Here is a 72089-nt window from a genome sequence, read left to right as displayed (position 1 = left end):
GGAGGATCGGGGATGATGGTACGAAGTGAGTCAAGGAGTCACATTCGCCCGTATTGGCCTCTACTCGATTCTTATAGTGAAAAGTGATTCCTTCGATCTTAAAGACATATAAACAAAATATTCAATTTGCTCCAAACTATTATTAGTCTAAATTGGTTGAATATTGATGCAACACATAATTATAAAATATTGTGATCACTTGAATTAATAACAAGATTAAAAAGGAACCTAAACCGGTTGTCCAAATGATCTTATTAGGCGTGATTTTCAATTACATATTCCCTTTAACAAGCAATATGGTGATCATAAATAAATAATAGAATATACATTAATATTGAAAGAAATTTAACAATAAATTTTTATTCAAATTAAATATAAATTATAAACCTTATCATGATACTAGCAACAAGAATAAAAATAAGAGTAATTAAGTGAATAATTTACTCACTTTCCGCGTTTCCTTCAATTGCTACATCATGAATAAACCGTTAGTAACTTCAATAAAAATAAAACAAATTGAGACAATTAAATTAAATAAAAGTAGATTTGATTTGGTCCAAATCCTCAGTTAATTATACCTTTCACGCCTTAGTTTAAGGACGAAACCTCGGGTTAAGTATGAACTCCTTGGAGTGCTTAAAGGAAGGAATAGTGAAAGAATGGGGAGGCTAGTGTTTAGGATAAAGAGGGAGAAGAGAATTATTTGATGATCAAGATTGTTGATGATTGAAAAAGGGGAGATATGACCTCTATTTATAAGGAAAAAAGAGGGGTCGAAGAATTAAGATAAGATCCGAATTAAATCGGAATAAAACTCGATAGACTGCAGTTTTTGTGGTTTTTGTTTTTATCATATCTTTTGATCCAGAAATCAAAATAAGATGAATAAGATGTTGTTGGAAAGCTCTTTAAGTCTATTTTCTAACCAATTCTAGTAAAATTAAAATATTTTGTAGAATTAAATATATGACCAAAATAGTGAGACGGTGTCGGTTTTGAATAGAGTTTGATATTTTATTCATATCTTTTCCGTTATAGCTCGGAATTGATATTATAATATATCATTGGAAAGATAATTTCAAGGGCTATCCAACCATATAAGATTTTAATAAAAAAATATGATGCACGAAAATAATATATGTCTATCTTTGAACGTCTTTCAATTCAGATAGAATTAGGACTTTCAAAAAAAGGAGTTTTATTCAATTTCAAACTCTTTAATCATATCTTTTCAAAAAGGATAATTATGATCTTTTAGAAACTTATAGAAGTTTCCAATTAATCCTAATTTTTTTAGGAATGGGATTAAATAAATTGGACCCTCCACATGATCATTGGGTCGTAGGTAAGGTGGGCTTAGGTTCGGTTTGGGCTCAGTTTATTATTTTGGTCATAACTTATTCGTTATAACTCGAATTTGGGCTTATAATATATCGTTGGAAAGCTCTTTTAAATCCCCATCCAATTACTAAATCATTGGACCCAGATTATGGACCAAAATAAACTGGATTAAACATTTTTATAAAAAGGACACGAAATTAATTATTTTCGGTTTATAGGCACGAAAAGAGGAAAATAAGTTATGGTTTGGGGAAATGGGCTAGAAGTTGGGTTGGTTTATGAAATGGAAATATGGAGTTAAGCACTCCAAGATTAAATACTCAACCCTACCAATAATGGCAGTTAAAGGTTGTTTATAATCGGGTTTGGTTTTGGGGAGACATTTTTAGGTGTCTACAAGTTCACTTATGTGGAGCAACCTGTCACCTCTTCGTCCATAAGGGACAAGCTTACTGAGAAGTTTTGCACTGCTGACATTCCCAAGTTTAAGCCTACTAATAATCCGCTTTTCCACTTGAAGGCCTTTTCTACGACCGTGGCTCTTAAGAGAGTAGATGTGACACTCTTCCCTACTGTGTTCCCTCTTTCCTTAGAGCATGTCTGTTAACAATGGTTCTAATCTCTGGAATCCAAACATGTTGCGACCTGGGAGGATGTTGCTGAAAGCTTCATGAATCGTTACAATTGTAACATCCAGGCCAAGAATTCTGAACGTGAACTCTTCATTCTCAAACAGAAAGAGAATGAAGGCTTCACCACTTACTTAAGCAGGTGAAGGGAAACAGTTGCGCTCGATTTACATGGTTCGCTTGTTTATTGCCAATTTGAATCATAAGTACAAGCAACACTTGAAGTTTCTGCCTTTGAGTACCTTCAAAGCTGTATACGATATTGGAATCAATATCGAAGATGAACTGATGAAGACTGCTGGTAGCAACAATAATAACAACACTTGGAAAAATAAGAAGAACGACACTCCTTCTTCTTCGTCTTCCAAGCCTAATAATTCTACCAACAATATCAATATGAATGATGTGCTGGCCCTTAATGCTCCTCCCCAAAGATACCAAAGGAAAAGGAGGGTTTACACGCCTTTGGGAATGACTTATGATGCTGCTTTTGATCGCTTGCATAGTCAAGGACTGATTATGCCAATTGGACCGTTTCCAGAACCTCGACCAGAGAACAGAACTACTAGCTATGACCCCAATGCTCATTGCAAGTTTCATCAATGCAAGGGTCGTAATACTGAGAAGTGTTGGAGGTTAAAGGATATGATCCAAGACCTGATTGATGCTAATCAACTTCCTGTCCCTCCAGGGGGCAAGAAGCCTAACATTCAAACAGGTCCTCTTTCTGATGCTTTGGCTATCATGGGAGATGAAGTCTCCTTTGATCCGTCAATACTTATTCAACCTGTGAATAAACCTTTGTCGGAAGTTGTTTTTGTCTCGAGCTATGAAGAAGTGAATGAAATTTGGGATAGTGACGATGAAGACGTCTATCTCAAGGATATAGCCTGTTTGTCTCTTGGCACAAGAGATGTTTGGGGTGACCTTGAGGTCAAGGTTCTCACCAGAAGTGGACGGTTGCAACAGCCTAGTCCACCTCCACCTCCACCGCAATCACAACCAATAGTTGATCCCATCGACCCTGTGAACAACGATGTGGTCAAATAATTACAAAAGACCAAGGTGGAAATGAATGTATGGAAGCTTTTGGCCACCTCTCATGAGCATCGAAAGGCTGTGATGAATGCTCTGGTGAAAATAGGAGTTGATGATGATATGACTTCTGTAAGCGTCGCTCGAAGTGCGCCTACGTTAAAGCATGTTGTGAATATGCTTGACACTCATAGGAAGTGGGAATTGACATATACGATTAGGGACAAGGAAAGTAGGGAGCCGCCAACAAGTTTTTAAGGAACTTGTAAATCGTTCACATATCTTTTAAGGAAACCACGATAAAGGAACAACGAAGACAACAACGATTGACCCGTGAAGGTTACACCCCATTCATAATCCATGAGATTACTAACTCCATATGGCTTGAAACCACGAAAGGAGGATTGGGGATGATGGTACGAAGTGAGTCATGGAGTCACATTCGCCCGTATTGGCCTTTACTACTCGATTCTTATAGTGAAAAGTGATTCCTGCGATATCAAAGGCATACAAACAAAGATTCAATTTGCTCCAATCTATTATTAAGCTAAATTGGTTGAATATTAATGCAACACATTATTCTAAAATATTTGTGATCACTTGATTAAAGAACAAGATTAAAAAGGATCCTAAACCGGCCGTCCAAATTATCTTATTAGGCGTGATTTTCAATTATATATTCCCTTTAACATGCAATATTGTGATCAATAAATGTAATAAAATAAACATTAATATTGGAAGTAATTTAACCATAATATCATTAGTAAAATCAAATATAAAATAACCTAATCATGATGCTAATAATATTAAAATAAAAGAAGATTAATTAAATTAATTAATTACTCACATTCCGCACGTTCCTTTAAATTGCTACATCATGAATAAACTGTTAGTAACTTCAATAAAAATATAAATCAAATGAAAATTAAATTAAATATAATAAAAAAATAGATTTGATTTGGTCCAAACAGTCAGTTAATTATACCTTTCACGCCTTGGTTTAATTATAGAACTTTGGGTATTGTATGGACTCCTTGGAGTGCTTAAAGGAAGAAATATAGTGTTTAGGCTAAAGAGGGAGAAGAGAATTATTTGATGATCAAACTTGTTGATGATTGAAAAAGGGGTGATATGACCTCTATTTATAGAGAAAAAAAGAGGGGTCGAAGAATTAATATAAGATAAGAATTCGAATCGGATAAAACCCTTACGATAGACAGCAGTTTTTGCAGTTTTTTTTATCATATCTTTTGATCCAGAAATCGGAATAAGATGAATAAGATATCATTGGAAATATCTTGAAGTCTAATTTCTAACCCAATTAGAATCAGATTAAAATATTTTTTAGAATAAAAGATATGGCCGAAATAGTGAGACGGTGTCAGTTTTGGATAGAGTTTGACATTTAATTCATATATTTTTCGTTATAGCTCGGAATTGATATTATAATATATCATTGGAAAGATAATTTAAAGGGATATCCAACCATATAATATTTGGATAAAAACTATGAGGCACGAAAATAATATTTGTCTATCTTTGAATGTCTTTCAATTCGGATAAAATTATGACTTTAAAAAAAAAAAGGAGTTTTATTCAATTTCAAACTCTTTAATCTTATCTTTTCAAAAAGGATAATTAAGATCTTTTAGAAACTTGTAGAAGCTTCCAATTAATCCTAATTGGTTTAGGAATTGGATTAAACCATTTGGACCCTCCACATGATCATTGGGTCGTAGGTAAGGTGGGCTTAGGTTCGGTTTGGGCTCAGTTTAATATTTTGGTCACAACTTATTCGTTATAACTTGGATTTGGGCTTATAATACATCGTTGGAAAGCTCTTTTCAAGCGCCATCCAACTATTCAATCATTGGACCCAGATTATGGACCAAAATAAACTGTATCAAACGTTTTTATAAAAAGGACACAAAATGAATGATTTTAAAGGACATGAAATGAATTATTTTGGGTTTAAAGGCACGAAAAGAGGAAAATAAGTTATTGTTTGGGGAAATGGGATAGGAATTGGGTTGGTTTTATGAAATGGAAATATGGATTTAAGCACTCCAAGATTAAATACTCAATCCGACCAATAATGGCGGTGAAAGGTTGTTCATCATCGGGTTTGGTTTTGGGGAGACATTTTTAGGTGTCTACAACTCCTCAAGGACTGGTCAACTTTCTCACTACTAATTTACCAAGTACTATCAATTTGATTTCCTTTTCTAACAAGGATCTGCCCCCGAAAGGGGACCAACATAACAAGGCCTTACACCTCACTGTGGTGTGTAGGCAGATGAATATTCCTATGAGCCTTGTTGATAATGGCTCTGCAATCAATGTATGCCCACTCTGTACTACAAAGAAGTTGGGTATAAAAAATGAATAACTGACTCCCTTTACTCAAGGGATTCGCGCTTATGATAATACTCGCCGTCAAGCCGTGGGTACTATCATGCTAAACATAACTACTGGAGCCATTGAACGTCGCACCAAGTTTCAGGTGGTGGACATTAAGGCTTCTTTCAATCTATTGTTAGGACGTCCTTGGCTTCATGATCTAAAGGCGATCCCATCGTCATTTCACCAGAAAGTGAAAGCCATAGTTGGAGGGGTTCCAATTACCATTGATTCCTCCCCCATGCGCATTCAAGTTATCGATACTCCCACCGTCCATGTTGAACATGACAAAGAAGATGAAGATCTCTAGGGTTTTTCGCTCAATGATGTTCTTATGATCGAAGAAGAGGAGAAGTGTCATCTAGACTTTGATCCTTATTCAAATACCAATGTTAATTCCACTGTGAAGAAGCAAGGGCATTTCCCTGGAATGACCCTCGGACTCAAAAAGAAAATGGCTGAACTTTGGGGCCATCCTGGTGCACTTAAGAAAGATATCTTCGGCTTGGGATTCAAGACAACAAAATAAGATGTGAAACAAGCCCTCCTGAAAATGAAGGCTCGCAATAATGCTTGAATCATGAAGACGGAAATGGCCATGGATCCATATCCATTCACCCTCAAGGCCAATATATCAAAGAAGGGGAAGACTTCCCATGCTATGAATTTTCGGAGCCTTTCGTCCACGATGAGAAGCGTGAACCAAGATTCGAGATGCTTCTTGATTGTCACTTTGTTGATGAAGGCGAAGAACTCTTATCAACTGAGAAACCAGCTAGTCCAAGCTCTGATGATTTGAACATTAACCTTCTTTTTTGACTAGAAAAGAATGAATCCAAGCCTGTCTGCAATGATGATTCTGAGCTCATTCAAGCTGTTATATCAAGCAAGGATTTTGACCCCTCTGTTTTAATCGTCCAGGTTGATAATATTTTAAAGGGATGGCGCAAGACAGTGAAGATCACTACGCCAAGCGGAGAGAAGTTGGAAATAACCGCTGACGAAGGTCCTATGTTTGATGAGTCTGAGTCGTCCAGGTCCGAGTCCGAGTCTGATTCTAAGTCTGTAGACGGGTCCTTAGGGTCTGAGGCCGACCCTCTTTCTGCAATAGAATCCAATCCTGAGTCTCTTGTTGAGCCTTCTGTTTCTGTCCCAAATAATTCCGGCGAGGTCGCAGCTGACCTTGCCCTCCTTGATGTAATGATCAATGAATTCAATAAAATGAATACCTTTGCTTACGATGCGTGACATTCCCCTAACCCTGATCAATATTGCTTTGTTAATGATAAAAATGACAAAGAAATAATAAAAGCAATGGAAGAACACGAAAATAAAACAGAAATTATTGAAGATATAGAAACAATTAATATTTCCAATGATACGACTATTAAAGAAGTAAAAATTGGATTAACACTAAGTCAAGGTGAACGCAAAGAGCTAGTTAACTTGCTTAGTAAATTTGTTGGTGTATTTGCTTGGTCATACTAAGATATTCCAGGAATTGACAGGGATATAGCTCAACATACGATACCACTCATTCGAGGTATGAAGCCTGTCAAACAAAAGTTGCGCCGTATGAAACCGGACGTGGCTCTCAAAATCAAAGAAGAAATCAGAAAGCAATTGGCCGCAGGTTTCATCAAAGTATCCAAGTATCTAGAGTGGATAGCAAATGTGGTTCCAGTTCCAAAGAAGGATGGAAGGGTCAGAATGTGTGTTGATTACAGGGACCTCAATAAGGCAAGCCCGAAAGATGGGTTCCCTCTACCTCACATTGACATTCTGGTCGATAACACATCAAACCACGCACTCCTATCGTTCATAGACGGCTACGCCGGATATAATCAAGTATTAATGGCCGAGGAAGATATGGAGAAAACCACATTCATTACACAATGGGTTACATATTGCTATACCGTAATGCCATTTGGGTTCAAAAAGGCGGGTGCCACCTACCAAAGAGCAGCCACAACATTGTTACATGATATGATGCACAAAGAAGTGGAGGTCTATGTCGATGATATGATCGTTAAGTCAAAAGATCGCCCAGGCCACATCATTGCACTTCGCAAGTTCTTTGAAAGACTCCGCAAGTACAACATGAGATTAAATCCAGCAAAGTGTGCATTTGGGGTCACGTCAGGCAAACTACTTGGTTATGAGATCAGTTCTCGAGGGATTGAAATTGATCCCACAAAAGTCAAAGTGATCATGGACATGAGATTAAATCCAGCAAAGTGTGCATTTGGGGTCACGTCAGGCAAACTACTTGGTTATGTGCTTCATTGAAAGGCTGCAATATATAAGTAGGCTGCAAACTACTTGGTTATGTCCTTCATTGGAAGGCTGCAATATATAAGTAGGTTCATATCCAAACTCACAGCAATATGTGAACATATATTCAAGAAGCTTAAGAAAAATGTCCCAGTCACATGAGATGATGATTGCCAAAAAGCTTTCGACAAAATCAAAGAGTACCTGGCAAACCCACCTGTGCTAGCGCCAGCAATGCCTGACTTTCCTCTTCGACTCTACCTTACGGTCACAAGAGAAACAATGGGGGCAATGCTAGCACAAGAGATCGAAAGCAAGGAGAATGCAATTTACTATTTGAGCTAGAAGCTTTAAGGATATGAGACACGATACACACCTCTTGAAAAGTTGTGTCTCGCACTTGTGTGGGCCGCACAGAAACTAAGACATTACATGCTCACTCATACAGTGCATGTCGTGTCCAAGATGGATCCTCTTAAGTATTTGTTTTAAAAAGCAACACTCAATGGCAGATTATCAAGGTGGATAGTCAACCTTGCTCAATTTGACTTGAAATTTTTACCACAAAAAGCCATCAAAGGTTTTGCGGTTTCTGACTTCTTAGCAGATTTTCCGCTAGAAGAAGTTGAGAAAGAAGAAGATGAGTACGATTTCCCTGACGAAGATTTACTCATGACCGAAGATGATAGCTGGACGCTTTATTTCGACGGAGCTTAAAACAAAAGGGTTGTGGTGTAGGAGTCTTGCTTGTATCACCCATTGAAGAGCATATCCCAATTTCCATGAAGGTTGACTTTAATGTCACCGACAATGCCGCAGAGAACGAGGCATACATTTTGGGATTAGAAACAGTTGTGGCCTTGGGAATTAAGAGGCTCAGAATCTACGGTGATTCATCACTAATCATTAACCAGATCTCCAAGAGATGGAACGTGAGAAGTGAAAGTCTCGCTACGTATCAAGCTCATCTGGAAACTCTCACGGAGCAACTAGATGAAGTAGAATATACGTACTTGCCTGGAGAAGAAAACCAGTTTGCCGACGCACTAGCTAAATTAGCATCAATGGTGCGAATACCAACAGATACAATCAGAATGTCGTTGACCATAGAAAGAAGACATGAGCCGGCTTATGTTCACGCACTTGATGATGAAAAAGAATCATAAGAAGAAGATGAAGAGCCATGGTATACAGATATCCTTAACTACGTGACAAAAGGAGAATACCTTCCTAATACTGATAAAAGGGCACGCCATGCTTTGAGGCTCCTGGCCTCATAGTATGTGCTCATCAAGGGAGAACTCCACAAAAGGACTGCACTAGGGAGAAATCTATTATGCATAGCCAATAAAGAAGCACACAAAACCATGGAAAATCTTCATGCCGGCATATGTGGAACGCATATGAATGCTAAGATGTTAGTCCAGAAGATTCAACGACAAGGTTATTATTGGACTACCATGGAGAGAGATTGTCATGAATACGTCAAGAAATGTATGAAATGTCAAGTCTATAAAAATTTACAGCACGTTCCACCTTCGCTTCTCTACACACATACCTCTCCATGGCCTTTCTCTAATTGGGGTACGGTATCGACATCATTGGAAAGATAATGCCACAAGGATAAGGGGGGCATGAATTCATCCTCATAGCAATCGACTATTTCACCAAATGGGTCGAAGCTACCTCATATGCTAAGTTAACAGCAAAACATGTAGCTCAATTCATTGAGAAAAATATCATATGCCGCTATAGGGTACCTCATGAGATGATTAGTGATAATGGAACACATTTCCAAGCCGAATGCGCGGAATTATTACAAAAATATCATATCAAGCATCACAGATCATCACCCTACAGGCCACAAACAAATGGTGCAGTCGAATCGGGCAACAAAAATGTAAAAACTATCATCGTAAAGATGATGGAAAATTACAAAGATTGGGCAAGTAAGCTACATTTCGGCCTTTGGGGTTATCGAACCTCTGTTCGTTCATCAACGGGGGCTACCCCTTTCTCTTTGGTCTATGGAGTTGAAGTTGTACAACCAATAGAGCTCGAAATCCCTTCTCTCCGAATCGCGTTGGAAAGCCAACTAGATGAAGTCGACTGGATTAGAGCAATATATGATGAACTAGTCTTACTTGACAAAAAACGCTTGGCATCTTTGCATCAAGTCCAAACCTACCAACAGCGTATGGCGCGACATTTCAATAAAAAAGTCAAGACTAGGAACATCAAAGAAGATGACCTGGTGCTTAAGGCACTTCGTAAAAATGTGTTGGATCCAAGAGGAAAATTCAGACCAAATTAGTCAGGCCCGTACATTGTTAAATCCATCTTGTCTGGCGGAGCGACACAATTGGTAGAAATGGACGGTAACGGTTTCCACAATTTAACCAACTTGGATCAACTTAAGAAATTCTATGCCTAGTTGCATGGGTTCATGACCCAATAGGGCTACGTTTGGCCTGATTCCTTTTTAAGGATACGTAGACAACCGCTCAAGGGGGCCCGACCACTTTAAAAAAACAAAATCCTTCCTACGTCGATCAAGTACACGCGCCAGTTCAGTATTGCGTCACGACAAAATGGAGCTAAAATCAAAAAATTTGCCGGTTCAGCATTCGGAGTCCACCGTGGCACGGGAATTTCCACCGTGTCACGGCAGCTACAACCGCGGCTCGGTGGAATTACAACAAAAAAAAAAATTTGCCGCGCCACGGGAATCTCCATCGTGTCACAGTAGTTTCCACTGTGGCACGGTGGAAGTCCAGCAAAAAAAAAAAAGATTGCCGCGCCACAGGGTATTCCACCGTGTCACGGCAGTTTCCACCGTGGCACGATGGAATCTCAGACTTTCCGATTTTTTTTTAGTGACATGGACTTTGCGAATTCGGTTATTTGTTCGACGTTTTTTATTTTCATTCTTCCATTGCGTCCGACTTCTTGACTCGGATATATATAAAAAAAATAAAGTCATTGTAATTTTTATTTAAGGAGAAAATAAATATGCTATTATTATTGAAATAAATGTGATTACAATTATTGGCATCATGCGCCTTATTTTAAAAATTATAAATCATATAAGCAAAGCAATACTGATCTAATCCCTCTTCACTTTAGGAACCTCCTTCTCTTTTTCAACTAGGTCGGCCTTCACCAATAATGTGTCTTTTGTAGCCCGAACCGTCACACCCCTAGTCGAACTTTCACCCCTTTCACCTTTCTTAGAATTCTTTGGTTGCTTCTCTCTAGAAACCATCTTCTCCTTACCCTTCCCTTCCACATAAATCTTCCTTTTAGGCATTATAGGAGTCTTAAACTCCATCCCTTGTGTTCTCGGACCTAGACGATCTTTAGGATGCGCTTTCTTACTTCCAAGACGGCCCTTCACATCAAATTTGCGTGATCCGACTCGATCCCTTCTACTTCTAGGATTCAACCATACCGTGTATGCACTAGATAAGGGAGGAGGAGCTTGGTTACTTGTAGAAACGAACCACAAAGGTCTTCCAATCCAATAAGCCTCATACTTGTGAACGTTACTTTCATGCAACGATACTTCACGAGGACTATCGTTATAGCGTGGAACTACTTGTTCAAGTCTATATTGTCGCATCAATCGAGAAGAACAATAAAAAGTCAGCTTTGAGATACTAGGAACACGACAATACAGAGTATCATTCGCACCAACTATCCTAGTAAGCCTCCACCAAGGCACCACCTAACGAATGGAAAATTCTCTCTTTGCAAAGAAATTCTTCCAATCTTCATACGACATGTTCACAGAGTAATTCTTCTTCCTGCGTATTAGATCTTTGGGACCATATTTTTCAATATCGTCGGGGGCTTCAAAAAGTTCTAAACGCTCCATTAACCAAATCTGCACACAAAAAAAGAAAAAAAAATCAGTTAAAAAAAATTGCAGGATCCACCGTGACACGGCAGAATGCACCGTGTCACGGCAGAAGTGCACCGTGACACGGTGCCTATTTTTTGTCACGGGGGCTACTCAGAGCGCGTTTTTACCTGCAGCAGTACTAGAGAGTCCCTCCTGACGGCTTTCCGGTCAGCTTTTGCTTCGTCAAGGCCGCTTAAAGTTTCTCCTAGACACATAGGAACAAGAGATCTCCCAGATTCGACATGTTCAAGCACAGACGCGAGACAAGCATGTCCTACCCTACCGTTTGCAAATAATAGCTTGATAAACATGCAAAAAATATAAGCCCTTCTACGGTAGACATGATAAGACTCAGAGACAGGGCGATTGAAAGATAAATTTGCAAGTTTTTCTAAGTCTACCTCATTACCACACACAATTCTATTTAAATCTGGATATGTCAGATTCAGATGGCGTTGAAAGTCTTGGTTATAATACTCACGAAGGGTAGGCATGGCAATAAGATTTCTAGCAGGAAATCCAAAGATGACAGCGAATTCCTCCGGCAAGGGACAGATTTCATCGTAATCAAATTTAAAACAATGTGTTTCTAAACTCCAATAGTCTAATGCTGCCCTAAGAAAATCATGTTCAATCGCTACATGTCTCAGGGCTAATAAACCCCTGACATGAAAAAATTCCAACTCTCTTTTGTCAGCATTGGTCAAAGATTAAGACCAGTCGCGCAGTGTATTATAAAAATTCTGAGACATTATTATTGAAATATGAAATTCTAATTATTTTATGTTTCGTAATAAAGCATATCACGAGTATACTGGTCCTATTTTATAGCAAAAACGCTCGGAAATACTCAGAATCTATCTTTCGATACGCGTAAACCACACCGTTGTAGAATACGTGCACCGTGACACGAGAATAACCACCGTGTTGAAATCTTTTTTCCTTTTGGAAGATAGAGGAGCGAAACAATCAGCCTATTGATATTGGAAGACCCAAAGGATTTTTCCAATGTATCATTTCTGGGTTTATACCGCGACATGACAGCTTTTGCGTGACACGGTGTATAGTGCCGTGTCGCGGTGCCCACACGTTTTCTTTTTTTTATCCTTTTCCTATTTTTATCCGGATTTTTATTGTTTTATCTTCACCGTTTATCTTTTAATTCTGTTTTTCGAGAGTTTCATTCCTAATAAAATTCTCAATTTTTTTATTATTAATATTTTTATTTTTATTTTTATCTTTATTATTTTATTTTATTATTTTTTATTTCTTTATTCTTATTTCTATTTCTATTTATCTTTATTATTTATTATTTTATTTTATTATTTACTCTTATTTCTATTATTATTATTTTATTTTTTTTCTTTCTTTGGGGAAGTTGTAAACCTTGTCCCATTTCCATACTTATTCATTATGGAGGAGTTGTAAAACTTATCCCTTTTTTCTTTTCTCTTTATTTCTTTTGGGGAAGGTCGGTACCCTCCACTTACGTTTTTTTCGCGTCATTAATAAATACACAATCACACACGATGAGTCTCAAGCACACACTAACACACACTAATAAATACATAAACTATGAATAATGTACAAAATGAGTCAAGATGCATAAGCAGTGTTAAGTGTCACCAACTAAAGTACAAATGAAGACCCTCGGTCAAAAATCTGTAGAACTAGCAGAGTGAGGATCAGTGTCATCTCCAGCCTGTGAATACGGGAGCGGTGAGCCAAAGAGTCCCGCCATCATCCGGGTACGAGGAGTAGTATCCCTACTAGTCCCTGTAACTCCAGTTTCAATCAAAGCAGGACCCGTCCAACTAGCAAACGGTGTAGACTGACTCCACGAGGTAGGAAGCGTCGGTGGATGCATCGTCCCATACACTGGAACTGAAAACAAGCTTGGCATCGGTAGAGGAAGCGCCTCAGACGATGGAGCTAAGTATAAGCCATGATCCACAAGAGTGATAACGGGCCTTAACTCAGGCTGTGAAGACTGTGAAAACGACTGTCGCTGCCACTGACCCTAAAAGTGCTGGAACGGCTGGGAAGACTAAGGTTGCTTCCACCTAGCCTCCTAAAACCGCTGAGAAAGATGAGGCTCCCGCTAAGACTGAGAATGCCGATGAACCTCAGGAGATCGTCTGCCACGACTAGGCTCTCCCTCGTCCGATCCTCTATGCCTCGAACGCGAGCAGGACCTCCCCGACAGTGCGAAACAGAACAAATGGTATAAATGAGAAAAAGTGAACATACCTCAAAAACATCGCTAGAACCTTCCCGACAACTCGCACCACGCCGAAGCTTGATGATGCAGTACTTTAAAGCGTCAACCAGCTTCATGAATCCCATCATCTTAGGGGCGGGTAGGCTGAGAACAAAGCAAAGAAAAAATCAGTAACAAGCGGTATTAAAAGGGATGAATAATGTATCAAAAGCTATTGTCAAAAAAAAATGTATCAAAAGCTTACCGGCTCAAAAACATCCGGCAAAGACTCATGCGCCTGTCTGAAACCCTATTGCGCGTCAGCAATATGGTCCTCAGTAATACCGATCGGCCCCGAGTAGCGGACGGATTGAGGCGGGATCTCAATCCTCCCCACACGACGAACAGTCGTCTTAAAATACGATCGAATAATCAAGTTATTCGACGGTTTAAACAGAGACTAGCAACAAGCTTCTCAAAAGAAATCATACCTCAGGAAAACGGGGTAGAGGAGCCAAGGAGGGAAGCAAGTCCTGCGCATAATCGCCCTCCATATGCACAAGCTCCTGCCAAGGAAAAGTGTAGCGTTCTCCCTTGTTTATCAACTCCCTAAGCAAGCGTAAGTCCAGCATCGACTCTAGTGGAGACAAGGGCACCACAAAGCGATCACTACTGTGCTGACGAACGGCACGCTCCCCTAGATACCAGACAAAGCGTCCAGTACCAAAAAAAAAACAGTGCGCTGCGCCGAAAGCTGCAAGGCCTCGGGAAGATTAGTCATCCTAGCCCAAGGCCGATACCGAATATCAATAGCAACCTGAAAATCACAAAAAGTTGCAATGAAACGCCGAAAATAACGTCAGGATAGAAAATAACAGGCTACAAAAGTAATTCTTACACCAACAGAAGAGGTGCCTTGGCGTAGCAACCCGCGTAGCGCAGGGACAGACTCCACTCGTGGCTCGCCTCAGTCACGCCAGTTGGCTCTGACAGGGAAGTCATGGACCGCTCCACGACGCCGTCGAGGGGCCAATCTTGGAAAGTACTCATAGAATCATAGCTGCAATGAAAAGTAATCTTTGAGCACATGAGTCGAACAAATTAAAACTAAACAAGAAGAGGAAGATCGTCACCTCTACGACTCTCCATAAACCGTAGACAGTGACAGGGGCCTGGTCGTTCAGCTGCCTACAGCCATGACGTAACGACAAGAGAAGATCGGCATATGTAAGGCTGGCCCAGCTAAAGGATCCTATATCATTGATCCTGAGCAAAGAAGGAAGGTAGAAAACGAGCGCACGCGAACTCCTATCAGGAGAAAGAGTCATGGAAATGAGAATCAAAATGAAGATCCGCACTCGCTGCTCAGGTTATGTCTCATCCATGTCAAAACCACGGGCCTGAACAGAAGCCAACTCTGATCGCCTGCTCCTTGGACCACCTCGAGACACCAGCTGAGTCCTGATGTGGTGAACGATCGGACCTAACAAATCGGCTACCTCGGCGGCCCCCCAAGAAAGATCAGATATCCACTGTACGTTCCGGTCGGTGAAGTGTAGACCACTGATAATGCTAAAATCCAGAGGGGTCACTGTCATCTCCCCCCAAGCAAAGTGAAAAGTGTTGGTAGTATCCCAAAAATACTTCAACGCGCGAACGACTGTCGCGCCACAACCCCGGGGGCTGTGAAACCCAAAGATTGCCAAATAAAAATCTACTAAACCAGCAGATTCCTACAAGGTGTTCGTAACAGGATCCCTCGTGATAATCCCATGAAGTCGAGGAATCAAATCTTCAGCTCCGGAACCGTGTTGGCGAAGCTTGCCATCGACTATGCCGGCAAGCGGACGGTGAGAAACATGATTCTCACGGCAGAAAACCAACTCATCCGATGACCACGGAGGTGGAACCCACCTGCCCCTAATAGAAGAAGGATGAGGCTCCGTCTCTAGGGCATCGTCATCCATGCCGTCAGGAATTGTGGGAGTGTCCTCCCGAAAAACCTGATGCCGGCCACGAGTGGAAAGATCGCGATCCCGTTGTCTACGCATGCTATTACAAAAATAAAAATATAAATGCTTAGCATCATTTCCTAAGTTATTTAGTTACTTATTCCAAACAGCTTGACAGTTATTTCAAGTTGCATTTTCTATTATACGCTAAATTTTTACCTCAAGGCTAAAAATTAGCAAAATAATGGAATTATTTCTAGTATTTAGTTTCTCCATGACGAACTAATGCTATGTTCTCCTAATTGCATGATACTATGTTCTCCATGACAATGTATTACATACACAAAACAAAACATGTTTCAAAATTGCACAAAAATAATAGATCAACACATTATGGCATATTTTACAAAATCTACAACCAATATATCATCATTTCAAGTGCAAAAGAACAACATGAACAACAAGAACACCATTTCACACAAGTAGTGACAAAAAATGGTGATTTGCTCAATTCTTCACCAAATCACACAATTTTTGTCTCAAATCGCTCACAAACACACATACATATATATACAAGCTAATTCGTGGCAAAAATTTCAACATAAAACCTCTAAATAAAAAATCCCCAAATTGATTTTTCAAGGGGTTTTACATTAAATTACCCACTTGAAGCAAAATTCGAGACAAAAATCAAAGGAAAATTACATGGATCCTTGTGGAGAATCGAAAATGAAGAAAATAGCAAAAAATTAGAGCAAAATTGACGAGGATTTAAGCTCCAAAGCTCGAAAAACAGTGAAAACAGCAGTAACAGCCGCCGCGACACGGTTAACCAAATCCGTGACACGGTGTTCAAGGCTCGTGTCATGGTGAATCTGGACGTGGCGGAGCTCCAGAACAGCAGCATCGGCGAGCAGTAGCAGAGAAAAAAAAAAGAGAACACAGCAGCAAAAGCGTCGTGTCACGGTGACTGAAAACGTGACACGGTCAACACGAACGTTCTCCGGTGCCGAGCTGACGTGGCACGGTAGTTCTTGGACTCAAAAATAAAAAAAATTAAGGAGAAAAGAAGAATGGGAGATGAAAATGGTGAAAGAGCAGCATTAAATGGCAAATGGAAGCTCAAATTTAAAGAGAAGAGCATCCCCTTATGCATCCCCGTTTCCCGTGCCAGGGTGTTCGTTACCGTGTAACGGTGAACTTCTAACATGGCGCACGTGTATTTTAGCTGGTCAAAACGCTAAAATCGAGCATTTGACCAGTTTTGCAACCACAAAAATCCCGCGTCACGGGATCTTATTCCGCGTGACGGGACTAACTGCCGTGTTACGGGAGTTTTTCTTCGTGACACAGTGGTTTCGCGTGTGACCTGCATGCTCCTTGAAGCTGTCAGCGAATATTCCTGGCATTTTGACCAAAATTGCACGATTTTCCGCACAAATTGGATAACTAGTTTCTCAGTAAAATTACGCGGAAAATTCTAACTGACATTTAAAGGGTATCAAAATTACAATTTTACCCCTAGCTAGCGTCAAAGTCAATTTATAGACATTTTAAACACCTAATATGGTCGGATAGTCGACTTGAAGGTGTGAATCATCCGCGACCCACGTTCGGGGATAATCGAACCATCATACACTTGCAAATTGCAGCGATTACATCAGTTGTCGGTTTTCCTCAAGCATGGAAAACGTTATCGGTGGATTTTTCTTCAAGTATAGAAAATCGCCAAGTCGGCTTTCCTCAATCATGGAAAGCCTTATCAGTGGATTTTTCTTCAAGTATAGAAAACCGCCAAGTCGCTTTCCTCAAGCATGGAAGGCATTATCGATGGAATTCTTCAAGCATAGAATGACACCAAATTCATCAGTCGGCTTTCCTCAAGTATGGAAAGTGTCATCCGGTAGGTTTCTTCAGGCTTAGAAAGCTACCAAACTCATCTGTCGGCTTTCCTCAAGCATGGAAAGCATTTCAACAAACGTCATCCGGTGGATTCCTTCAAGCATAGGAAGCTGCCAAACTCATTTGTCACCGATACACTGGTGCCAGATACGTATTCAATCCTTTTACTTTTTTATCTATGGAATTAACATTTTCTGCAGGTATCGGCGTATACAGAGTGATTTAGGATCGCAGAACGTCCTAAATCATTCTCCGTCCCTATCGGCTACTTTGACTCTCATTTTCGAAACTAACGTTTCTACAAAGTCAGTCAAAGTGGGGGCTTCTGTAGACACCTAAAAATGTCTCCCCAAAACCAAACCCGATGATGAACAACCTTTCACCGTCACTATTGGTCGGGTTCAATATTTAATCCCGAGAGTGCTTAAAAAATCGTATTTAATTAAATTAAATTGTTGAATAATCTATGGATCAGTCTTGATGTTTAGTCAAAGCATAGTTTTTTAGTTTCAGCCCAAACTTTTTTTTTATTATTTATTTTGGCCCAAACCTTTTATTTATTTTATTTACTAATTTTTTTTAGCCCAAATAATAATAAATCAGAAATGGCCCGAAATTATTAATCGGCACTTAAAATGCTGAACGAAATTAGGGTTAAAAATGAATTTAGACGGAAAAAACAGACTAAAGACTCCCGCGTCACGGCATTAGTCCACCGTGTCACGGGAAATTGTCCCGTCTGATGATAGGATTCCCCGTGACACGGGGCACCTGCTGTGATATGGGGGTTTCCTTGTCCTTTCCGCGTAAACCCTTGACGTGTTTTGTTTCCCCTTCACTAAATATATCCCGCGTCACACAACAGTCCACCGTGTCACGCGAATGTTCCCCGTCTGACGGTGGGGATTCCCGTGTCACGGTACACTTTGCCGTGTCGCGGTGTAGTTTTTAGGGTTTTTTTTTTTATCTTTTTAGGGTTCCGTGTGTTCCCTCAGCACATTTTTTCTATAAATACCCCCTCATTTCTGATGTACAGGGCATCAATTAATTCTCTGTTTTTTCTCTCTTCTATGCTCTAGCCTAAACACTAGCCTACCCTTCTTCTTTCAAAATTCCTTCTTCAAGCACTCCAAGGAGACCATACTTTACTCGTTTTTCTGTCCTTAAGCCAAGGCGTGAAAGGTAGAATTGTTTGAGGGTTTGGCCCCAAATCAACTCTATTTAATTTAATTTATTTTAATTATTGTTTTATTATTATTTACTTGAAGTTACTAACTCGTTTATTATTTTATAGTTGCATGCAAACAGAATTAAAGTAAGAATTATGTTCCTTTTATTTCTATTATTTTCCTAATGATTTTATGTTGTTGGAATTATTGTTAAATTGCTTCCAATATTAATGTTTATTCTATTATATTTATTGATCACCATATTGCATGTTTAAAGGGAATATGTAATTGATAATTACATCTAATAAGATAATTTGGACAACCGGTTTAGGTTCCTTTTAATCTTGTTATTAAATCAAGTGATCACAATATATTAGAATTATATGTTCCATTAATATTAAACCAATTTAGCTTAATAACAGTTTAGAATTGAATCTCTGTTTGTATGCCTTTGAGATCGCATAAATAATTTTTTTGCTATAAGAATTGAGTAGAGGCCAATACGGGCGAATGTCACTCCATGAATCACTTCGTACTATCATCCAAGATCCTCCTTTCGTGGTTCCGAACCATATGGAGTTGGTAATCTCATGGATTATGAATGGGGTGTAACCTTCAAGGGTCAATCGTTGTCCCTTTATCGTGGTTGCCTTTTATGATCCGTGAACGGTTTACAAGTTCCTTAAAACTTGTTGGCGGCTCCCTACTTTCCTTGTCCCTAATCGTATTATATCAATCACACTTCCTAAGAGTGCCAAGCATATTCACCACATGCTTTAACGTAGGCACACTTCGAGCGACGCCTACAGTTAGTAACTTCAATAAATATATAAATCAAATGAAAATTAAATTAAATTAAGGTAAATTTGATTTGTTCCAAACCCTCAGTTAATTCTACCTTTTACGCCTTGGTTTAAGGACGGAACCTCGGGTTAAGTATGAACTCGTTGGAGTGTTTAGGGCAAGTATTTTGAGATAATAGGGTGGCTAGTATTTCGGCTAAAGAGGGAGAAGAGAATTATTTTGTGATCAAGCTTGTTGATGATTGAAAAAGGGGTGATATGACCTCTATTTATAAAGAAAAAAGAGGGTTCGAAGAATTAAGATAAGATCCGAATTAAATCGGAATAAAACTCGATAGACTACAGTTTTTGCAGTTTTTGTTTTTTCATATCTTTTGATCCAAAAATCGGAATAAGATGAATAAGATATTTTTGGAAAGTCTTCTTTCTAACACAATTAGAATCAGATTAAAATAATTTATAGAATAAAAGATATGGCCGAAATAGTGAGACGGTGTCAGTTTTGGGTAGAGTTTGACATTTTATTCATATCTTTTCCGTTATATCTCGGAATTTATATTATAATATATCATTGGAAAGATAATTTCAAGGGCTATCCAACCATTTAAAATTTGGATAAAAACTATGAGGCACAAAAATAATATCTGTCTATATTTGAATGTCTTTCAATTCGAATAAAATTAGGACTTTTAAAAATAGGAGTTTTATTCAATTTCAAACTCTTTAATCTTATCTTTTCAAAAAGGATAATTAGGATCTTTTAGAAACTTATAAAAGTTTATAATTAATACTAATTGGTTTAGGAATTGGATTAAATCATTTGGACCCTCCACATGATCATTGGGTCATAGGTAAGATGGGCTTAGGTTTGGTTTGAGCTTAGTTTAGTATTTTGACCATAACTTATTCGTTATAACTCGGAGTTAGGCTTAAAATATATCGTTGCAAAGCTCTTTTAAAGCCCCATCCAAATATTCAATCATTGGACCCAGATTATGGAAAAAATAAACTGGATTAAACGTTTTTATAAAAAGGACATGAAATGAATGATTTTAAAAGACACGAAATGAATTTTTTTTGGTTTAAAGGCACGAAAAGAGGAAAATAAGTTATGGTTTGGGGAAATGGGCTAGAAGTTGGGTTGGGTTATGAAATGGAAATATGGATTTAAGCAGTCCAAGATTAAATACTCAACCCGACCATTAATGGCGGTGAAAGGTTGTTCATCATCGGGTTTGGTTTTGGGGAGACATTTTTAGGTGTCTACAGTAACCTTTATGAAATATACATCTGCCAATTTCTTCATGAGTTTAGGGGCAGCGACCTCACTAGGATTACTCAAAATGTCAGACTTCGCCATTCCATTAAACAGACTTAACGCATCCTCAAAGCACATCCAAAACCAACAATGCCAACATGTCATAGAAGTTGTGTCTGCAACCCAACAGATTGTAACCGAGAAGTAAGAAAAGCATAATGGCGAACATCACCTGCGGAATAAACACCTAGCCCTCCAAACGCAAATGGCAAGGTGGAAAGCCGCCATTGCCAATCGCCAAACCCAGGCCCCGAAGCAGTAACAATACGCTCGAAAGAAGATCTAAGAGCCCCATCGAAAGTGCACTGAGCCGCCTTAAAAGTATTAGGAGGACAAGTACGCAATGCAATGTAGAGTTTAGAAACTCCGGTACATGCCCTAAGTAACAACAACTCACATTGAGGATCATCCGGCATAGCAACCTGATCCATAAGGGCAATGGTCTTGGTCACCCTCTACATCACAAGCTCACCACTAAAACCAGAATCGAAACTAGTGGGACCACCAAGAAACTTAACACCACGCAACTTAACACCACGCAAAGGGCAAGCATTGTTCGGTGGAAAAACACCCACAAGCCTGCTTCGAGGGTCTTCTGTAGGCCAGAAAAATTTAGTTTTTTCCACGTTAAGATGTAACCCAAAACGAGGCCCTTCCTTCATAATCAACTGCAGAACCTTCCCCACCACCAACATGTCACCAATAATAGTCCCGTCATCCAAATACCAAGCCTGAAGACATACATCAAAAGTCTCTCTGATTTTACACACTAGGGGTTGTAAAACCAAAGCAAAAAGCAAAGGACCAAGGGGATCACCTTGATGCACCCCTTGAGATGACCATAAGGTTTGGTCCCCATAATATAATCTAGCTGGATTAGAATAGCAGAATTCAACCCATCTCGAAATTCCGGAACAACGGCTACATACTTCACTAACGTAACCGAACGATCAACTAGATTGAAGGCATTTTGAAAATCCACCAACAACATAGAAAAGACCAACATCAGAACCATGGTCTTCAATCAACCGATACACTACATGAAGAATTGCCTCACCACCTGAAGAAACCCTAACACCTAATTGAAGACCATCAAAGTAACTCACTAAAAACTGACCAACCATAACAACACCCACCTTCAAAACTAGACGCCGCCAAATCGTACCCACAACAATAAGACGAATACCACCACTGGAAGTGGTGTAAGAGGAGCACTAGCAATATACTCTTTTAATTCCATAGGACATCTTCCAACTAGAAAGACTACTACTACTACTAATACTACTACTACTACTACTACTACTACTAATATAAACATTAATTATTATTATTATTATTATTATTATTATTATTATTATTATTATTATTACTACTACTACTACTACTACTACTATTACTATTATTAATATTATCGCATTATTATTATAATCATTAAATTTTATTATAAAATATTAATTATTATAATTATTATATTAATAATCATAAAAATAATTATTATTATTATTAAATATAATTTAATTATTATTTTTATTATTATTAAAAATTAATAAATATTATTATTATCATTCAAAATTAATAATTAGTATTATCTTTAAATATTAGTTATTATCTTTAAATATTAATTTTTATTAAAAAAATCAATTATTATTATCATTATTATAATTAATATTAATAATTATAAGTATTATAATTAATTTTATTATCATTATTATAATTACTATTATTATTATAATTAAATATTAATTATTATTATTATTAATATGATAATTATAATTATTAATATTAAATATTATTAAATATTAATTATTAATTATTAATTATTAAATATTAAATATTAATTTTTAATAATATTATTATTAAATATTAATTTTTAATAATATTTTTATTATTAAATATTAATTATTATTATTATTAAATATTAATTATTATTATTTAATATTAATTATTTGTTATTATTATTAAATATTAATTATTATTATAATAACTTAATATTAAGTATTATTTTTAAGCGGAGTAGGGTAGAGCAGAGTATGTAGATTGAAGCAGAGCAGAGCTGAGCAGCTCTAAAGAACGGGGCCTTAGTCTCTCATTTTAGAAAGAAAAAAAAAGTAGTCAAATACATGGTTTCCATTTCCAATCCACTATACTTTTCCTTTATTATTGTAATTGTAGTAACTTTTTTTATTTTTTTTATTGGAATAGGGAAAGGTGATTTCATTAAACAATAATAGATATTTGACACTTACAATCATCTCTTAAGAGATATAAAGTCTCAATAATAGCATCACTTCTGAACTACCCCTGAATAATATTAGATGTTATTGCATTGTTGTTGATGAAGCTCCATTGATGTATAGTTGCAAAAGTGATAAAACTTGATTGGTCATCAGGATCGACTAATTTGCATGACGAACTAATCTTCTAAATCTCCATCCCTAAATCAATAATTCCACAATTTCACAATTTTGCAAGACTAATGTTTCAAATTTGTATCTCTGCACACAAAAAAAACAAACAATAATACTAAAAATCTCACAATTAGGGAACCGACTAAACCCTACATAGAGAAACTAACTATAATACTACTCCCTCCGTCCCCGAAAGAACGACTCATTTAACCTAATTTTAGTCCCATAAAGAATGACCAATTAGCATTAAAATACCCATCAATTTACAACAATATTTGTGCGAAATTAGCTTCCCCATATTAAATTTTATTTTTCCATATACTTTTAATACTATCACTCTCTACTTTTTTATAAACCCCATATAAATTTATCTTTCTAATATACCTTTACTTCTTTTTATTTAACTTTATTAATAACCGCGAAATCAACCCAAAAAGGCCGTTCTTTCGGAGACGGAGAGAGTATATCATTAGGGATCAATATTGGCTAAAAATATTAAATCGAAGAACATTTTAATTTGGGACTTATCATCAATAAAATTGATGACAACATCCTTGAAGTTTAGTTTTACTATGGTGTGACTAGGATTTAAGATAGAGAACAGAGAATTTTTTAGGATATCAAAGTTTTTATATTTTATTAGAAAAAAAAAATAGGACATTTATTAGAGATTAATGTTATTGGAGAACAATAAATATCCTATTGTTATTAGAGGAACATTTGTATCCTAAAAAAGTCATACCTTAGTTCCTAATCTAGAACATTTGTGTCCTCAAATAATTTATGTCCTCTTGTCACCAAGCTACTGAAGCAAAGTAATAAGAATAACAATAATTGTACAATTTTTCTCTAATACAATCATTTAAGTCCTATTAATTCAGGACCACGGAGAATAAATTTGATACCTACAAAAACCCTATAAAAAGGCATATAATTTTAATAACATCAAATTATACACGTCAGTAGCATAGGTGAACTCAAAAGGTGTATGAAACACTTAGTGTGGTATTTTACTTTTACCTTTTCATCACCATCAACATTATTTGTATATGTCAATGCCTAGAAGTGGAACAGATTCACTTGTTCTAGGAGAAGTAATTGGAGATGTTTTAGATCCCTTTATTAAATTTGCAACTCTTAGAGTTTTTTACGAAAGTAGAGAAGTTATCAATGCTTGTGAGCTTAGACCTTCTCAAACTATCAACCTACCAAGAGTTGAAATTCAGGGTAACGATCCTACGGCAACTTATTACTATACATTGGTAATTACCTTCGAATTATTATTTCTTTCTTTACCAGTGTTAATTACAAAATGTGATCGTTTTATTATGTGGCGCAGTCCATAATATTTGCAATTTTCTTATCTTAAAAATATGAAGGTTATGGTAGATCCCGATGCTCCAAGTCCTGGAAATCCGACCGAAAGAGAATACTTGCATTGGTAAGATATTAGGAATTCTTTTGGTTTGATTATTGTTGTATCGATCATACACCTAAAAGTATCCTGGACAGTAATTACGATAGTGGTGCGGCCTTATGGTCACAAGCTAAGGCCGCTAGTTAAATATGTTTGTTCATGTATAATGTACAATATAAGATTAAAATTGGACATAATTAATCCTGTAAAAAATAAAGTAAAATTGGAATAATTAATGATTGAAAGTTGGGATCAAATATTAAAATTGCTTTTTGGTTAATCATTATTCAGGTTGGTGACTAACATCCCGGCGACTGGAAGCATCAGTTATGGTAAGTGATAAATTGAAAAATTAGTAAACGATGAAGCCCAATATAGGGCATATTTGACTGAATGCAATTAAGTTTAGTTTTTATATTATTTTTTTATTAATTTTTTATAAGGCCTGTACATAGAGAAATAGAAGATTGTGTATGACACCTGAATAAAATAAAAAATAAAGATTTTGTAAATAGTAATAATAATAATCCGTTAAAAAAACAATAATAATAATAATAATAATAATAATAATAATAATAATAATAATAATAATAATAATATATTACTCCGTATTATGTAAATAAAGTAGGCATTTTTTTAGAGCCAACCCACCACATACACAAAGGTATTATTTCCAAGAATTAAAATTAGAACTTTACTTTATTTAAGAATATAAAAATTCATTCGTCACCTAAACAAAAGTGATGAATGAGAATTAAGAACTTTTACGCGTAGGTAAAAACAATGAACAATGATTTATTTGGATTTAAATTATTTAAAAAACTAAATATTATATATTTTTTTAAAGAACTAAAAATTATCTCTAGATAATAGGATTTAAAATACTTCAAAAACTACTGTATAAATTATACTCGTGCGATGCACGATTTTTTTTGAATTTTTCAAATAAAATGAATTATTAACTTTTTACTCATATTTAGATTAAATTCGTAATATAAATAGATAATATTTTATTTTACAAAGTTTTGTATGTAGCTGGTCACACCATGTGGTAAGGATTACTTGATCAAGATTAACATGGTTAATCAAAGGTTACTCAATCGATCAGGGGTTATTTGGTCAGTGTTTGGGTGTGTCTCATCCGACCACGATATGACCAACCACAAAAAAAAAAAAAAAAAAAAAAAAAAAAAAAAAAAAACACATTGATTTTATTTTTTTTAATAATATAAGATATTTTATCTAAAATAAATTATAATTTTTATTTTCATTAGCTAAAATATGATATTTTCCTATGTGACGCTCTAAATCTTACATGGCATAATTATATTGTAGTGTTTTAAAATTATTAATCCTATGTGGCTCTCTTTTATTATAATCGTACGTATCACTTTAAAAAAAAAACTAATTTTACGTGGCATAATCTGATTGTAGCGTTTTATAAATAATAATCCTAACTGGCGCTTTAATAATTTTTTTAAAAAATAAAATCCTAGGCGGCGCTCTAAAAACTCGGGAAATAACTCCCCTAATATATATTAAAATCTAATATTTAAAATCTAATATATATATATATATATATATATATATATATATATATATAAGATTTTAATATTAGGATTTAAATTATAAAACTTATAATGCAAGAAAAAGCTTTGCTTCTTTCAACATTTATGTGAAATTTATATCAAAGAATTTTAATTGAAAAAACAAAATTGATAGATATTAAAAGATCACAAAAACTATACAAATAGACATATGGATTTGAGAGTTTAATTTCAAGTATGTAAAATCATTGCATAATGATTGAGGATTAAAATTGTTAAAAAAATTATCCTAATTTATTCATAATTAATAAATTCAATTTTCATATAACTAAAAACAACAAATAAAATACAAAAAAAAATAATTAAATTCGTATTTTAAATTATATGAAATAAAATTGAATATTTCCCTCAAAAAAAAATTGAATATTGGAATAAGCAATAGCAGTTCAATTAAATTATTATATTTTTTTCCCCTCAAAAAAAAATTATTATTTTTTTATATGAAATTATCAAATAGTAAGATCAATCAAATAATTATTACAAAAATTAATCAAATAACTAAAAAAAACTTAGAATATATCTATCTAAGAAAAATAGTTTTTCTTAAGATTTATGTTTGAAAGAAAATTTAAATCGTGCATCACACGAGCTTTCATTTAGTAATAATAATATAATAAAATAGGAATTTTTTAGAAGCATAATTTAGAGTGCCACATAAAAAAATATCTTATTTCAACCAATGAAAAAAGAAATTCATAATTTTTTTTTGAATTACAAAATAAATCAATCGTCACTTAGGTAAAATAAACAGCGAATAGTGATTTAATATTTAGATTTCTTCAAAAAAACAAAATATTATCATTTGATATTTAGGATTTTATCTAAATATTCGATTAATGAAAAATATTTTTTACATTTTATTTAATTTTAATTTTAGAGTTATTATTCTAGCAATGAAAAAAGAGTCATTTGATACGGAGTAATATCAACTAATAAAAAATAAAATTATATCTTTTTTAATAGCAAAAAATATTAATTATTATTTGACCAATGAAAGAGGAGTTATTTTTTGTTTTAGACTATAAATACAATCACCACGTGAGGAAAATTCACAAATGTGATTTGAGAGCTCAAATTGAACTGCCACGCACTCTAAAAAGATGAAAATTTTCAGAAAAATAAAAAATGTTTTTAAAATTCAATTAACGTGGCACTAATAACTATATAATAACAACAAATCAAATCGCATCATTAATTACCTAAAAAAATTATTATTTTTTTAGAGATTCAATTAATTTTCAAAAAAAAAAAAATAAAAAAATCTTGCAGCGCACATACTTATGTATAATTATAATCCTCAATTATTTATATTTAATGTCTAAGGGTAACGTACCATGGAAGTTTGAAGTTTACAAATCCTCCATATTTTCTAAATAGTTTTTATATATGTGTTTATGTAGGTTCCTTACTAATAAGCAACAATATATAGTTCAATTTATAAAATTTAAAATATTCATTTGATATATAATAAAGAAAGAGACAGAGGAAATAAAATTTTTATTTTTTATTTCTTTGTCAAATCAACCATAATTTCTTAGTTTGAACTATTTTAGAGTGTTTATGCATAATGGACCCTCAATCATTCACATCCTATAGGGACGAGGTGAATTAAGGTGTTATTCGGCTTATTTTCATTAGACTTTATGTTATATGAAGTAATTTTTTAAAATTTGTAAGTATAAACTTATAAATCTAAAAATTATTTGAAATTTAAGAAAACTTCAAATTTTTAACTTACTTTTTTTGCAATAAGTTATTAAAAACAATAAGGTCTAAGGAATTTATCAAACAATTGTGAGGAGAATACACATCCTACAGAATTCTCACTTAAATTGCATTGCCTTTGATTTGGTTTTTTTATGTACTATTTACCTTAAGAATTACTCACCAAATTTGATGTGTCTTTGCGTTTTCTAGCCTTGTTTTGTGTTTCCGTATGTATTAAGGTATGATCTCCAATGAATCAATCAACTAGGTCATGGGATTGTTCGAGCTGAGTAATCCCGACCTTTTATAACCCCCATAATTTTATATTAGGGTGACCTAGCTACCTTAAACAGACTACGTACGGAGTTATATAAAAAAAAAAAAATCCAATAGATGAAATACGAATAAATAAAAGAAAAAACAACATTCATATAGGTATTAAGAATCAAGTTTTTATTAGCCTTGTTTAAAGTCCTAATCAATACCATTCTATAAAACAAAGGGAATAGATTAGTGTGTAAAATAGTTACATTGATCATATGGATTCGCACATATTAACGATACAAATTCTTGTAACTGAGAATGAGGGGTCGCTCAAGTTGTTAGAGTTTCCCTTTTAATTTCAAGAGATGTTGGGATTGATTCTTATCACATGACTTTGTCTCTGTCTCTAAACACAAGCCAAAAATAAATAAAAAAAATAAGTAAATTCTTGTAATTCCTCTTCCCCATAGTATTATAAATATGCATTTTGTTAATTGTAAATTATATCCATGTAGGGGAAGAAATTGTTTCTTATGAAAGCCCAAGACCTTCATTGGGAATACATAGATTTGTATTTGTGGTATTTCGTCATTATGAAACAAAAACAATCAGTCATCCTGGGTGGCGTCAAAACTTCTTCTCCAGAGAATTTGCTCAACGTTACAATCTTGGTATGCCGGTCTCGGCCATGTATTTCACATGTCAAAGAGAGAGGAATTATAGAGGTAGAAGACGTTGAATCGTTTACTTTCTACTCTAAGTAAACGAAAGAACAGGTAGCATACAATATGCATCCATTCTACGTAGTTGGGAATACTTGAAATTAGCTCTTTTAAAAGACCATACTTTGGTCCTTAATGTAGCGAACTAGCTATATGTATGAATAATTATTGCTTTTCGTTTTTGTTACAAGCGTGAGCGAATGTTGAAGAATAGAGGATGTTTTACCAAAACAGCTAGTTTGACAAAAGTATTTACCAAAACGGTTAATTATAAATTTTAATTCCCAAAAGTATTAACTTGAAAAGAATTTATCTATTTCTTATTTCCTTTGAACCGGTTTGTTTTGTTCACTTTTTTTTTTTTTTTAACTTTGTTTTTTTGGTTTTATTTTTATTTACTTAAAGATTTTTTTAAGTTGGAAAATTTAAGCAATATACAAAACTGCTTTGAACATAAACAGTTGCATACTTGCAGAACCCTAAAAAAAAAAAGAGGTGAACCAAACAAACCGGTTCAAAGGAAATAAGAGATTACCACAAATTTATAGGACGATAAGAGGTTTTAAGGTATTGTTCATCTTTTTCATGTCTATTAATTATATACTCTTTGTTAATGTCAGTTAGTATGATTTTTTTTTTTTTTTTGTTTGATGTGTATGATAAATTAAACATACATATATTCATTTCTATCTTTATGTGTTAAAAAAATAGTTGTATTTTTTTTCTTTTGTTGATTGGAAGTTTGGATAATTTTTTTGAGTAGTTGTTTATTTTGTGTAACTTTTTGAAAAAAAATTGAGAATTGCTGCATATATATTATGTTGATTTTTATTGTTCAAATTAATGGGACATTTTAAACTATGCCATTAGAATTTAAATAAAACAAAAATTAAGAAAAAAAAATATTTCTTTTTAAATAAAATAAAAAAAACATAAAGTGAACTGAACGGATTCAATATAAAAAATAAATAATATCCTTTCAAATAAAAAATTTAGATAGTTTGGGAATTAAATTTTATAATTAGCCGTTTTAGTAAATACTTTTGTCAAATTAGCCATTTTGGTAAAAACATCCAAGAATAGACCTCTCAAGAATTACCACATGTAAGTGTTCCTCATTGGTTAAAAAAGAGAGAGTTAATCACTTTATGAGGTTAAGAGGCTATTGCTTCTATGCATGATAAACCTTATTTTGACTTGTGAAGTGGAGTTTCTCTTTTAGTTTGCCAATTTAAGCTATTTAGTGATGTTTCCACTTGGACCACACCCGCAAACCAAGAGAGATTCCACTTTACAAGTCCAAAGGAGACCCCATTCCAAAATCATATGGAAATAGAAGGATTAGCCCATTAGCCTTATTAAGGTGATTAGCTCTCTCTTCTTCAACCAATTTGGGATACTTACTTACAAATGGTAATATTTGGGAGGTCTATTCTTCAACAACTCTCTTTTAATTAATTATGGGAAATTATCAATGGTACACCCAAGGTTCGGGCTTTTATCAATGGTACACCAACTTAATTTTTGTTTATCAGCGGTACACCCAAGGTTTCACACGATTATCAACTATACACTTAACGTTAAACAAACTTTATATAAAGGTTAAGTTGGGGTTTAATTCGATTTTTTTAACTTAAAATATTCCCTCCCTTTTTTTCCCCTCTTCATTTTCCCTCCTTTATGTACTCTACCCTACCCACCCCCTCTTCCTCTATATATAGTTTCCCTCCTTTTTGATTTTCCCTTTTCACACACAAACATACATATATCTACTCAAACACACCCAATTTGAATTATTTGTGCAAAAAATACAACAATAAAGCAATAAATAATAATCATAGGCACATTGTGCATAATTTAAACCATAATTCGCTAACAATTGTACATGGAAACCAAAATTCAACTATTTAAATAAAAAGTTCATATAGTACCGAAAATAAGCGAAAGTCAGAAAATCAAAGACTCAGATGAAAACTTACCTTAAGCGATCAACAATGAAGTGCAGAATTTGCTAGAATTTTGTTCAATTCGCCCGTCGATTATGGAACCTCATAGCAGCAGGAAAAGGGAAGAGAGTGAGAAGGAAGGAGAAGATGAACGATCTTTTGACTTAGGAGTTTTTAATATAGGTAGTTGAGGTTTGAAAGGAGAGATTTAATGTATTTGGAGTATGGGGGCAAATTAGTCATTTCATTTTAAGTGGATTAACCTAAAATTAACCTTTAATTAACGTTTGATTAACGTTATAGTTACTGTTGATGAGTGTAGTTAACCTTGGGTGTACCGCTGATAAAAAAAAACTAAGTTGGTGTACCATTGATAAAAGCCCGAACCTTGGGTGTACCATTGATAATTTTTCATTAATTATTAATACTTACTAATAATAAGAAACTTCTTTTTTTCCAAAAAAAAAAAATTAAAATTTTAAGAAATATATATTGAAACAAAGTCAATTAAGTCGCGCATGACTATAATTTTTCTTAGTGTGGTAAAATAATCCAATAATACGCAAACATCAAATGGAAATATATCAAAATGCTAGTAGTATTACATACATTTGACACTTGTGTTCTTTTTCTACCCACAACAATACACATAAAATAGGGCTTTCTTTTACATGAACCGGATTGCATCGAACTAAATTCACATGTTTATATAACAAGGTAGCCAGGTATGGTTCATATGAATATACTCCGTAACTAACTAACCAAATAAAATGAAATTAGTATGCAGGTTATGCACATTAGTTCCATGATCCATAGTGATAAGCATTTACTCCATGTGTCCAGGACTCATTAATTAAACGGTAGTCTTGAGTATGGGAAGAATCGGAGAATTTGTGGAAATTAGCTGCAAATTGAACATCGTCATAATTTGAACATTTGGGTACTCTTGAGCTTGCAGCTATGTCGATTATATTGTTCAAAATGTTATTAAAGGTTTTGTCCACGGCCTCATGGTACCTACTACCTACTATAATTTTATTTATTTATTTATTTATTTATTTATGTTTTTAAGGGAGCAATAAGGGTAGGGGGTGAGAATCGATCCCATGATCATCTGCAACTGGGAGGGAACTCTAACCACTTGAGTTATCCCTCACTCTCACATTTTATTTTATTTAATTGAATTACACTAATTCAATATCTTCGAACTTTGAAATTCAAAATTATCAAAGCGGTGGCGGTGGCTTTAGGTGGGTGGTGGGATGGTTTGCTAAAGAAGGGAGGTTCAGCCGAATTTGTTAGGGTTAGAGTTGTAGATTTGGGTGGTAGATTTGGATTGGTCAATCGAGTTGTTTAGGGTTAGGGGGTGGATCTGGTTCGATTAGGTGGGTGGTAGGGTAGTTCGGTTAGGGTGAGTGGTGGTGTGGTTTGGGTTAGTGTGGTTGGTGGGGACTTGATTTGTGTGTGGTTTGTTTTAAGGTGGTTGTGGTGGGGTTCTAGCTAGTGGTGATTTTAGTGGTAGGTCGTGGGTGGTGGTATGTGTTTGGGGGGGCTGGTAAGGCTGGTGTGGGGATGGTAGGGCTGGGATAGAGGCTGGTGGTTTGGGTTGCAGCGGGCTGGGGTGCGAGCTGGTGGTGGTGAGGTGACGGCTAGTAGTTGTGTGGGGTGGTGAGAGGCATTTTTTTCCATTATTTTTCTGACGAAATTTTCGTCAAAAATTTCCGGCCGAATTGTGTCCGTCGAAAATTTCCCGACGGACTTTTTTTGTGCTTAAATTATCTTTCGACGACTGAATTCTCTCGGAAATTTCGTCGAAAAAGGTCATTTTTCCTACAAATAGTTTTCCAAAAACCGATTCAATCGGAAAATAGGGTGTTTCCAACAAAATTTTTGCGTCGAAAATGGCCTATTTTCTTGTAGTGCAAACCGAAGAACCTGTTGGGGAACAACAGTCAGTGGCCTACGCAGGCACCTCGTAGAAAATTCCTGCTGGCCACAAGGAGGTGCGGAGCTCACAACCTAGCTACAGGCTACATGCAAATGCCGAGCTTCAAGTTGCTTTTAATCAGCATTCTGATGAGTCTCAAGGCACAAAAATGGGTTGTGGCATCAGAGAAAAATACAAGTTGATAAAGGAATAAATGCATCGTCAATTGTCTATCCCTAGATCAAACACAATTTATACAACCTAAACAAACCTAATACGAGTATAAGGAAAGTCAAGGGTCGAACCCAAAGGAGTGAGTCGGTACTAACTATAGCCTAAGTCAAGCTACTTTGAAGATTGTACTGAGAAAATGGTTGGTACTATGGTAACAAAGCTAGATTGATCAAGTAATTCAAGAAGCTAAACAGTAGGGATATAGGTTCCACATGCAAGTTTAATAATCATGCTAATTGATAGTTCATTCAATTGATTCAAGCATTGCAAAGGACAAACAATAGTAGCAATCAAAAGAATCCAAAAGCTATCTCCTATATGCCAAGCTAGGGGTCACTATGAATGGCTAATCAAGGAAAATCACAATCAAACTCAATCAATTAAAGCAATTCTCAAATTGATGGTTCATGTCATTAAGAATTGCAATGCAATCTAGATTAATCTTATAGGTTAATCACTCCTAATCTAATTAATCACATGCAAAACTATGTCAACCAATGTTGACCTTACATGTTTTGATGATGACTCAAGGAACCTAAGCGAACCTATAACAAGTTTAACTTTCGGTTTTAGCTTTGATTTATGACAGGTTTGTGCTAGGAAATTCTTGAGTGAGAAGGGAGCATGGAACAAGATCAGAGCTAGCTATGGAAGAGTAAAGAAATCAATCAAGTCGTGTTCCTTGAAGGGAACTGAAGCTCAAGAGTTTAAGCTTCAAAGGAAAGTTCCTTTAATGAGGAACTGCAGCTTCAGAGTCGAAGCTTCTCAGAGTATCAAGGAGTCTAATGTATTTTATCTTTACTTTAGGCAACTTGTATTTATGTTAAGTACATTATAATTGATAGGATTTAAGTGGATTTAATTTTAATTTGATAAAGATTTTATTTTCCATATTTTAACTTGTTTTAATTTTATTTCGAAAAATATCTTTTTAGTTAAAATATCTTGTTAGTTAAAAAGATTTTCTTTTTTTAATTATATCATATTATTTTGGAAAATCTAATTTGGAAAATATTCTTTATAAACGGCTGTTTTACTTGGTCAAGGAAGTTGAGAGAAAATAGGAAGCAGTAAACCACTTCCTCGTCATGTGCTCAGCTTGCTGCCCAAGCATCCACGAATTGCACTTCCTTAGTTTAAGGAAGTTGTGATTAAGGCAACTACGATTTAACTGCCAAACTATTTTATAAATAGCCTTGGTTTTTAGTTGGAAAAACACACTTGAGCATTACAGTCTTTTAGCTTTTGAAAAAGAGTCATAATCCACTTAAGTCCTTGAGTGTCTTTGTACTTAGAAATTTTAAGTTTAATCTTTGAGTTGTATTGGGTTAGAGTTTGGGGAAACTCTAAGAGTGTTTTATTTCTTTGAGTGACGCAAGGAGAAAGAGAGAGAGTTTGAGAGTTCGACTGATTGAGGGATCAGTTGAAGGGAGCTTAAGTTTATAGAGAAACTTGAGTTTAGAGTCTTAATTTGTAATAGGTTGTTTGCCCTATTATTATTAAATATTGAGTTTAAAATCCCTTGTGGTCGTGGTTTTTCTTCTTGATTAGGGCCAAGAAGTGTTCCACGTAAAATCTCTCTTTGCACATTTAGTTTTTATTTGAGTTCCTTTATAAATTCCGCGAAAATTACCCTAGTTCCTCTACAATACAATTCACCCCCCTCTTGTATTGTTCATTCGAGTCAACAATTGGTATCAGAGCCTGTTCCTCGAAGAAATCAGGAAACCATGACGAGTTAAGTTCCTGGAAGCAACATGAACAATCACGAGAAACTAGAATAAGGTTACTCTATGCAGCGTCCTCCTATGTTCAATGGGAAGTTTTACACCTATTGGAAGAACAGGATGAAAATTTTTATCAAAGCTGACAACTACCAAGTTTGGAGAGTTATTGAAGTTGGTGATTTCAAAATCACCAAAACAGTTGGTGAAAATGAGGTAGTACCTAAACCCATGTCTAAGTTTGATAAGGAAGATTTTGAAAAAAATGGAAATTAATGCACTTGCTGTTAAATTACTTCACTGTGGTCTTGGTCCCCATGAACACAATCGTGTTATGGGCTGTAAAAATGCTAAAGAAATTTGGGATTTACTACAAGTAACACATGAAGGAACTAATGAAGTGAAACGCTCTAAAATTGATCTGCCTATGTCTAAATATGAATGTTTTGAAATGCAATCTAAAGAAACTATCCAGGAAATGTTAACAAGGTTCACTAACATAATTAATGAGCTTGTTTCTATTGTAAAGCAAATACCTATTGATGAGCAGGTCAGGAAATTTCTAAGGATCCTCCCTCAAGATGAAAGATGCAGAGCCAAAGTGACTGCCTTACAAGAAACTAAGGACTTCACGAAATTCAACATTGAGCAACTTGCTGGTTCCCTCATGACTCATGAATTGCACTTGGGAACAAGAAATAGTGAAGGGAACAAAGGAAACGACTTAGCTCTCAAAGCTAGTGATCAAGAATAATCTGAGGTAGATGAAAAAGAAGCAGCCATGTTGGTGAGAAGGTTCAAAAGAATGTTTAATCAAAACAATAGAACAAGGAACTTCACCAAAAAGTCATCTAACTAAAAAGTTGGTTCCGGATGTCACAAATGTGGATCCCTAGATCACTTCATTCGTGAATGCCCCTTGTGGGAAACTGATAAAGGTAAAAGGAAGGCCAAGGAACATAACAAGAGAAACAAGACTCCTTACAACAAAACAGACATTAGGAAGGCTATGATTGCTGCTTGGGGAGATTCTGAGAGTGATGATGAGGAGGAACAACCTGAAGAAGAAACACCCAATTTATATCTAATGGCCAAACGTGATGAAAAGGCCTACAATGATGAACTGGCCAAAGAGGTACGTGCTGATCGTAATCATCTTAGAACTCTTCCTAAAGAAGTACTTATTGATTACATTGTAGAAATAGAAGATGACTGGATAATTGATATTAAAAAGCTTAATGAATGTGAAAAAGCTCTTAAAGTCTGCAAGGAACACAATGCCTGGATTGAGAACCAGCGTACTAATGTTCAAGGCAGATTCTTTGATCTTTTTGATAAGAATCTTCTTCTAAAAGAAATGAATGAAAAACTTAAGTATGAAAATATTATGGTTAATGTAGAACTGACTCAATACAAGCTTGCCAGTACTGACTTTAAATCGTCAAGTTCCTCTTCTGAATCACTGCCTAAGTTTAATGAAGATTTTGAAAAATTAAAACACAATCTTGATGAGTTAAGAATTGAAAAGGCAAATTTAGAAAAGGAACTTGCAATCAGAAAAGAAAGAAGCACTGGTCTGCTTGGTGTACCTAAATGGATTGAGAATGCTCAAACCAAAAGAACTGAAGGACTAGGATACATTCGATCTAAGCATAAAGGTAAAAAGAAATATGTTGATTTACCTAGCCACAAATTTTGTTCCTTTTGTGGGAAGACAGGTCACTTAGTGAACACTTGTTATAACAAGGAACAATCTATTAGTAAGAATGTTAAGCAAGTTTGGGTTAGAAAATCTGATATTGCTTCAACGTCCAAGGAACCCACGGAAACCTGGGTTCTTGAAACTAATCAATGAGTTCTTTTGCAGGTCCTAGTGAGGGGGAACAACACGTGGTACCTCGACAGCGGTTGTTCAAAGCATATGACAGGAGAAAAATCAAAATTCCTCTCACTTGAGACCTATTCTGGAGGAACTGTGACTTTTGGAGACAACAAGAAAGGAGAAGTCATTGGAAAAGGAAAAGTTGGAAGTTCAAGTTCCCATTCAATGGAAAATGTACTTTTGGTCGAGGGTTTGATGCACAATTTGCTGAGCATATCACAATTTTGTGACAAAGGAAACTCTGTAAGTTTTACTTCTGATTCATGCAACATCATTAATGACAAAACAAGAAGGGTTGTTCTTGAAGGAACTAGGAAAGGGAACACTTATACTGTGGATCTCAATTCTGTTCCAAGGAACAACCTTACATGCCTGAGTGCCATTAATGATGATTCTTTTTTATGGCATAAGAGTTTTGGACATGCTACTTTCTCACTCATGGATAAACTTAGAGCAAGGAACTTGGTCATAGGGCTTCCCTCAGTCAAGTTCCTCATACAACATATCTGTGATGCATGTGTGAGAGGCAAGCAAGTCAAGTCATCTTTTAAAAGTAAAAACTTGGTGAGCACCACAAAGCCATTGGAACGATTTTTGCAACTTTCTTGAGTTTAGTGATTGATATCAAAGAGCTTATATACATGGATTTGTGTGGTCCCATGCGTCTTCAAAGTAGAAGTGGAAAGAAATATTTTCTAGTTATTATTGATGATTTTTCTAGATTTACCTGGGTGATTTTTCTGTCTAGCAAGGATGAAACCTTTGATGAATTTGTGTCATTCGCCAAGAAAGTGCAGAAGACCAGTGGAAATCAAATTATCCACATTCGGTCAGATCATGGAACTGAGTTCGAAAATACAAGATTTGATGAGTTTTGCAGAGAAAATGGCATGGATCATAACTTCTCATCCCTAAGAACTCCTCAACAAAATAGAGTTGTGGAGAGGAAGAACAGGACCCTAGAAGACATGGCAAGAACAATGCTCATAGCTAGTGGACTTCCAAGGAACTTCTGGGCTGAAGCTATCAACACTGCTTGTTATATTATAAATCGAGTTATGATGAGACCAATCATCAATAAAACTCCATATGAATTGTTTAAGGGCAGAAAACCTAATATGTCTCACTTTAAAGCTTTTGGATGCAGGTGCTTTGTCAATAATAATGGAAAAAGGAACATAGGAAAATTTGATGAAAGAAGTGATGAAGCTGTGTTCCTTGGCTATGCATCAAATAGCAAGGCTTACAGAGTTTACAATAAAAATACTATGTGTGTCGAAGAAAGCATTCATGTTATATTTGATGAATCTAATATGTTTATGAATGTGCAGGAACAAGACTCTAATGATTATGAAATTGGTATGGTTAGAAACAGGGAGGATGATGAAGAGGAAAACAATCATCCCAAGGAAAAACAAGTTGAACCTAAACAAGATCATCAGGAAAATGCTGAAGTTCCTCCACCTGAAGTTTAGGAGGAACAAGATCATGAAGAAACAGGCAACATAGAGGAACCTGAGGAAGAAGAAGAAGAAGTGCCTCAAATAGGAGTTCCTGCCAGAGAGTTTCATCCAAAGCCCTTCAAATATCAAGGCTCTCACCCTACAGACCTCATCATAAGTGACGTTGGCATAGGAACTTAAATCAGATCACAGATGAGGAACTTCTGTGCCTTCCATGCCTTTCTATCCATAATTGAGCCAGGAAATCATGAAGAAGCACTCAAAGATGCTGACTGGATAATTGCCATGCAAGATGAACTCAATGAGTTTGAAAGGAACAAGGTCTGACATCTAGAAGAGAAACCCAAAAATAAAAAGGTAATAGGGCTCAAATGGGTTTTCAGAAACAAGCTGGATGAATATGGAACTATAGTAAGGAACAAGGCCAGACTCGTTGTGAAGGGCTATAACCAACAAGAAGGTATTGATTTTGGAGAAACTTTTGCTCCTGTTTCCAGGTTAGAAGCTATTAGAATATTAATTGCTTTTGCTTCATTTATGGGTTTCAAATTATATCAAATGGATGTTAAATGTGCCTTCTTAAATGGTTTTCTTGAAGAAGAGGTGTTTGTGGAACAACCACCTGGTTTTGAAAATCCCCAATTTCCTAATCCTGTCTTTAAGCTTGATAAAGCTCTTTATGGGCTGAAGTAGGCACCAAGAGCCTGGTATGAAAGGCTCTCCAAGTTCCTTCTTCAAAATGATTTTAAAAGAGGAAAAATTGATAAAACTTTGTTTTTGAAATCTGAAGGAACTGACTTATTAGTTGTTCAAATATACGTTGATGATATTATCTTTGGTGCAACTAATGAAATATTGTGCAAGTATTTTGCTGATTTAATGAGTGGTGAATTTGAAATGAGTATGATGGGAGAACTCAACTTCTTTCTTGGTCTTCAAATCAAACAACCTGAAGAAGGAATTGCAATTCACCAACAAAAATATGTCAAGGAACTTCTGAAAAAGTATAACCATGATCAAGCAAAAACTAATCATACACCAATGGGAACTGGCACAAGATTAGATGAAGATCTACAAGGAACTATTGTAGATCAAACCAAATATAGAGGTATGATCGGATCCCTTTTTTATTTAACTGCTAGTAGACCTGACATTGCATTTAGTGTTGGCTTATGTGCTAGGTTTCAATCAAATCCTAAAGAATCTCATCTTACGGCAGTTAAAAGGATTCTAAGATACCTCAAAGGAATTGACAATCTATGTCTCTTCTATCCTAGAAGTGATACTTTTGATTTAAAAGGTTTTGCAGATGCTGATTATGCAGGAGATTTGGTGAATAGGAAAAGCACTTCTGGAATGGTCCAGTTCCTCGGACCATGTTTAGTTTCTTGGGGCTCCAAGAAACAAAATACAGTGGCCTTGTCAACTGCTGAAGCTGAGTATGTGGCTGCTGCAACTTGTTGTTCCCAAGTTCTTTGGATTAAACAACAATTAAGAGATTATGGTATGAAATATAATTGCATTCCTATTTATTGTGACAATACAAGTGCCATATGCATTTCAAAAGATCCAGTTCATCATTCTCGTGTGAAGCATATTCACATAAGGCATCATTTTCTTAAGGATAATGTTGAAAAAGGCTTAATTAAATTGGATTTTTGTGATACTGAAAATCAAATTGCTGATATTCTTACTAAGCCTTTGAGTAGGGATAAATTTGAAAAGATGCGCATGGAACTTGGTATGATACAATTGAGTTAAGAAGACCTCAAGTTCCCCCAAAGGTATAAGTCAACTATATATGCAATGTATGTCTTACACAATCTGAATATGTGAAAACATAGTCCTAAGCATTAGAATGTATGGCATTGCATATGGGATTGTGGCTGTATGTGATGAAATCAAATTGCATAAGGCATGTCCATGTTATAACAAACTATGTTGATTTGTTCCAAGTTCCTCCCAAATATTCTATCAGATTTTGTTTTATCCATTTATAAATTAATTAGCTAGTTAGTTAATTAATTTTATCCTTTTGAAAATCTTATCTTTCCATTTTGATTTTGAATTACTTTCGAGTATTTATCCTTAGAATTCAAATCAACTTTTTTTTTAAATACCCAAGACTCTTCGAATTCATTTCAGAGTTTCTGATAAAAGATTATCTTCAATTAACCTAGACCCTTCATGTCAAATCACATTAAATTTAAAACTGACCAAGTTAAAAGTAATTTCTCTATCCTATATCAATCGACACCTGCACTATTCAATTAATCTTCCACCGACTCTTTTACCCCTTGAAATTCCATCCCTATAAAATGACACCAAACCCTACACACTGTTCCTCACCTCCTCACTCCGTAAAATACACCCTACATTTTACCGATTCAGCAAATTCACCCATGGATGTTTCACCAAAACCTCAAGTTACCCCTCAAAAAGATTCACCATGGATATCGAGCAAGAGAACCAAACAAAACCCTCTGTTGAAAAACCAAAGAACTTGCATGTTGAGTCAAAGAAACGAAAGCTGGAGGAACTCGAGGATCAGGGCTGGGAGGAATTAGGAGAAAAGATTCAGTTGGAAAAGTCTCCATCTCTCAAGAAAATCGAAGCAAGCTCTGAACGCTTCATTCATGGTTTCTGTATCAACTTACCGTGGTGTGAAGTAAGTAAGTACTCTGAATTACTTGAAATCTTACAGGCTCAAAATTGGGTGCAATTGTTTAGTGAAAGTTACAATAATGTGCTTGCTCATGCTCCTTTGAAAGAATTCTGTGCGAATTTTAAGAATTATGATGGTGTTTGTGTCTCAAGAGTTAAAAATAAGAAAATTAGTTTTGATGCTAATTATCTATATGCTATTTTTGGAACTCCAAATGAGGGGTTTGATGAGTATTTTAAGGGAGCTACTGATAAAAGTGTAGGAGATGTGCCTATAAAAGAAATTGTGGAATCAATTGGTGGAAAGGTGTCTAAAGTCCAAACTAATCATAACCTGTTCTCTCCCATTCAGAAACTGTTGTTTATCTTTGTGCACTTAGCCATAGTTCCAAGAACTCAGCAAAGGCATGAGGCTAACCACCTTGATGCTAAGATAAGGCTAAGGAAGGAGTTAAGGTTCTGACTGAGGAAGAGGAGTTGGACAAATGGCTAGAAGGAGAGGATAATGAGGGAGAGGAAGAAAAGAAAGAAAAAATGAAAGATAAAGAAGAAAGTTCTGAAAAGAAAGGTAGGAAAGGTAGTGCTTCTGGTACAGGGAAAAGAAAGAGCATTAGGTTGGTTGTTAAGCCAAAAATGAAAGCTGAGGCTCCAGCTGCTTTCGTAGACCTCAGTGAGGAGAAAGCTTTTGTTCAGGGGAAACAGGGCATGTTTATGCAAGAAACTGTCACTCGTTCTGCTCCACTGAGTGCAGGTTTAGGATTTGCTGCCTTTAGTTCTGTGAGTTCCACTTTAGAACTGAAGGCACTCAAAGATGCTGTCAAGCTGCTGTCTGATGCTCAACCAGCACTGCTTCTAAGGATTGGGACTCTTGAGAAACTGGTGGGAGACTTGGTGCAAGCTTCTAAGGAACTCACCTCAGCAATGAAGGAAAGCACTTCAACTCTCTCTCAAGGCCAGGCTGATTTGTTGAAAAAGCTGGAAGATATAGTTGTTGAAGAAGAATCAGATGATGATTCAGGAGAAGAGCACAAGTCCTCAGCCCCTTGAAGCCTAGTCCTATTTTCTGTCTATCTCATCTATCAAACTATCTTTTGATCTTGGTCTGTATTAAACTTGGTTTATTTGGTTTCTTTTGGTCTTTAAACTTTTAAAACAGGGTATTTTTCTTTTTGATGTTCTAGAGGAACATCAGTTTTTTTATATGGATGTTGTTGCTTGCTTTATGACTATTTGCATACTATTTCTGCATATATGTGCTTTGTTCTATGCTTTGGACACAAACCATCACAATGGTGCTGTGTTTAGATATATATGTGCATTAATTTTGATGAAAGCCAAAAGGGGGGAAAGAAAGGCAAACTCAATTGTTGACAAGCTTCTCCATCCATCTGTAACGAAGGTATATAAGGTATATAATTTAAATTCAGTTCCTTGTTATTTGATAAAATTTTTAGTTCTGATTTACTTGATTGTTACTTCTTTATTTTACTGAGTTTTCTTAGGTTTGTCATTCATCAAAAAGGGGGAATATTGTTGACCTTACATGTTTTGATGATGACTCAAGGAACCTAAGCGAACCTATAACAAGTTTAACTTTCGGTTTTAGCTTTGATTTATGACAGGTTTGTGCTAGGAAATTCTTGAGTGAGAAGGGAGCATGGAACAAGATCAGAGCTAGCTATGGAAGAATAAAGAAATCAATCAAGTCGTGTTCCTTAAAGGGAACTGAAGCTCAAGAGTTTAAGCTTCAAAGGAAAGTTCCTTTAATGAGGAACTGCAGCTTCAGAGTCGAAGCTTCTCCAAAAATCAAGGAGTCTAATGTATTTTATCTTTACTTTAGGCAACTTGTTTTATGTTAAGTACATTATAATTGATAGGATTTAAGTGGATTTAATTTTAATTTGATAAAGATTTTATTTTCCATATTTTAACTTGTTTTAATTTTATTTCGAAAAATATCTTTTTAGTTAAAATATCTTGTTAGTTAAAAAGATTTTCTATTTTAATTATATCCAATTATTTTGGAAAATCTAATTTGGAAAATATTCTTTATAAACGGTTGTTTTACTTGGTCAAGGAAGTTGAGAGAAAATAGGAAGCAGTAAACCACTTCCTTGTAATGTGCTCAGCTTGCTGCCCAAGCATCCACGAATTGCACTTCCTTAGTTTAAGGAAGTTGTGATTAAGTGGTTATTAAGGCAACTACGATTTAACTGCCAAACTCTTTTATAAATAGCCTTGGTTTTTAGTTGAAAAAACACACTTGAGCATTACAGTCTTATAGCTTTTGAAAAAGAGTCATAATCCACTTAAGTCCTTGAATGTCTTTGTACTTAGCATTTTAGAGTTTAATCTTTGAGTTGTATTGGGTTAGAGTTTGGGGAAACTCTAAGAGTGTTTTATTTCTTTGAGTGACGCAAGGAGAAAGAGAGAGAGTTTGAGAGTTCGACTGATTGAGGGATCAGTTGAAGGGAGCTTAAGTTAATAGAGGAACTTGAGTTTAGAGTCTTAATTTGTAATAGGTTGTTTGCCCTATTATTATTAATAATTGAGTTTAAAATCCCTTGTGGTCATGGTTTTTCTTCTTGATTAGCGCCAAGAAGTTTTCCACGTAAAATCTCTCTTTGCACTTTTAGTTTTTATTTGAGTTTCTTTATAAATTCCGCGAAAATTACCCTAGTTCCTCTACAATACAATTCACCCCCCCTCTTGTATTGTTCATTCGAGTCAACAACCAATTTAATTGCAACAATTCAATCAATCAATGATCATCAACTAGCACAAATCACCAATCAAGCATGCTTCCCCTTCTCCCTAGGAACTAATCTACTCACTAATCATGGTGTAACTCAAGAACAAATCACTAGAAATTGCATTGATCATCATTCTAAATCAAAATCAAAAGAAAACAATATTAACTACAATATCAAATTCAAATCCAAGGAAATCAAACAATCAAACATGAATCTAAGACAAACAAGTAAAGAGATGAACCAAAAGAAGTGATTCTCACTAATATTAATGATTGAAGATGAAGAAATCCAAACTTGATTGAACCAATGTTGAAATACCAATCCAAATCCAAGAACTTCTCTCTAACTTCTCTCTCTAAAACTAAGCTAATGAAAATTATTTAAAAGTTAGTTTTCAAAAAGGAATTACAAGTGTATTTATAAGCAAAGAAGGAAAACAGGTTCCCCGCGCCCTCTCTAAGAAATCCCGCGCCAGTGGAGAAATGGGTACGGAACCCATAACAAACTCCGCGGGTTGTCTAGGCAATAACACCCGCGCCCGCGGCAAGGGCGCGGCAAATGCCCTGCTCCCAAAGAGTAATCAGAGGCCCGCGGTTTCTCTAATCTGGAGCGCCCTCTCCAATCTACTCGCGCCCACGGGGAGCCCTTGGGGCAACCACGGGGAGTTCGTGGTCGATTTTTGCTGTTTTAGTGCAACATAACCCGCGCCCGCGACATCTTGGCAAAAGCTGACGCCCTCTCCAAGGCCTCTCCAAGCCCTCTCTGAGCAGATTGCTTCCTCCTTGCTTAGTCAATATAGCTCATCTTGATCCCTTTGCAAAGACAACTCCTAGGTACCTACAAAAGAAAACAAAGAAAATGAATAAAAGGGAAAAAGAGCCAAAGAAAAGAAAACACGAAGAAAACATGAAAAACACACAAAAAGAAGGAAAAAGAGGAACTAAAGGGAAAAGGACCAAAAATAAGAGAAGAAAGCATGAAAAAGGGATGGAATCATCCTAAAAGACTACCCTATGAGTGTCATAAATGACACTCATCAGAAGTCAGTTAAGCTTCAAAATTATGTAACTGACACAATTCTTAAAAATAGTCCATCTTCGTCATCTCCTAACACATCGTCTCCGAAGCATTCCTTAGGTACAACTTATCATATAGCATATTACATAAGTATTGACAATTTTTGTTTCCTTTATCGAAAATAATTTATCACAGCTCTAACATCTGGTAAAGAACCGCAATCTTTTAAGGAGGCCATGAAAGATGAGGGCTGGTGAGAATCCATGAAAAAGGAAATTCAAGCATTAGAAGATAATGGCAAGTAGACAATGGAGGATCTTCCTCCCAAAATACGAGATATTAGTATTCAATAGGTGTATCAGATCAAATATTACTCTAATGAGAGTATTGAACGTCTAAAATCCAGATTAGTAATCTTTGGCAATCATAAAAAAGAAGGCATTGACTACACATAAACATTTGCACCCATGGCTAAAATGGTTACTATTCGGGCTTTTCTTGCAATTACAGCTTCTAAAAATTGGGAGTTACATCAGATTGATGTTCATAATGTTTTTCTCCATGGAGATCTTGATGAGGAGGTGTACGTACATAAACTTCCTTCTGCTTTTTAGTCTTTCAATCCTAATAAGGTATGTTGTCTTAGTAAATCTGTATATGACCTCAAACAGGCACCACGATGTTGGTTTGCTAAACTTACATCAGCCTTGAAAGCATACGGTGCCTTGCAATCTTATTCAGATTACTCGTTATTACATACAATAGTGGAAAAATTCAAATAAATGTTTTTGTATATGTTGATGATCTCATTATTTCTAGGAATGATTCCGCTCCTTTAAGGATTTTCAAAGCTTATCTCAGTGATTATTTTGATAAGAAAGATCTTTGCCCCTTGAAATATTTTTTGGGCAAGTTCTTCACACGTAGCTCTTAAGATTTGTTTCTTTTCCAAAGGAAGTATATCCTTGATATCATCTCTGAAGTTGGTTTGTTGGGTTGTGTAGGGAATATTTCAAGCATTACCCAAACTTGAACCCTACTGTGATCATACACTTAAGTATGGTGCCGTCCAAAGGGAAGCAAGCTAGAGAAAAAGAGTCGCCAATAAGTTTTAGGAACTTGTAAACCGTTCATAGGGTGAAGGTTACACCCCTTAACGATCCAAGAGATCATTAACTCCAATAGGTCTGAAACCAAGACTAGAAGTTCGAGGATGAAGGTACAAATCCAACCTAAAAGAGATTGAACCTTCCCTATTAATAAGCCTCCACTTTATTCTTCTCGTATTCATGTGCGCTTTCTGACTAACATGCAATCAATAGGATTAACACTAAACCTGTTTAATCTATGTTGGTTGAATATTAATGCACAAACAAAACTATTGTTGGCGATCACTTGAATTATAATCATATTAGCCCTAACAAGATTATTAATTACCTTGTTCAGCGTGATTACAGTTACAAATTCCCTTTAAACATGCATAAAAGATGTGATCAAGAAATAACAATAAATGATATAAAGCAACATGATAATAATAATAATACCATAAAAATAATCATAATAATAATTATATTCAATAATCATCATCATCATGTTAAAGCATAATATTAATAGCAAGATCCTAGGCATGATACTAAACACAATTAATAACAAACCCTATCATGTCACTAAACAAATAAAAATCAAAGCTTTAGCCCTAACATGATACTAACATGAATATTAGGAAAGATAATAAAAGGCATCATACAAATCATAATTGATATTAGGAACTTATTGTTATCACCCTAAACATCATACTAAGAAAAGCATCCTAACATGATAATAGGAAAAACATCCTAACATGATACTAGGAATCAAAATAACAACCTAAACATGATTTCTATATCAAAATATCAATAAAATAATTAAAGTACTTACTTGGATGCCTCGTACCTCTTTTTAATAACAAAATACACACGTTAGTGAATTCAACGAAAATAATAAAACCAACAATTAAACTAAATAATTGAAAGAGAGATTTGGGACCAAGCCCTCAGAAATATCAAACCTTTCACATCTAAGGCGAAGGCAACTTCGAATTATGCAAGGTATGTCTAGATCTTGTGAATGCGGAATTTTGTTTGTAAAAGGGTGGTTTAGAATAAGAGAGAGAGAGAGAGTATCAAGATTTTCTTGATGAGAGTTGGTGATGAGAATTATTGATGATTAAAAACGGAGGTCTAAGGACGCTATTTATAATGAAAATCAGTCCGGATTTGATAAAAAAAGAATCAGAGTTCGAAGAGGAATAAAACGCGACGCTGTCGCCGCGCGACAGGCTTGTTGTCCGGCGCTGCAAGACAGTTTTTGCAGATTTTGTTTTTATCATATCTTTTGATCTAGAAGTTCAAATAAAGCATATAATATGTCGTTGGAAAGATCTTGAAGTATAGTTTCCAACCCTATTAGAATCATAATAAAATATTTTGTAGATAAAAAGATATGGCCGAAATAGTAGAAGGGTGTCAGTTTTGGATAGAGTTTCGTATTCTATTCATATATTTTTCGTTTATAGCTCAGAATTAATATTATAATATATCATTGGAAAGAAATTTCAAGATCTATCCAACCATATAAAATTTGGATAAATATTATGAGGCACGAAAATAATATCATAACATATTTCATCTCGTTCAAAACAAGGATTCTTAAAAGGAGTAGTTTTATTCAATTTCAAACTCTTTGAAACATAATTATCAATCCTAACTCCATTAGGATTCAAAATAACCTTCTAGAGTATTCTAGAAGATTATAATAAATCCTAATAGATTTATGAATGATAACTAATAATAGGCCCTCCTCTAGATCATTGGGCCGTATGTAAGAACCAAACCGGGCCCAGTTTAGTATTTTGACCATAATTTCCTCATTATTTATCGGAATTGAGCTTATAATATATCGTTGGAAAGATCTTTTCGTGCCCTATCCAACTACACTATTATTGGACACTTATCATAGACCAAACTAAACTGGAATGCACGTTTTTCATAAATAGGGTAAGAAAAGAAATATTTTCAAAAACAGAAAGAAAAGATATTTTAATAAAAACATCCTCATCACTAGAATTTTCACACTTTCGCTATGTTCGATAATCAATTGACGTGAAAGGTATTCATACTGGGTTTGGTTTTGGGGAGACACATTTTGGTGTCTACAGGTTCTAAACCCGTTGGCTTCCTAATTGAACAAAACCACAAGATTGCATGGCTTAGCTAGTGGTGAGTACTTTCAATTCTCATCCTCAAACCTATCGAAGACTTGTGGGTAGGTTGATTTATCTGGAAATCACGTACACGAAAAGTTTTGGCTTACTCGTTTCATGTCTTATCTCAGTTTAATTGTGCAAGAACCAAGAACCGAGCACTGGGAAGCAGCCTTAAGGGTTTTGGGATATTTGAAAAGCACTCGGCCGGGGAATATTATTACGTTCTGATAGTGATTTAACCCTGCAGGGTTGGTGTGATTCTGATTTGGTCGCATGTCCCATAACCCGTAGATCTTTGTCGAGATGGTTAGTTTTTCTTGGTCATTCCCCTATTTCATGAAAAACCGAGAAATAATATATTGTTTCTCGTTCTTCGGCAAAAGCAGAAAATCGCTCTATGGCTGCTATAACTTGTGAATAGAAATGGTTGAAAGGTTTCTTACTAAGTTTAGGTGTGCATCATCCAAAGACAATTAAATTATTATGTGATAGTCAATCGGCTCTTCATATTAATAAAGAATCCGGTTTTCCATGAACGAACAAAAGACAGCGAAGTTGATTGTCATTTCATTCGTGATACTAAAAATTAAGGATGGTTTGATTGATCCCTTTATGTTCCTACGCATGCACAACTAGCCAATGTGTTCACTAAGGCTCTCGGCAAAATCAGTTTGATAATTTACATCACAAGTTGGGCATCTTCACTCCATATGCTCCAACTTGAGGGGTTGTGTAAGGATAATTAGAGATATTTTTGGGGAGATATTGTTTTCTTAATTTTAGGATTGATTGTGTATTTGATATTATCATGTATAGGGTTGTTCATCGGTCCAAGACTGGACCAGACAGGCCAAAAATTAGAATCCTTAAAACCGAAGACCGGATCGATTAAGCTAGGACCGAACCCGGACCAGACCAAAAGAATTGATCTAGAACCCGGACCAGATCCCTTTGGACCTATTTAAATTTTTTTTTTAAAAAATCTAAATTTTTAATAAGTTTATAGAAAACTCGAAAAAAGTAAAGGTAAAACTATATTTTTAACATCTTTTTTTTTGTGTGTTTAGTACAAAAAAGCTCATAAAATTAAAGATTTCTAAGCTTATTAAGAATAGTCTTAACTAATAATTTAAAGTTTTACGCATATTTTTTAATCAAAAATCGGTTCGATCCAAGACCGGTTTTTATAGGATTTTGGACCGGATCGAACCGGTGACCGGAAAAACAAATTTCTAGACCCAAAGACTTCGGTCTGGTTCGATCTGATCCAGGGTCGGTCCAAAGTGGTCCGGTGGACCAATTTATGAACACCCCTAAGTATATCTTTTGATTTGATTATATCTTTTGAAAATATCTTGTACTTCATATAATTATGAAGGGCAAGCTTTTGAGCCTTTATTAAATTCTACTACGTATAACATAGTAGCCAGATATGAATATAACCAACCAAATAAAATGAAATTAGTATGCAGGTTATACACATCTGTTTTATGATCCACAGTGATACGCATTTACTCCATGTGTCCAGGACTCCTTAATTAATTGTTAGTCTTGAGTATGGGAAGAATCGGAGAATTTGTGGAAATTAGCTGCGAATCGAGTATCGACATAACTTGAACATTTAGGTACTCTTGAGCTTGCAGGCTTGCAGCTGTGTCTATTATATTGTTAAGAATGTTAATAAATGTTTTGTCCACAGCGTCATGGTACCTACTACACTTATTTTTTATTTTTTTGGTTTAGAGAGTTACAAATGCGGGGTGAAAATCGATCTCCAAGCCTAGACGGGAATACTTTATCTATCACTCACTCTCACAATTTATTAAATTTAATTGCAACGGAAATTATATAAGCCAATAATTACACTAATTCAATATTATCAAACTTCGAGAGAGTGAGGGATAGCTCAAGTAGTTAGAGCTTCCCTCCCAATTTCAGGAGATCATGAGATCGATTCTCACCCCGCTCTCGTGGCTCTTTAAACACCAAAAAATAAAATATTATCAAACTTCGAAATTCAAATAATAGTACATCATCAATTCATTAGAATTGGAAAAACAAAAACACAAAATAATTGCCAGCTTACAGGACTATTGTGTACTAGTCACTAACAAAGCATGCAATCAACCCCCACAATTTTCAGAAAACTTCACTTAAATTTCCTGGCTAAATCAAATTACCACATAAATTGAAATTTAATAGCTAGTTTTAGGATCTTACGGTAAATTGATCAAAAAGAAAACATGCATGCAAACATCACAACTCGATGTATCACCTCTCTTCGGTACGAACCCGATCCTGATGCACACCCCACCGCCTAATCCCCAACTGCAGCTCAGCGGCCGCGATCAAAAACTCGGCCACTTGCTGCGGGGACAAAAGCTCTACCACCTGCCGTAACGTCTTCATCCTCAATTCATCCGCTCTAGCCACCACGGAACCAAGCCTAGCCACCAAACAGTTCAGCCCGTCAGGCCCATTTCCGCAAAGCCCAGACCATTCGGGCTCGGACCGGGCCACCTCCTCCTGCCACTCACCTAGATCATTCCCAATCTCATTCTCTTCTTTGACGGTCAAACATTGGAGCTCACTGACCCGGGCCAGTTGGGCCGGAGTGAGCTCTCCTAAGTCCCCAGTGCGGCGACCCTGTAGGATGTCCGCTACGTGGGACTCAAACCTAATACTAGACTCAGTATAAACAAGGTGGAAAAGGGTGGTGGGACGAAAACCCGCCACCCAATAAAGGGACCGCTCCAGGGTGGTTGCCCATGGAGCAGCAAATAAAGGGAGGGCATCGGTACGTGCCTCATCGATCTTAGTTTGGTAGTAGAAGACGTAATGAGCGACAACCTCGTCGACGAGTTGTCGAACGTGTTGATGGTCTGAGGTAGAGTTGAGGCGTGGTGTTGGGGTGCTAGCGAGCTCGGCTGTGAATTTGTTGAGTTTTTCCGCCCATGAATCATGAAAGCGGTGGAAGTTCGTCATTATGATATTGTGATTTTTCTTTTTTTTTTTTTTTAGGGAAAATAGTACGAGTAATAAAAAGAAATGTATATGATGACATGAAAATTTTAAGGAATAAGTTGAGTTGTAAGATGACACTTGGGACATAGCATGCTTGAAACGTGTATATTTAAGGGCGTTGATTAGTAGACAGTTAACAATAATCTATACTATACTCTACTAGTGTAGTAGTGTATCTATACTACTTATGTAAAAATTATGAATGAAGCTAAAAGGCGCGGTTTGATGAGCCTGCAGAAAACTTGGTTACTGTTGAAATTGAATACTGAGATGACGACCATGACGTGTTTGCCGTTTTGTTCCACGTCATTAATCTGAAGGTGTTATTTATACGAGTTATTAATTGTGATTTTTTTGCTTCGTTTAATTTAATTTTTTTTTTCTTTGTCGAATTTAAGCATTAGTGCATTACATTCTAATAATTACTTTAGAAATAATCTAGTAGATTTTAGATTATTTGATGGAATAACTTTCAGAGTTTTTTGTTTTATTTCAAATCAGTTGTTTGCTTATGCACATTTTGCTTCAATGTTAAACTTAAAAATTTTACGTTAGGGGTATGAAGATCTGCTTACGATGAATTGATGATGGACCAAACCCAGGTAACAACACTACACACTCTAAAGATATATATTTATCATATATATCTTTGACCTTGTAAATATATTGTTTCCTAGATTAGTGCTTAGAATATTTCGTATATAGCTTTTCCCCACTTTATAGCATTAATTAGTGGCTTAACTTAAGCCCTTGGATATTGTATATATTGACAATGAATGCAAAGCAATGCTCACGGATTAAATTCCTTCATGGTATCAGGTTCTTAGGGTAAATTCCGCTGCACCCTAACTCCTTGTTCCGCCTTATCTTCTTTTCTCTTCTACCCATCCTCTTCTCTTCTTCATCACAGTACCATGTCGGTGTAGCCATAGCTCAAAGTGCGCCTATGTTAAAGCATGTGGTGAATATGCTTGGCACTCATAGGAAGTGGGAATTGACATAATACGATTAGGGACACGGAAAGTAGGGAGCCGCCAACAAGTTTTTAAGGAACTTGTAAACCGTTCACGGTTCATAAACGGCAACCACGAATAAGGGACAACGAATCCGTAAAGGTTACACCCCATTCATAATCCATGAGATTACTAACTATATATGGTTCGGAACCACGAAAGGAGGATCGGGGATGATGGTACGAAGTGAGTCATGGTGTCACATTCGCCCGTATTGGCCTCTACTCGATTCTTATAGTGAAAAGTGATTCTTGCGATCTTAAAGGCATACAAACAGAGATTCAATTTGCTCCAAAATATTAATAAACTAAATTGGTTGAATATTAATGCACCACATAATTATAAAGAATTAGTGATCACTTGATTAAACAACAAGATTAAAAAGGAACCTAAACCGGTTGTCCAAATTATCTTATTAGACGTCATTTTCAATTAGATATTTCCTTTAAACATGCAATATGATGATCAATAAAAAATAATAATAGAATTCTCATTAATATTGGAAGCAATTTAACCATAATTCCAACAATATAAAATCGTCAGAAAAATAATAGAAATAAAAGGAACATAATTCTTACTTTGATTTTGTTTGCTTGCAACTACAAAATAATAAACGAGTTAGTAAATTCAAGGAAATAATAATAAAACAATAATTAAATTAAATTAAATAAAGTAGAGTTGATTTGGGGCCAAACCCTCAAACAGTTCTACCTTTCACGCCTTGGCTTAAGGACGGAACCACGAGTAAAGTGTGGACTCCTAAGAATGCTTGAAGAAGGAATTTTGAAAAAAGAAGGGTAGGCTAGTGTTTATGCTAGAACATAGGAGAGAGAAAAATAGAGAGTTAATTCATGCCACGTACATCAGAAATTAGGGGTTATTTATAGAAAAAATGTGCTGAGGGAACACACGGAACCCTAAAATGATAAAAAGTCTAAAAAAGTCTACCGCGACACGGCAAAGTATACCGTGACACGGGAAATCCCACTGTCAGACGGGAAACATTCCCATGACACGGTGTACTTTAGTGTGACGCGGGAAATATTTAGTGAACGGGGGGAGAAAACGTGTTAAGGGTTTACGCGGCAAGGACACGGAGTCCCCCGTTTCACAGCAGGTGTCCCGTGTCACGGGAAACCCCCCTGTCAGACGGGAAAGTTTTGTGTGTCGCGGTGGACTGTTGCCGTGACGCGGGATTTTCAGTCCGCTTTTCTGTCTAAATTCATTTTTAACCCTAATTTTGTTCAGCATTTTAAGCGTCGATTGATAATTTCGGGCCATTTCTGTTTTTTATTATTATTTGGGCTAAAATAAGAAAATAAGTAAAATAAAATAAATAAAAAGTTTGGGCCAAATAAATAATAAAACAATAAAATTAAAAAAGGTTTGGGCTAAAATTAAATAATAAAAACAATAAAAAAAAAAGGTTTGGGCTGGAATAAAAAAAAAAAAAAAAAAAAAAAAAAAAAAAAAAAAAAAAATTGACCAAACATCAAGACTGATCCATGGACTATTCAAAAATTTAATTTAATTAAATACAATTTTTTAAGCACTCTTGGGATTAAATACTAAACCCTACCAATAATGGCGGTGAAAGGTTGTTCATCATCGGGTTTTGTTTTGGGGAGACATTTTTAGGTGTATTGATAGGCTTATCGCGTACCTAACAAAAATAACCTAACTATTCCTTCTAACTATGTAGTAGGGCAAGTAAGGATCGAATCCCAAGAGACTATGGTTCATTCAATTAATCAGACTCAATTAATCACTAAGCACGTCACCAATCAATAATGGATGATAATAATCAACTAATATATTAAATAACACAATTAACTAGAGGAAATATTAATCAATAAACTAAAGCATCCAAGATCAAGCATTACCACGATTATGATTGATAAACTAATAAATCTACCCCCAATATATAAATCAATTGACAAGAAGAAAAGCAATCCCTAATAATAATACCAAAGGTCTCTTCCAAGTTATCAATGGCTTCCCAAATTAACTATCAAGCCTACTTCCGTGGAATCAAGCGAATAAGGGACATTAAACACCATGCCTAGATTCCTAATTATTCAATCATCTACTTCCGTGATGATCTTCAAACCCTTAATTGGAATAACCTAATCCCGTTAATACCCAACTTCCGTTGCAATAAGAACAAAGGGATGATAACAATACTAATTATTCCTAATCTAGTATTGGCATAAACACAATCAATTAAGCATGTCAATTGGGATTATTATTGGGGAATTTAAAGTTTTAATTCATGCATCAATCATAATCGGGCTTAGCAAGATCCCGGATTAAGGAAACTACTCACACATCATAATAAAATCAAAATCAAGTTCAAAAACAAGAAACAGTAAAGAAAACATATTTAGAGAACAGTGAATATCAGAAAAGAGTGAAGTAAGATAAATACCAATTACTCCAATTGAAAGAACTCAAATTGTTGATGAACAATTGATTAATCTGGGATTAAAAGATTGAAATTGCTTAAAGGAAATAAAACTAGGGTTCTTGAGAGTTTTCTAGGGCTTAAGGAGAAAAACTAATGAAAAACTCACTTTAAAAGTTAATTACAAAAGGGTATTTATACCCTCAAAAGATAGAAATTCGGAAATAGCTGAAATCGCGCAATCTTGAACATCGCCCGGTCAGACCGGGCAAACCTCGCCCGATCGGGCGGAGGAAGGCTGCGTAAAATACGACAGTTTTCCTTCTTTGCCCGGTCAGACCGGGCGAACCTCGCCCGGTCGGGCGCGCGTAACACGTTTCCAGAATTGCATCTTCATAACTTGACTTCTTCATCGCCCGGTCTGACCGGGCGAAGCCTGCCCGATCGGGCGCGCGTTGCACCGTTCAGAATTGGGCTTCTTCCTGTGAACTCTTCATTGCCCGGTCTGCCCGGGCAAGCCATGCCCGGTCGGGCACTCCACATAAATTGCAGTTCTTGGCTATCAACTCTTCCGAATCTACTAAAAACACGTCCAATTGCCTAGAAACGCTTCATATTCCTGAAAAGCTTACTAAAACAATCGAATACACTAAAGAAGAGATTGTTAGCAAGAAATGGCTCCGTAGAGCTCAAAACCATATAAAATTACTAAGTAAAACCGGGGAAAACCATTGTATAAAACACGTATATCAAATTCCCCCAAGCTAAACCTTTGCTTGTCCCTAAGCAAAGCAATGAATAAATAAATCAATACTTCACCCCAAAAGCAATTCAAATCAATAAATACGATTAAAGGTAAACTCGACAGTTATGCATCAAAGTCAACCAATCAAATCCATCTGACTACTCATCCTGTCTGACAATAGTCAAATAGAGCAAACCACAAGAGCATATAGAATTCAAGACTAGTGTTCACACACTCAACTCTCATTTATGTGGCGAGTAAAAGATATACTCGATCGCTCTCCATCCAACTCCTTTAAATGTGAACAATGCCCTCCCAAACTCACGCACTCGTGTGTTTAAAGAAAACAAGCACTCAACCTAGCAGTCGACTCGAAATATATCAAATCATTCTTTGCATTGGAAAACAACTAATTTCACATTCACACAACTCTATGCACAAAGGTCAGAAGGTCTTCAAAGCTTGTAATGTAAGGCTAGGATAAAAGGTAGGAAATATTTGGGAAAATGTAAGAGTAAAGCTATGCTTAAGGGAGCCAAAATCCTAATAAATAAAACCAAGGTCAAAATGAATTAATGACCAAATCATCTCCAACACAACTCAACTCTACCAAAAATTCACCAAACATCCAATTATATTAAAAATTTCCAACACTTAAAATTTCACTCATATATACAAAATATAAAATTATAGAACTTGAGTGAACAAACAAACTTTGAACTCTCCTTTTTTTCTTGAGCAGCCTTCAATTAGAACACTTGAACATTGAAACAATTTTTTCTTTTGCTCTTTCTTTTCCCTTTTTTTCATCTCACATTGGAATTTTTCCTTTGCACAATAAATTTTCAATTTTTTCAATCCACAACAATAAGAACAAATAAAAACTTCTCAAATCCACCCAAAATTGTGCAGATTACATGCACACTACAACTCCCTCACCTCACTCACTATTAGCTCCCCCAAGCCAAGCTTGGGACTAGTAACCAATGGGGCTTAAATAGGCTTGTAATGTGGCAAAATAAACAATAAAAGGGCACAAGCAACAACATGGGTAGCAAGAAGGGAACAAATGTATCTAATATCGTCTGAAAGCCACCTAGAGGAACAAATGCCTTCGTCCTCCTCAATGTGCATATTAATGAGTCATGCAAACATTACTCAAAGTTATAAACCAATACTCAACTTCATTGACATACCAGGAACTAACACACATTCCTAACCAAATCAACTAGTCAAGCACTATATTCACAAGTAGTTGGGCAAAATTGACTCATGTTAAGACATCCAAGTAATCAAACATCAAATCATGGATAACCTATCCACAATACTCGTCATCATATACCAAGAATTAAAACAATTTTCATGAATGGGGCACAGGGAAGCATGATTTATTATTCATTGGATCGTATTTTTTGTATGTTTTTTTTTTTTTTTTTTAAGATAAAAACAACTAAAATAACTACACTAAAATAAAACAAGAAAGATAAGAGAGATAAGGAGAGAGAATACCACATGTACGAAGCAACTCCCCCAAGCTAAATGCGGCAATGGCCTCATTGCAGCTTAAGGAGAGCATAGGAATCTCGACGGCTCCTCAAAAGGAAGCGGAGAAGAAAAGAAGACGCTGAAATCCCTAATATAAGCCCGCAGGATTCCGTCGCGCCCGATCGGGCGCTCTTTGCCCGGTCTGACCGGGCGAAGGAGACTGGACTTTTTTTTTTTTTTTTTTTTTTTTTTTTTTTTTTTTTTTTTTTTTTTTTTTTTTCAGATTCTGCTACCCGCGCCCGATCGGGCAGACATTGCCCGGTCTGATCGGGCGGAGTAAAGCTTAGCTTCATATTCTCTTTCTGGCTCTTTGTTTCTCGCGCCCGATCGGGCGGAATTTGCCCGGTCTGCCCGGGCGAAGAGCAAAAACGCGGTAACTCGATCTTTGACTGCTCTCTTGACATCCCACTTCGTGCTTAGCTTGATACTCTCTGTAAAACAGCATAGCACAGACATAAACTGAAAGATAAAGTATAAAATACTAAGGAAAAGAAAAAAAAAAAAAAAAAAAAAAAAAAAGAATCGGGTTGCCTCCCGCAAGCGCTTGTTTAGAAGGTCATTAGCTTGACCGTATTCATCCTCATTGAGTTTGTGGTGGGGAAAAGAACGTGATATCTGACTTCTCTTCAATAGGATCTCCCGCTCGATAGTGCTTCACCCTTTGTCCATTGACTTTGAAGGTGCCCCCGGTGTTGTTCCATAATTCAATGGTGCCATAAGGATATGCTTTGTAGACCGTGAAAGGGCCCGACCATCTTGACCTGAGTTTCCCTGGGAATAGTTTCAACCTTGAATTGAATAGAAGGACTTGCTCTCCTTCTTTGAATTCTCTTCTTATGAGGCCCTTGTCGTGCCACCTCTTTGTTTTCTCCTTATAAAGCTTTGAACTCTCATAGGCTTCGAGGCGGAGCTCATCTAGCTCATTCAACTGCAATAGCCTCTTCTCTCCCGCGGCCTTAGCGTCAAAGTTTAGGCTTTTGATGGCCCAGAATGCTCGATGTTCTAGCTCGACGGGTAAGTGACAAGCTTTTCCGTATACAAGTCTGTACGGGGTTGTACCTATTGGAGTTTTGTAAGCTGTTCGGTAGGCCCAAAGTGCATCATCAATTTTGTCAGCCCAATCCTTTCTCGTTCTTGCAACTGTTTTCTCTAGGATGGACTTTATCTCTCGATTTGATACCTCTACTTGGCCACTGGTTTGGGGGTGATAGCCAATTCCAAGTTTATGCTGCACTCCATATTTCTTCAACATTGCTTCGAATCGGCTCTCCATGAAGTGTGTTCCCCTGTCACTAATCAACACACGTGGGATACCAAATCTATTGAAAATGTTTTTCTTGAAGAATTTACTTACCACACGGGCATCATTGCTTGGTGTAGCAATGGCCTCAACCCATTTTGACACGTAGTCAACGGCTACCAAAATGTATCGATTCCCCTTAGAGGAAGAGAAAGGGCCCATGAAATCTATCCCCCACACATCAAACAACTCGACCTCGAGTATGTTGGTGAGTGGCATTTCGTTCCTCTTGGAAATATTTCCCGTTCGTTGACAACGGTCACAGGCCTTGACATAGGAGTACACATCCTTAAACATAGTGGGCCAGTAAAATCCGCATTGTAGGATCTTCGCACTTGTTTTCGAGGGGCCTGCATGTCCACCACAAGGTAAGTCATGGCAATGAGAAATTATATTGCTTACCTCACATTCGGGAATGCACCGTCTGATCACTGCATCGGCACATAGTTTGTACAAGAAAGGGTCTTCCCAAAAGTGTCGGTGTGCCTCATAAAGGAATTTCTTCCTTTGTTGATAGGAGTACCCGTGAGGCAGTGTACCTGTAGAAAGATAGTTAGCTAAATCAGCATACCAAGGAGATTCAACCTGTAAAAGAGCTAACAAACGCTCAGCGGGAAAAGAGTCGTCAAATGGGAGGTTATCCTCATCCTCCTCATCAAGGAGGAGGCGAGAGAGATGGTCTGCGACGACATTCTCTGTCCCCTTCGTATCTCTGATCTCTATATCATAATCCTGCAATTGGAGGATCCATCTAAACAACCGCGGCTTGGCATTGCTCTTGCTCATCAGATATTTCAATGCCGCATGATCTGTATGGATAATCACTTTTGACCCAACTAAATAAGAATGAAACTTATCTATTGCATATATGACAGCTAGCATCTCTTTTTCAGTAGTTGCATAATTCATTTGAGCAGGGCTAAGAGTTTTACTAGAGTAATATATAGCATGCAATTTCTTATCCTTTCGTTGCCCCAGGACGGCCCCTATCGCATAATCACTAGCATCGCACATGATTTCAAAGGGTAGGGCCCAATCCGGGGGTTGCATAACAGGAGCAGAGGTTAAGGCTTCCTTCAACCTGTTAAAAGCTTCAAGACAAGCATCATTAAAATCAAATTGGGCGTCCTTAGCTAACAGTTCGGTTAAGGGTCGAGCAATTTTTGAAAAGTCCTTGATAAACCTGCGATAAAAACCTGCATGGCCAAGAAAACTTCGTACTCCTTTCACAGAATTTGGAGGGGGAAGTTTCTCTATTACCTCTACTTTGGCTTTGTCCACTTCAATCCCTTTGTTTGAAACTACATGGCCTAAAACGATTCCCTGTTGTACCATAAAATGGCACTTCTCCCAGTTCAATATCAGATTGACATCCTGGCATCTATGGAGCACCTTTGTTAGATTATCAAGGCAAATATCGAAAGATGAACCATAAACAGAAAAATCATCCATAAAAACTTCCATAGAATTTTCTATGAGACCTGAGAAAATAGCCATCATACACCGTTGGAACGTGGCTGGGGCATTACACAGTCCGAATGGCATTCTGCGATATGCGAAGGTGCCATATGGACATGTGAATGTAGTCTTTTCCTGATCACAAGGGCGGATGGGGATTTGAAAAAAACCGGAATATCCATCCAAGTAACAGAAAAAGGAATGGTTAGCCAATCGTTCGAGCATTTGATCAATGAAAGGCAAGGGGAAATGATCTTTACGGGTGGCTTTATTTAATTTTCTGTAATCAATGCACATCCGCCACCCTGTAACAGTTCTTGTGGCAACAGGCTCGCCTTTGTCATTCTTGACAACTGTCATACCTCCTTTCTTTGGTACTACTTGTACAGGACTAACCCACTTACTATCTGAGATAGGGTAGATTATTCCTGCAGCAAGCAATTTGAGAACCTCTTTCTTGACTACCTCCATCATAGTTGGATTTAGCCTTCTTTGAGGTTCTCTAGAGGAGGCATGATCGTCCTCAAGAATGATCTTATGCATACAAAAAGAGGGATTAATACCCTTGATATCATCAATGGTATACCCAATAACATTTCTATATTTTCTTAAAACAGCGAGAAGTTTCTCTAATTCAATGTTATTAAGCTCAGCATTAACAATAACAGGGTATGTATTTTTAGGACCAAGATATGCATATTTAAGATTAGATGGAAGGGGTTTCAACTCTACCTCGGGAGGCGTCGAACTCTCCCCAACACTCGATGTACTAAGGACTTCCTTGACTGGAGCGATGATTGGATTAGCTTTTGCGTCTTCTAGTAGCCTCGTGTACTCCCTTACTTCCCAATCTTCATCATGGATACTCCCTATCAACACCGTTTCAAGAGCATCTTCCTTTTTGATCAGGGGAAGTTGTTCTTGTTGTAGATCATCGAGGACATCCACTTGACAAATAGTCTCACCCATAGACGGATTTCCCATAGCATTCAGTAATGAATACTCCATTTTCTCATCCCCTACTTCAAATGTTATTTTCCCATTCTTCATGTCAATAATTGCACCTGCAGTAGCTAAGAATGGTCTACCAAGAATAATAGGGACATGGGCATCTTCTTCCATTTCCATAACAACAAAATCACATGGAATAAAGAATTTACCAACTCGCAATGGAACATCTTCAAGTATACCGAGGGGAAATTTAACTGACCTGTCTGCAAGTTGCAGAGATATCCTTGTAGGCTTTAGCTCACCCATTTGAAGCTTTTCGCAGATGGAGAGCGGCATAAGGCTTACACTTGCACCAAGATCGCATAGCGCTCTATTGATCTCTATATCTCCGAGCTTTACTGGGATTGAATAGCTGCCTGGATCACCTAGTTTCTTAGGAAGAGTGTTTTGCAGAATGGCACTACATTCTGCAGTTAGAGAAACAGTAGCATTCTCTGCAAGCTTCTTCTTGTTAGATAGCATGTCTTTCAAAAACTTTGCATAAGAAGGCATTTCAGAAATTGCATCCAAGAACGGTATATTAATGTGAAGTTTCTTAAGGATGTCTAGAAATTTACCGTACTTTTTCTCTAACTTAGCCTGGGCTAACCTCTGTGGGAAAGGGACTCTTGGCATGTATGGGGCGAGAGGTGGGATCGGTTCCCGTGGCTTTTCTTGAACATCATTCCTTGGAATTAGGCTGTCTGGATCTCCCGCCCGGTCGGGCAGTGATTGCCCGGTCTGACCGGGCGAAGAAGAGCTGCTTATGTTCTTCTGTTTGTCTGGAATTTCTTCTTGCGCCCGATCGGGCGGACCTTGCCCGGTCTGACCGGGCGAAGAAGAAATTCGCACAGTCCCCTGTTTTTCGTCGACTGCTTCTCGCGCCCGATCGGGCGGACATTGCCCGGTCTGACCGGGCGAAGAAGAATTTTGCAAAATCCCCTGTTTTTCACTCATTCCCTCAATATCTATCGTTGATGGTTCCCTTACGGGAAGGTCTTCCAACTGTTTTCCACTCCTTAAAATTACAGCATTCATGTGCCCCTTTTGTGGTTGCTCTGTTTGGCCAGGAAACGTACCTGGTGTTTTTGAAGATTGGCCGACTTGATGAGCAAGTTGGCTTATTTGATTTTCCATGAGCTTATTCTGGGCTTGTAACTGTTGGATGGAATTATTTGTGGTGTTGATGAAGTTCTCCATCATTAGTTCGAGATTGGATTTTTGAGGGAGTGGTTGCATAGGTTGCATGGGTTGTTGTACTAGGGGTGGTCTTGGTTGAAAACCAGGAGGATTATAATTGTTGTTTCGAGGTGGGGGCGGAGGTGGATTTTGCTGAGCCTGGGTGTTTTTGTATGAGAAATTTGGGTGATTCTTCCAACCTTCATTATAAGTATTAGAATGGGGATCGTATGGTCTTTTAGGGTTGGAATTGTAGAAGGCATTGGCTTCCTCAATTGATACCTCATTCGAATTTCGTGGGCAATTAGGTGCGATGTGACCTTGAGTATTACACATTTGACAAGTTTCTAGCACATTATTAGAAGATCCAGTTTGTAATCTATCGAACTTGCTTGAAAGTGCCTGCACAGAACTAGTTAAAAGAGTTAGAGCATCAACATCTAATTTACCTCCTTTCTTGACACTATTTCGGCCGCCTGGGTGATAGTTGTCATTGGCTGACATCTTCTCAACCAGCTCCTTTGCTTCGGTTGGATTTTTAGTTAAAAGGGAGCCTCCAGATGCGGCGTCGATATAGATCCGGAATTCATGGGTTAGACCGTTATAAAAGGTTTGGATTAACATCCATTCAGGTATGCCATGATGAGGGCACTGTCTCTGTAATCTCTTGAATCTCCTCCATGCGTCATATAAGGATTCTTCATCTGATTGCCTGAAAGTGGATAGCTCGTTCCTTAATCTTGCAGTCTTTTCTTGTCCCAAGAACTTGACCAGAAAAGCTTTTACTAGTTTATCCCATGTATCAAAGGAACCAGAACCCTCATCTCTTAACCATTCCTTCGCCCTATCCCGTAATGAGAATGGAAAAAGGCGAAGTCTAAGAGCATCATCTGTAACACCATTCAGCTTCATAGTGTCACACTTTTCCAAGAAACCATCTATATGATTCACTGGGCAATCAAGAGGTGTGCCAGCAAATGAATCATTGGATATGAATTGAATAAACTGCGGTTTCAATTCAAAATTCTGAGCGGTGATAGGTGGTCTAACAATGCTAGAAAGGAGTCCGGTTGTTGTGTCAGGGATACCGTACTCCAAAAGAGACTTTGTTGCTTGGTCTTCCATATTTCTGTTACCTGCTCTTCTTCTACTTCTTCGTCTTCTTGCAGTCGCTTCAATTTCTGAATCGAGAGGCACTAAGTCGTCTGACCCTGAGCGACGTGTTTGCATACAACAAAGAACTAGGCAAAGAACATCAAGAACACAGGAGGCAATAGCCGAAGCAACAAACAACACTTAGTAAAAACGAATCACGGAAAATCAATATGAAACCGTTAGTCCCCGGCAACGGCGCCAAAATTTGATAGGCTTATCGCGTACCTAACAAAAATAACCTAACTATTCCTTCTAACTATGTAGTAGGGCAAGTAAGGATCGAATCCCAAGAGACTATGGTTCATTCAATTAATCAGACTCAATTAATCACTAAGCACGTCACCAATCAATAATGGATGATAATAATCAACTAATATATTAAATAACACAATTAACTAGAGGAAATATTAATCAATAAACTAAAGCATCCAAGATCAAGCATTACCACGATTATGATTGATAAACTAATAAATCTACCCCCAATATATAAATCAATTGACAAGAAGAAAAGCAATCCCTAATAATAATACCAAAGGTCTCTTCCAAGTTATCAATGGCTTCCCAAATTAACTATCAAGCCTACTTCCGTGGAATCAAGCGAATAAGGGACATTAAACACCATGCCTAGATTCCTAATTATTCAATCATCTACTTCCGTGATGATCTTCAAACCCTTAATTGGAATAACCTAATCCCGTTAATACCCAACTTCCGTTGCAATAAGAACAAAGGGATGATAACAATACTAATTATTCCTAATCTAGTATTGGCATAAACACAATCAATTAAGCATGTCAATTGGGATTATTATTGGGGAATTTAAAGATCTACTTTATACATCAATCATAATCGGGCTTGGCAAGATCCCGGATTAAGGAAACTACTCACACATCATAATAAAATCAAAATCAAGTTCAAAAACAAGAAACAGTAAAGAAAACATATTTAGAGAACAGTGAATATCAGAAAAGAGTGAAGTAAGATAAATACCAATTACTCCAATTGAAAGAACTCAAATTGTTGATGAACAATTGATTAATCTGGGATTAAAAGATTGAAATTGCTTAAAGGAAATAAAACTAGGGTTCTTGAGAGTTTTCTAGGGCTTAAGGAGAAAAAACTAATAAAAAAAACTCTTCCTAAAAGTTAATTACAAAAGGGTATTTATACCCCCAAAAGATAGAAATTCGGAAATAGCTGAAATCGCGCAATCTTGAACATCGCCCGGTCAGACCGGGCAGATCTCGCCCGATCGGGCGGAGGAAGGCTGCGTAAAATACGACAGTTTTCCTTCTTTGCCCGGTCAGACCGGGCGAACCTCGCCCGGTCGGGCGCGCGTAACACGTTTCCAGAATTGCATCTTCATAACTTGACTTCTTCATCGCCCGGTCTGACCGGGCGAAGCCTGCCCGATCGGGCGCGCGTTGCACCGTTCAGAATTGGGCTTCTTCCTGTGAACTCTTCATTGCCCGGTCTGCCCGGGCAAGCCATGCCCGGTCGGGCACTCCACATAAATTGCAGTTCTTGGCTATCAACTCTTCCGAATCTACTAAAAACACGTCCAATTGCCTAGAAACGCTTCATATTCCTGAAAAGCTTACTAAAACAATCGAATACACTAAAGAAGAGATTGTTAGCAAGAAATGGCTCCGTAGAGCTCAAAACCATATAAAATTACTAAGTAAAACCGGGGAAAACCATTGTATAAAACACGTATATCATGTATACAGAAGGCTCCACTTTGATTGAGTTTGTAGAAACGTCAGTTTCGAAAACGATAGTCAAAGTAGCCGATAGGGACTGAGAATGATTTAAGACGTTCTGCGATCCTAAATCACTCTGTATACGCCGATAGCTGCAGAAAAATGTTAATTCCACAGATAAAATAGTAAAATGATAGAATACGTATCTGGCACCAGTGTATCGGTGACAAATGAATTTGGCAGCTTCATACGCTTGAAGGAATCCACTGGATGACGTTTGTTGAAACGCTTTCCATGCCTGAGGAAAGCCGACCGAGGAATTGTGTAGCTTTCTAAGCCAGAAGAAACCTACCGGATGACACTTTCCATGCCTGAGGAAAGTCAACGTACGAATTTGGTGTCATTTTATGCTTGAAGAAATCCACCGATAACGCTTTCCATGCTTGAGGAAAGCCGACTTGGCGTTTTCTATACTTGAAGAAAAATCCACCGATAACGCTTTCCATGCTTGAGGAAAGCCGACTTGGCGATTTTTTTATACTTAAAGAAAAATCCACCGATAACGTTTTCCATGCTTGAGGAAAGCCGACTTGGCGGTTTTTTATACATGAAGAAAAATCCACCAATAACGCTTTCCATGCTTGAGGAAAGCCGACAACTACTGTAATCGCTGAAATTTGCAAGTGTATGATGGTTCGATTATTTTGAACATGGGCCACAGATGATTCACACCTTCAAGTCGACTATCCGACCGTATTAGGTGTTTAAAACGTCGATAAAAATGACTTTGACGCTTCCTAGGGGCAAAATAGTAATTTTGATACCCTTCAAACGTCAGCTAGAATTTTCCGCGTAATTTTACTGAAAAATTAACTGTCCAATTTACGCGGAAAATCGTGCAATTTTGGTCAAAATGCCAGGAATATTCGTTGTCAGCTTCGAAGAGCGTGCACGACACGCGCGAGACCACCTTGTCACGAAGCAGGATTCCCGTGACACGGCAGGGTTCCCCGTCACGCGGAATAAATTCCCGTGACACGGGAAATCTCGTGGTTGCAATTCAGTCAACTGGCATCTTTGACCAGTCCAGAGCACGTGCGCCACGTTAATATGTTACCGTTACACGGTAACGGAAACCGTCGCACGGGAAACGGGATGTAAAGGGATGCTTTTTTGTGTTTAAATTCGAGCTGCTCTTCACCATTTCTGCTATTTTCTTGCTACTTCCGCTCTTCCTTTTCTCCATTTTTTTTTTATTTTAAGCTGCTCAAATCACCAATCCATGGCGAGGATACACCGGCGCACGGCTGTGATTCCCGTCACGCGGAGTTCCATCCCGTGACATGGCTGTTCTGCAAGGGTTCTGTTTTTTTTTAATTGTTTCCGCTACCGCTCGTTGTTGCTGTTGTTCAGAGTTCGTCGCCGCTGACCGGAGCTCCGTCGTCTCCCAGAACCACCGTGACACGGGATCTGATCACTGTGTCACGGATTAAACTGATCGTGTCGCAGCAACCTGCACTGTTGTCTTCACGGTTTTTCGAGCTTTGGAGCTCAAATTCTCATCAATTTTGCTCCAAATTTTTGCTACTTCCTTCATTTTCGATTCTCCACAAGGATCCATGTAAGTTTCCTTTGATTTTTGTCTCGAATTTGCTTCAAATGAGTAATTTCAAAAAAAAAACCCTAAAAAATCAATTCGGGGATTTTTTTGATTTTGAGGTTTATGTTGAAATTCTTGCCATGAATTTACTTATATATGTACGTATGTGTGTTTTTGAGCGATTTGAGACAAAAATTGCATGATTTGGTGAAGAATTGAGCAAATCACCATTTTTGGTACTACATGTGGGAAATGGTGTTCTTGTTGTTCATGTTGTTCTTTTGCACTTGAAACGATGACATATTGGTTTTAGATCTTGTAAAATATACCATGACGCGTCGATCTATTGTTTTCGTGCAATTTTAAAACATGTTTTGTGTTGTGTATGTACTACATTGTCATGGAGAACATAGTATCATGCAATTAGGAGAACATAGTATTAGTTCGTCATGGAGAAACTAAATACTATAAATAATTCCATTGTTTTGCTAATTTTTAGCCTTGAGGTAAAAATTTAGCGTATAATAGAAAATGCAATAAATAACTAAATAACTTAGGAAATGATGCTAAGCATTTAGGTTTTTATTAAAATGCCACTCGATATAAATAACTACATATCTTAGGAAATGATGCTAAGCATTTAGATTTTTATTTTTATAACAGCATGCCTAGACGACGGGATCGCGATCTTTCCACTCATGGCCGGCGTCAGGCTTTTCGGGAGGACACTCCCACGATTCACGAGGGTATGGATGATGACGTCTTAGAGTTTGAGCCTCGACCCTTTACGGGTTGAGGTAGGTGGGCTCCACCTCTGTGGACACCAGACCAGTTGGTTTTCTTTCGTGAGAACCACGTTTCTCATCGTCCACTTGCCGGCATAGTCGATGGCACGCTTCGCCATCACGGTTCTGGAGCCGGAGATTTGATTCCTCCACTTCATCAGATTATAACGAGGGATCCTGCTACGAACGCCTTATGGGAATCAGCTTGTCTAGTAGTCTTTTATTCTGCAATTGTAGGGTTTCACAGCCCCCGGGGTTGCAGTGCGACAGTCGTTCGCGCGTTGTTGGAGTATTTTTGGGATACTACCAACACTTTTCACTTTGCTTGGGGGGAGATGACAGTGACCCCTCTGGACTTTAGCATGATCAGTGGTCTACGCTTCACTGACCGGGCAGTAGCACAGATGTCTAATCTTTCTTGGGGAGCGGCTAAGGCAACCGATTTGTTAGGTCCGATCGTTTAGCATATCAGGACTCAGCCGGTGTCTCGAGGTGGTCCTAGGAGCGGGTGATCAGAGCTCGCTTCGATTCTGGCCCGTGGTTTTGACATGGAGGAGACATCACCTGAGCAGCGAGTGCGGATCTTCATTTTGATTCTCATTTCCATGACTCTTTCTCCTGATAGGAGTTCGCGTGCGCTCGTTTGCTACCTTCCTTCTTTGTTTAGGATCACTGATATAGGATCCTATAGCTGAGCCAGCCTTGGATATGCCGATCTTCTCTTCTCGTTACGTCATGGCTGTAGGCAGCTGAACAACGAGTCCTCTGTCATTGTCTACGGTTTATGGAGAGTCGTAGAGGTGACGATCCTTTCCTCTTCTTGTTTTATTGTAATTTGTTCGACTCATGTGCTCAAAGATTGCTTTTCATTGCAGCTATGGTTCTACGAGTACTTTCCGGGATTGGCCCCTCGACAGCGTCGTGGAGCCGTTCATGACTTCCCTGTCGGGGCCAGCTGGCGTGACCGAGGAGAGTCACGGGTGGAGTCTGTCTCTGCGCTACGCAGGCTGCTACGCCGAGGCACCTCTCCTGTTGGTGTAAGAATTACTTTTGTAGCCTGTTATTTTCTATCTTAACGTTATTTCCGGTGCTTCATTGCAAATTTTTATGGTTTTCAAGTTGCTATTGATGTCCAGTATCGTCCTTGGGCTGGGATTACTAATCTTCCCGAGGCCTTGCAGCTTTCAGCGTACCGCACTGTTTTTTTTTGGTACCGGACGCTTTGTCTGGTATCTGGGGGAGCGTGTCGCTCGTCAGCACAGTGGTCATCTCTTTGTGGTGCCCTTGTCTCCACCGGAGTCGATGCTGGACTTGCGCTTGCTTAGGGAGTTGATAAAAAGGGGAGAGTGCTACACTTTTCCTTGGCAGGAGCTTGTGCGCATGGAGGGTGATTATGCGCAGGACTTGCTTCCCTATCTGGCTCCTCCACCTCATCTTCCTGAGGTATGATTTCTTTTGAGGAGTTTGTCGCTAGTCTCTATTTAAATAGTTGAATAACTTGATTATTCGATCGTATTTTCAAACGAATGTTCGCCGTGTAGGGAGGATTGAGATTCCGCCTCAATCTGTCCGCTACCCAGGGTCGATTGGTATTACTAAGGACCATATTGCTGACGCGCCAGAGGGTTTTAGACAGGCGCAGGAGTCTCTGCATGATGTTTTTGAGTCGGGAAGCTTTTGATACATTATTTGTCCCTTTTAACACCGCTTGTTACTGATTTTTCTTTGTTTTGTTCTCAGCTTACCCGTCCATAGATGATGGGATTCATGAAGCTGATTGACGCTCTAAAGTACTGCATCATCAAGCTTTGGCGTGGTGCGAGTTATCGGAGCGGTTCTGGCGATGTGCTTGAGGTATGTTCACTTTTTCTCATTTTTACCATTTGTTTTTATTTCGCATTGTTGACATCCTTTGATTTTGTGTCCTTCAGGAGCGATGGAGGTCCCGCTCGCGCTCGAGGCATAGAGGCTCGGACGAGGGAGAGCCTAGTCGTGGTAGACGATCTCCTGAGGTTCATCGCCTTCTCAGTCTCAGCGGGATCCCCAGCTTTCTCAGCCATTTCAGGAGGCTCCGTGGCAGCAGCCTCAGTCCTCCCAGTCGCTCCAGCATTTTCAGGGTCAGGGTCAGTGGCAGCGACAATCGTTTTCTCAGTCTTCACAGCCTGAGCTTAGGCCTGTTATCCCTCCTGTGGATCCTGGCTTATATCCAGCTCCATCGTCTGGGGTTACTCTACCGGTGTCGGGCTTGTTTTCAGTTCCAGTGTATGAGACGATGCCTCCACCGACGCTTCCTGTTTCTTTGAGTCAGTCTACGCCGTTTGCCAGTTGGACGGGTCATGCTTTAAGTTTGACTGCTACTGGAATTACAGGGACTAGTAGGGATGCTACTCCTTGTGCCCTGATGATGGCGGGAGTCTTTGGCTCACCGCTCCCATATTCACAGGCTAGAGATGACACTGATCCTTAGTCTTCTAGTTCTCCAGATTTTTGACCGAGGGTCTTTTTCTGTATATACTGTGATGACACTTGACGCTGCTTATTTATTATGACTCATTTTGTACATTATTCACAGTTTATGTATTTATTAGTGTGTGCTAGTGTGTGCTTGAGACTCATTGTGGGTGATTGTGTATTTAATAATGACGCGACAAAAACGTAAGTGGAGTAAATGGAGGGTACCGACCTTCCCCAAAATAAAAAAAGAAATAAAACGAAAAGAAAAATATGAATAACTTTTACAACTACTCCAAAATAAATATGTTTGGTAATGGGACAAGGTTTATAACTTCCCCAAAGAAAAAGAAATAAAATAATAATAGAAATAAGAGTAAAAAATAAAATAATAAAAATAAAAAATATTAATAAAAAAAGTTAAGAATTTTATTAGGAATGAAACTCTCGAAAAACAGAATTAAAAAAATAAACGGTGAAGATAAAACAATAAAAAAAATCTGGATAGATACAGGAAAAGGATAAAAAAAGAAAACGCGTGGGTGCCGCGACACGCCACCTTACACCGTGTCACGGAAAAATTTGCCGTGTCGTGACACACAATTCCGTGACACGGTGGGAATTCTCGTGTCACGGTGCGCGTATTCTACAACGGTGTGGTTTACGCGTATAGAAAGATAGAATTTGAGTAGTTCCGAGCGTTTTTGCTATAAAATAGGACCAGTATATTCGTGATATGCATAATTACGAAACAAAAAATAATTAGAATTTCATATTTCAATAATAATGTCTCATAATTTTGATAATACATTGCGCGAATGGTCTTATTCTTTGACAAATGCTGACAAAAGAGAATTGGAATTGTTTCATGTCAAGGGTTTACTAGCCCTGAGACATGTAGCGATTGAACATGATTTTCTTAGGGCAGCATTAGACTATTGGAGTCCAGAAACACATTGTTTTAAATTTGATTACGATGAAATCTGTCCCCTGCCGGAGGAATTCGGTGCCTTCTTTGGATTTCCTGTCAGAAATCTTATTGCCATGCCTACCCCACGTGAGTATTATGACCAAGACTTTGAACGCCATCTGAATCTAACAGATCCAAATTTAAATAAAATTGTGTGTGGTAATGAAGTAGACTTAGAAAAACTTGCAAATTTATATTTCAATCGCCCTGTCTCTGAGTCTGATCATGTATACCGTAGAAGGGCTAATATTTTTTTGCATGTTTAGCAAGCTTTTATTCCAAATGGTAGGGTAGGACATGCTTGTCTAGCATCTGTGCTTGAACATGTCGAATCTGGGAGATCTCCTATGCCCAAGTGCCTTGGAGAAACTTTACGCGGCCTCGACGAAGCAAAAGATGACCGGAAAGCCGTCAGGAAGGGCTCTCTGGTACTACTGAAGGTAAAGACGCATTCAGAGTAGCCCCCGTGACACAAAACAGGCACCGTGTCACGGTGGTCTTCTACCTGTCACGGTGAATTTTGCCGTGTCATGGTGGAAACTGCAAATATTTTATTTTATTTTTATTTTCGACTGATTTTTTTTTTGTTTTGCAGATTTGGTTGATGGAGCGTTTAGAACTTCTTGAAGCCCCCGACGATATTGAAAAATATGATCCCAATGATCTAGTTCGCAGGAAGAAGAATTACTCTGTGAACATGTCGTATGAAGATTGGAAGAATTTCTTTGCAAAGAGAGAATTTTCCATTCGTTGGGTGGTTCCTTGGTGGAGGCTTACTAGGATGGTTGGTACGAAAGATACTCCGTATTGCCGTGTTCATAGTATTTCAAGACTTACTTTTTACTGTCCTTCTCGACTGATGCGACAGTATGGACTTGAACAAGTAGTTCTACGCTATAACGATAGTCCTCGTGAAGTATCGTTGCGTGAAAGTAACGTTCACAAGTACAAGGCTTATTGGAGTGAAAGACCTTTGAGGACCGTTTCTGCAAGTAACCAAGCTCCTCCTCCCTTATCTAGTGCATACAAGGCATGGTTGAATCCTAGAAGTAGAAGGGAACGAGTCGGATCACGCAAAAATGATGTGAAGAGCCGTCTTGGAAATAAGAAAGCGCCTCCTAAAGATCGTCTAGGTCCAAGAACACAAGGGATTGAGTTTAAGGCTCCTATAATGCCTAAAAGGAAGAACTACGTGAAAGGGAAGGGTAAAGAGAAGATGGTTTATAGAGAGAAGCAACCAAAAAATTCTAAGAACGGTGAAAGGAGTGGATGTTTGACTAGGGGTGTGACGGTTCGGGCTATGAAAGACACATTAATGGTGAAGGCCGACCTAGTTGAAAAAGAGAAGGAGGTTCCTAAAGTGAAGTGGGATTAGATCAGTATTGCTTTGCTTATATGATTAATAATTTATAATTTTTAAAATAAGGCGCATGATGCCAATAATTGTAGTCATCTTTATTTCAATAATAATAGCATATTTATTTTCGCCTTAAATAAAAAATTACAATGACTTTTTTTTTTCTTTTTTTTGTATCCGAGTCAAGAAGTCGGACGCAATGGAAGAATAAAAACGTCGAACAAATAACTGAATTCGCAAAGACTGCGTCACTAAAAAAAATCGGAAAGTCTGAAATTTCCACCGTGCCACGGTGGAAAATGCCGTGACACGTTGGAAATTCCCGTGGCGCGGCAATTTTATTTTATTTTATTTTTTTTGCTGCAGGTTCACCGTGCCACGGTGGGAATTTGGCGTGACACGGCAGAGTTTCCCGTGGTGCGGCAATTTTTTTTTTGTTGCAGGTTCACCGTGCCACGGTGGAAATTTGCCGTGACACGGTAGATTTTCCGGTGGCGCGGCTAA

The 72089-nt window shown here is 37.1% G+C and overlaps 2 protein-coding genes across 2 annotated transcripts; one reads left to right on the top strand and one right to left on the bottom strand.

The window, feature by feature from the left end:
• The first annotated feature begins 24311 nt into the window (after nt 1–24311).
• On the top strand, nt 24312–29930 carry LOC110713802 (protein TWIN SISTER of FT-like). The gene is made up of 4 exons (XM_021892243.1): nt 24312–24597; nt 24715–24776; nt 25044–25084; nt 28846–29930. Exons 1-4 carry the CDS (start codon nt 24385–24387, stop codon nt 29067–29069), a joined length of 540 nt encoding a protein of 179 aa, XP_021747935.1. The 5' UTR covers nt 24312–24384; the 3' UTR covers nt 29070–29930.
• A 19621-nt stretch (nt 29931–49551) lies between these two features.
• Nucleotides 49552–51603, bottom strand: LOC110713679 (protein DOG1-like 4). Its single transcript, XM_021892137.1, has one exon. It carries the CDS (start codon nt 51015–51017, stop codon nt 50178–50180), a length of 840 nt encoding a protein of 279 aa, XP_021747829.1. The 5' UTR covers nt 51018–51603; the 3' UTR covers nt 49552–50177.
• Nucleotides 51604–72089: the final 20486 nt, after the last annotated feature.

The sequence above is a fragment of the Chenopodium quinoa genome, unplaced genomic scaffold (genome assembly GCF_001683475.1).
Source record: "Chenopodium quinoa cultivar QQ74 unplaced genomic scaffold, ASM168347v1, whole genome shotgun sequence".
In the NCBI taxonomy this organism is placed as follows: Eukaryota; Viridiplantae; Streptophyta; class Magnoliopsida; order Caryophyllales; family Amaranthaceae; genus Chenopodium; species Chenopodium quinoa.
The sequence above is the reverse complement of the archived record's forward strand: the minus strand, read 5'-3'. Positions and strand labels throughout refer to the sequence as shown.

Coding starts and splice junctions, on each gene's coding strand:
- LOC110713679 (XM_021892137.1), bottom strand. CDS start 51,017: ATGTCCCAAGTGTCATCTTACAACTCAACTTATTCCTTAAAATTTTCA.
- LOC110713802 (XM_021892243.1), top strand. CDS start 24,385: ATGTCAATGCCTAGAAGTGGAACAGATTCACTTGTTCTAGGAGAAGTA. Junction 24,598..24,714: donor CAACTTATTACTATACATTG/GTAATTACCTTC, acceptor AAAAATATGAAG/GTTATGGTAGATCCCGATGC. Junction 25,085..28,845: donor GACTGGAAGCATCAGTTATG/GTAAGTGATAAA, acceptor ATATCCATGTAG/GGGAAGAAATTGTTTCTTAT.